Raw genomic sequence first — 72,089 nt, 5'->3', positions numbered from 1 at the left:
CCTCAAACAGATACCCTACGCAGACTGCCTCAAAAAACTCCAGCTTTACTCCATCGCATATCGCCTACTCAGAGGCGATCTCTGACTAGCATACAAAGCTATGTCAAACCCAGAGCTATTGGGCATGCTCCACTTAAAGAAATCCCAATCCTTCCGAGCTACACGCTCTAGGGACCTAAACCTTGTCACCACAATAAACAGAACATGCTGGAGGGATAGATTCCTGTCCCAGAGACTCCTCATACTCTGGAACAACCTACCCATCTATATCAAACAAAGCTCCTCATTAGCACTCTTCAAGAAAAATCTTGATGATTGGATGGAAAATAGGAAATTCTCCCTGGGGATCCCTTCTGTGGCTCTGCTTGACAGGGGCACAGGAAAATAATTTTCTTGGGTGGCAAAAGCCAGGGTACCTTTTTTGGCTATGCTTATATAGGCCCTAGAACCAATAGCCTAGTACCTACCTATTAACCTATGAACCTATAAAGCACCCTTAAATGTATCCAGATCAGAAATAATTCTTACATGTATGGATAGGGAGTTCCATGGCCTCCCTGATCTATGATGCAAGAAAGAGCTTTTTGACATAGAGCTGACTGTGAGTAACTTAACCATAAAGTCATTGTTCTTAGTGTTGGTACTGAATTACACACTCAGTACCTAGTGTTGTTGAGTGAGCTTCATGATATAGGTGTCTGAGGACTAAAATCAAATCATCTCTGAGTAATCTGTAACCTTTCGAAAAGAGGAAAAGATGTTTGAGACTCTCATAGTAGGATAAATGATAAAGACCCCCCTACCTGTCTTGTGATGATCTTCTGAATGTGCTTAAGCTTATTAAACTGGGAGACTCTCAGTGCCTAAAAAGAGCCAAATATTCTATTACTGGGTAAATGCTAGATGTATAAAGCGTAATCAAAACGTTTCTTTCTGTACTGGAAAATCATTGTAAGATATTTTAATAAGCCATTAGCATTTCCTAATTACCAGTTTGATATGCTCCTTAAATTTCACTGTAGAGTCTACCAGTATACTCAAATCCTTAACCATGCTATTAGTTAAAGGATGTTGCTTATGCAGTGCATATGGGTACATAAGGTTATTTGTTCCATACGAATCACCACCACACACTGACTATTATCAAACCTCAGGCCCTTGTTTAATATCCATGTAGTTACTCCTACTAACAGAATGATGATCTACCACATAGGCAGTAATCTACTTAACACTGAAAGTGTGATAAGAGACCTTGGGACCCAGGTGGACAGTAGTCTCTCCTTTGATAATCACATCGCCACAGTAGTCAGGAAGTCCTTTTATGTGGCGCACCTCATCATAAAAGGTTTCTCATCAAGGAAAAAAGAGGTAATTGTTCCCCTCTACTCATCACTCATTAGACCCAGTATAGAGTACAATGCCCCTTTTGGTATGTACCTCACAAGACATCTACAAAAACTGCAGAAATACCTCACAAAGAGGATTACCGGCCTCAAACAGATACTCTACGCAGACTGCCTCAAAAAACTCCAGCTTTACTCCATCGCATATCGCCTACTCAGAGGCGATCTCTGACTAGCATACAAAGCTATGTCAAACCCAGAGCTGTTGGGCATGCTCCACTTAAAGAAATCCCAATCCTTCTGAGCTACACGCTCTAGGGACCTAAACCTTGTCACCACAATAAACAGAACATGCTGGAGGGATAGATTCCTGTCCCAGAGACTCCTCTTACTCTGGAACAACCTACCCATCTATATCAAACAAAGCTCCTCATTAGCACTCTTCAAGAAAAATCTTGATGATTGGATGGAAAATAGGAAATTCTCCCTGGGGATCCCTTCTGTGGCTCTGCTTGACAGGGGCACAGGAAAATAATTTTCTTGGGTGGTAGAAGCCAGGGTACCTTTTTTGGCTATGCTTATATAGGCCCTAGGGCCAATAGCCTAGTACCTTCCTGTTAACCTATGAACCTATAAAGCACCCTTAAATGTATCCAGATCAGAAATACATCTTACATGTATGGATAGGGAGTTCCATGGCCTCCCTGATCTATGATGCAAGAAAGAGCTTTTTGACATAGAGCTGACTGTGAGTAACTTAACCATAAAGTCATTGTTCTTAGTGTTGGCACTGTGAATTACACACTCAGTACCTAGTGTTGTTGAGTGAGCTTCATGATATAGGTGTCTGAGGACTAAAATCAAATCATCTCTGAGTAATCTGCAACCTTTCGAAAAGAGGAAAAGATGTTTGAGACTCTCATAGTAGGATAAATGATAAAGACCCCCCTACCTGTCTTGTGATGATCTTCTGAATGTGCTTAAGCTTATTAAACTGGGAGACTCTCAGTGCCTAAAAAGAGCCAAATATTCTATTACTGGGTAAATGCTAGATGTATAAAGCGTAATCAAAACGTTTCTTTCTGTACTGGAAAATCATTGTAAGATATTTTAATAAGCCATTAGCATTTCCTAATTACCAGTTTGATATGCTCCTTAAATTTCACTGTAGAGTCTACCAGTATACTCAAATCCTTAACCATGCTATTAGTTAAAGGATGTTGCTTATGCAGTGCATATGGGTACATAAGGTTATTTGTTCCATACGAATCACCACCACACACTGACTATTACCAAACCTCAGGCCCTTGTTTAATACCCATGTAGTTACTCCTACTAACAGAATGATGATCCTCCTTGCAGGTGACTATGCAACCTATTTTAATGATGTCAGCAAATTTGCTGAACCCCACATTTTCTGACATTGGGCAGTCTGAAATCAACAAGCCAAAAAGTAAGGGACCCAAAAGAGATCCTTGAGGAATATCTTTACCAAGAGACTTATATTTCGAATAACAATTTTTTTGTCTAATTCTACACTTTCAATTTAACTACCAGTTGGTAACCCTTATAATCACATAGGGGTTCACACTGGTCTTACACATGATGGCAATAAAAACTGCCAAACTCAGGTCAATGGAATTTATTTTATTCTCATAAAAACTAATCAGATTACAGAAAGCCATTTTGGTAGATGTCAGAGCTAAAACTAAATGTGGATATGTGTAACAATCAGAGCACACATAAAACATTTCACAAGTATGCAAGTAAAACTTATTGGTCTAACCTTTTTACTTGATTTTGGTCTGCTGTCTCTTTGATGAGTCTTGCAACTGCAATTTTATGACTCAATGCTTCCTTCCTTCTTGGTAACTACCATAATATTGTAATTAAATTTTCAGTTCTAGTAGCCAGGAAGAAGTTTAACTTTCCAACTTCAATTGAAAAGTCCATTTTGGTTTTACAGACATAGAAAAAGGTCACAAGTTTAAACATATTTTCATTACACAGAAAAGGCACACACTTTTAATTTCTCTTTTTCAGATTTTGTCATTCTTAAGTGCAGCTCACATTTATATTACATTATAATTTAGAAAACTGTGGAGTTTATATAAATAAATACATATTTATAATATATATAAATCTCATACCTTTAGAATTCAATAGTGCTAAATTGTGCAGGGTGGCTGGTAGCAGCTTTATTATATGACATCATATAGCAAAGAAGATGCTGATTATTTGCTGGTTAATAAGACAAATACTATAAATAATCATATAATATTAGTAAGTTTGGATGCTCTGTGGATGCTTTGTGCCTTGCAGCTTGATCCAGCCCTTGGGGTCTTTTTTTAATAAGTTTTGGAAGTAAATTATTGTCAGGTGTAAATAGCCCCTTTCTTTTGTAGCTTTCGGATTATGTTATAAAGGCTTGAAAACTGTAATGTTTTGGCATTTATGGTCAACAGTGGGTATAGATTAGGACTTATAACTAACCATAAATGAGAGTTTTTTTAAGTGGTCATGACCTTAGGAAGTCCTAGGATGATGTCATGCGGTATCTGGCATGAGATGATGGGATATGGCTAAATATGGATATGCTTCCAGAGGGAGAATAAGTATGAGACAGAAGACAGAAGTTAGCAATTTTGTTTTGTTCTTCTTTTATCTTATCAAGTTTAATGCAAATACTGTCAAATACATATGAAGAAAACGGGCGTTTAGAGCTAGAAGGTACATGATTAGAAGACATGTTGTTCATATAGCAGCCTCTGAATAGCTGGCCATCTTTTTCTATTATCTCATCATTGCTCACTACTCAATGGCCATAGACCCTCTGGCACTACAGATCTGTCACATACTCCACTCACCTATTACTCCAGTTACTTCAATTACTTCTTACTGGTTGGCTCGGGCATAAATTTTCACCAAGTAGACCCCTACCAATGTCTTAAGGAACTAAGGTCTTGGGAATGAAGGCTATCATAAGGGAAAGTGCCTGTGGTGCGTGGATGAGCTCTTCATGCTTCTACACTAAGTAGGTCTGACATGAAGTTACATACAGTAGACATCCCATGTGTTTAAATATGTGACATCATAGGTTTCTGTCTAAGCAGGACAATAACTAGGCTCCTGGTTTCTATCTGGATTTGTACTACCAGTGGTAGTCTGTTATGCCTTCACCAAGGAGGGGGCAAGAAACCCTCTACACATTCCCTCAGGAATACGAGTGCAGGTCAACTATCTTCCTACAGAGTACCTCAGGAGTAAGACAGCACACCAGCTAGATCCTTACATCTTCCTTCAAAGGGATGTGAGAGAACTCCATTTGCTGCCTTGTCCTTTCCATCTAATGACCCATCTTGTGATGGGCACATTCATTCTTGAACCTTAGTCCCAGGTGGAATGGATGGATGCCCTGCCTCTACACCTAGTATTCTTCTTTTTCTGATGTAAAAGCACATTGTGAGGTGTTTGAAATTGTATTAGAACATCTGGAAGCCTAATACATGCTGAAAAAGACTTAACACATAATTAAAGTCTTTCCATACTAGGTTCAGGGACCTTCTTTAGGATCTTGCACTATTGCAGCAGGGGACATTACATAACTTTAGGTTTTTGTGTATAAACTGGAATACAGAGAACCAGTCTGGAGGTATGGTTTGAAATGAGAAAAAAGGGGGTTGATGATGAGGATAATAATTATGACGAAGTATGGTTTGAATATACATTGTCTTTGGCTACCTGAAAGTGGTCAGCAACTCCAAGATTCTTCTGAATACCTGCTACAGAATATCAAGTTTACTCTTCAAGGAAGATAGGATGGCGCTAGGTACTATGAGCTGTTACCTTTCTCTGCACACACTCTCACAGTGTTTGACTTACCCATTACAACTCATATAAAGACACTGTGTAGATCACAGATTATTATAGATTTTAGCACATATTAATAAGGGCTGAACACAACTACTTCTTCCTGGAAAAAGCAAAGCACCTGTGCATGGTTTGTAGAGCATAACATACAAAGCACCTGTGCATGGTTTGTAGAGCATAACATACAAAGTACCTGTGCATAGTTTGTAGAGCATAACATACAAAGCACCTGTGCATGGTTTGTAGAGCATAACATTTGCTAGCCCTTTTCTCTTATAAACTATTGTATTTAGGTAACTGCCATTCCTTGCTGAGGAATTAAGATTCCTGATCAGGTATAGAGCTTTACTCACTTTCATTTTATCTCCTTTAACACTTAATCCACTTTTGGTTACACTGAAAAGTAGCTCAAATATTCCCAGTGGCTGGTAGGCCCTATAATGGGGAGTTCTCTGCTTGTAGTTGTTAATAAACTGCACATCAGTATGATTATTTCAAACTAAACAGAAGATGTACTTAGTAGAAGTAAATATTGCTGTGTTGTTTGGAATAACTTAACTGAATATTTAATTGCTTTGCCAGGGGAAGCACAGGACCTAGTTTCATCTGTTGGTCTCCTCTCTGTTGGTGAATGCAAGCATAATGCTTGTATATATTTACTTTTTCTAATGGCACTTAACGACAGTTGAAAAAAAATGTTTGTTGTTTGTATATCAGTGCTTCTGTTTGTATTTCTTTAGTGTATTATCTCATTTGTTTATTATTTTACTGTAACTAGGCCATTTCTGAGAAAGGTGTAAACTGGTAAAATCCAGCTACCTCCAAAATAAATAAACCTTTTCATATTTTCCTTTAGGCAGTTGATTAGCTTTTGGCAAGCTCTATCATGCAGCTGTTTAATATGTTCAGGACACTGCTATAAAGTGACACTGGCAAATACTGAATAAACAAGAACTAGAATAACATAAATATGAAAGTATGCTTGGAAAAAATGTTTCAAAAATGCATTTGGTTAAGAATGAAACTGACAAAAATTAAAGAAGGCTATGTTCCTAGTTATTAAACTGTAAACTCATAGCTATAGAGAAGAAATTAGTTTCCAGGCATATAAAATAATATATACTTTGGCAATTTTCGCAGTTCATGTAGTCTGAAAATGAATGTATGCATATATATATATATATATATATATATATATATATATATATATATATATATATATATATATATATATATATATATATATATTTACGTGTGTGTGTGTCTATATATCTATATCTATGTATATCTAAGTATATGCATATATTTGTATGTGTATGTATATATATATATATATATATGTGTGTGTGTGTGTGTGTGTGTGTGTATTTCAAACATTGCTATGATTTTATCATGTATAAAGAAATGCAAGCCATGAGCTTTTCCATTGGTTAGAAAAATTTCAGCGTGCTGACTCATTATATTTTTCTTTCTTGGGTCATGTGATTCTCTGAAATTTTAAGTCATGTTTTGCATCATTAAGGCAATGTCACTTTGCCAGGACACATTACTTGTGCTCCCTACTTCTATTACTGTAGAAAGCACATTGAATAATGTTTCCCCCTTTCCCCCATTCATTAACTCAAATAGTTGCCAGCTAAACTATTTTTTCTGCACTTGTACTATAAATATTTTTTCTTATTTTTTTATGTTCTACTTAATGTTTAATTTACAGTTCTTTATCTTGAGGTGGGTCTTACAACATTCACATATACAACAAATCTTGCATATGTAATTTTCCATATTTCTAACTTATGGCTAAAATTGGTTGAGAAGTCCACTATACTTACTTGTTTCCCAGATTCAGCAAAAAAATCAAATAAATAAACACACAAATATACAAGTGCAGTGCTCATCCAGTTCCATCTATTTATTTAACACTAAGAAATCAACCAGGATATGGAAGATGTGCCATAGTTAAACTAATCCTCCAAATTATCCGTAGATGTGCATGCCGTGTGTGTGTGTGTGTATGTGTGTGTGTGTGTGTATGTGTGTGTGTGTGTGTGTGTGTGTGTGTGTGTGTGTGTGTGTGTGTGTGTGTGTGTGTGTGTGTGTGTGTGTGTGTGTGTACACGTGTGTTACATAGTTGCATGTGTGTATTACTTGCAATGGTTTGGTGTGTGTATTACTTGCAATGGTCTGGTGCACTCTCTACGGCTAGTTACTGTACCTTCTGCCCACTGAGTTTTATGATAAACGCTGGTTCGGGCATTACCCTGAATTGGATCAAGTGGGCAGTTATATAATTAATTAATTTATATACACAGTCAGAACTATAAATAGCTATGCACAAATGAATTACAGTTGGTTTGCTTTGCTGCGGTTTCCGCTGATAGGCGATGAACAAAGGCTTTAGTTGATTTTGGCTGTATCTGAACTCTAACGGATAGTCATCTGCTATTGTAAACCGATTGCTATACTTGCTAATGTATACTTTACACATTTCTATCATTGTAAAACTTTCAGTTTTACTGCCATCTATGTGATGCAAGTAAAAAACTGGTGCCAGGATTAGATGACAGAGAAAGATGATTTTGTAACACAGTTCATATGATATGAATTATACTGGCTAGCTAAAATGGGACCTCTTATACAACCAAATGAAGTCAGCCTGTCGGCCTTTCTGAAAGTCTGGTGAGATATTTCTAAATCAACATTATATCTGTTTATGGGAAGGTTTCTGTTCTCAGCACTTTAAACATAACCACTCTTAACAATGTTTGAAATATTATTTAATTACCCTGTAACTTAATTTTTTGTAAATATTGAAAATAATCTCACTTTATGTTTCCAATACATTTTATGCCGGAAAGTATTAGCTGGTTCAAACATTACTCTGAGTTGTATATCAAGTTTAACTAAATAAATTACCCAATGTATTTTGTAGCAGGCACTGTTAGTACCATAATCTACAGATGGAGCTTCCAGTATGATGTTGTGGGTTCTGAATTAAAGTGCCTTCGGGGCTATAATTGTATAATATTTATTTTATTTTTATTTATTTATTTTATTTACATTTGTTGACCGGGAGTGTCTGACTGGACGTAGGTCCATTTTCAGTGGAGGCCCGGGGAGAAAAGCTCCACAGTTAAAATAAACAGACAGTAGTTACATTGGATTACATAGCGATTAACAATATAACATAGCAATTACTTACAATATATTTACAGATGAAGAACATAGTAATTCAGTAGACAACTAGAATCTTTATCTGTGAAGTACATAACAGGCATTAACAAATGTTACAATAAGAAGTTCCTGCTGTATAATAAGTACTAGGCTTATGAACATCTGAGCTTGCTATAATCAAGGTAGTTAGTGGAGTGGAAAGAAAGGTAGTGGTTGGATGGGGTGGATGATATTAGAGTGGGAGTTGCAAGGGCATAACCAGCATGTTTTTAGGTGCGCTTTTAGTAAAGTTTTGAAGTTGGTGCATGATGGTATAGAGGTAATTGTGGGTGGGAGGGAGTTCCATAATTTGGCTATGGTGCAAGAGAATAGTGCTTCACCAGCAGAGTTATTGGCTTTAGTGATCTGCAAGTGATTTTTGTTGCTGGATCTTAGTGGTCTGGTGGTGCGATAGGGTTGAAGTAGATTCTGGAGGGATGGGACATTTAATGGATGGTTTACTAGTTTGTGGGCAAGTGATACCATTGAAGGAGGTGAGGGAGTTCAAGCCAGCCCAGTTCAGCAACAGTGGTGACTACGGTAGGATGCCCCTGTGGCGAATTTGGCGATTTTGTTGTAGCAGGTCTCTAGCTTGTTTAGATCGCATTGCCTTAGGTTGGTATATATTGGAGAGGCATAAAGTAGGGTGGAGATAAAGTGGGACTTTGCTATTGAAATCTTTGCTGCTTTGGTGAGAAGTTGCTTATTTCTGTATAACGCTCCTAGTTTTTTGTGGACTTTTTTATGGTCATGGATATGTAAATGTCAAATTTTAGTTTATTGTCTATTTCCACTCCTAGAAATTTAGTGTGTTCAGTTGGGTATATAGTGGTGTTGTCTTTTGCTGTGATGTTAAAGTGAGAGTTGTTTTGAGTATGTTTGGTGGGTTGGAAGATGAGTAGTTTAGTTTTGTTTGGGTTGAGTATTAACTGGGAATCGGATAACCAAGTTTCAACAGAGGAAAAGGCTTCCTGTGTGACTTTTTGCAGTTTGGGTAGGGACTGGCTGAGCAGATGATGGTTGAGTCATCTGCGTATTGTATGAGTGTGCCATGTTTGGTGGCAGAGGCTAGATTATTGGTGAAAACAGAGAAGAGTAGGGGTCCAAGGATGGATCCTTGGGGAACCCCTATGGAGACAGGTAGTTGGGGAGATATGTCATTCTGCCATACAACGGATTGTTGGCAGTCAGACAGGTAACTCTGAAACCAGGTGGTGACTGATTGAGAGAAGGATAGGTTATTGAGGACAGAGATAAGTTGTTTGTGTGGGACCATGTCAAATGCTTTAGATAGGTCTAGGAAAGTAGCAGAGGAGAGATAGCCATTGTTTTTATGCTGGAGGATAGTGTTAGTAAAGGAGAGTAAGGCAGTGGTGGTGCTATGGTTTGGTCAGAAACCATGCTGAGTATTGGAAAGGAGGTTGTTAGTAAGGAGGTAGTCTGAGACCTGAGAGTGTATGCATCTCTCTAGTATTTTGGAGAGTGGAGAGAGAATAGCTATGGGGCTGTAATTGGTTAGTTCTGGGGAGGGTCCACCTTTGTGGAGGGGAATTATATGTGATACTTTCCACAGTGTGGGAATGTAACTTTCTGACAGAGATCGGTTAATCAAGATGGATACTGGGTAAGCCAGAGCATCAGCTGTGATTTGTAGGTATTCACTTGGGAGGCTGTCTACTGCTAATTTGGTGGGTTTAAGTTTAGTTAAGAGTTTTTTTATGTTGGAGGTAGGTACAGGAGAAAAAGAGAAGGCAGTGGGGAGATTACTAGTTGAAGGTGTGGGATGGCGGGGAGGGGGGTTGTGTTGTTTAGCTAGTGATAGTATGGTTTGTGTGAGGTGTGTGTTGAATGAGGTAGCAATATTTTCTGAGGAGTGAGGGGTGTTAGGAGGAGGGGTACTGACTTTACCTGTGTGGAGAATGGAGTTTATGGAGGACCAGAATTGTTTGGGGCTGTGTTGTGAGGAGTCTAGGGCAGACTGGTAGTATTGGAATTTGTCCTGTTTTATTAGCTTTTTGATTCTTTTGCGTAGTTCTAGGAATTTCTGTCTAGTTGAGGGGGTTTTGGTTTTGGTTTTGCGCCAGTGCTCCCAGGCTTTATCCCTGTTTTTCATTTCTGACTTGGTGGTTTTCTGTAGCCATGGGGGATGGTTGTGCTTTGGTTCTGGAAAGTCTTATGGGGGCATGGTAATTAAGGATGCTCAGGAAGGTAGTATTAAAAAATTCAACCATGTCATCAAGACTGAGGTACTTTAAGTACTGGTATATGTGTTAGAAAAAACCTGTGATGATATGTACATGGTAGTGATGGACATTACATCACTGTTTACTGTAATTCCTATTGATTATGGGCTGGATTTCATTAGAGAATTTTTAACACATTGTTCTACATTTTCTGTTAGACATACAGAGAATGTATGTATGTTATTGGATTTAGTGTTAAGGAATAATGTATTTTTGTTTAATAGGGATTATTATTTACAACAAACTGGGGTGGCGATGGCTCGCCCAGTGGTACTGGGGTGGCGATGGGCACAGTAGTGGCATATGCCAATCTGGTTCTTTTCCAATGGGAGAAGTTATATGTCTACAATGGGGAGAGATATCTGAATGACAATTTGATATTTTATCAAAGGTTTGTGGACGATTGTTTCCTGTTATGGAAAGGCTCACTTGATGAGCTGAAAGAATATGTCTTGTTTTTGAATAATACAACTAGTTTCTTGAAGTTTAAGGTTGAATATTCAACTACTAATATTAATTTTTTGGACATTGCATTGACTAAGAAGGATAACACTATTAGTACAACTGTGTTTAAAAAAGAGGTTTGGGTATTGTCAAGGCACAGCTAGCACGTATTAGTAGATTGAACACTGAAAATTCTGTGTTTTTAAAACAATTGACTGAAACTTGTGATGAGTTTAGAAAAAGTGGGTATCCATCTAATTTGTTAGATCGGATTAGTGAGTATATTATATCAAATAGGGATACACTATATAAACCTACCTTTCTAAAGGAGCCTCAGGATAATAGTGGTCCATCCAACACTTCACTGAATGGGGTTGGCTTAAGATTTATCACTTCTTATAATACCATGTCATATACTATTGGAAACATTTTGATGAAGTATTGGAAAGTTCTTTTAACACAGGAAGATGTTAAGTCAGTTGTGGGTGACAAACCTCGCTTCACCTACAGAAATATGAGGACGATAAAGAGTATGTTGGCATATAAAGATTTTGACAATGCAAGGCCCATAACGTGTAGTATGCTAAGGGAGGGCACATACTGTTGCCATAACTGTAGTTGTTGCTTAGATATTTTTAAACAACAAGATGGTGAGTCAAGTCATGTAAATGTTTTTGTTCATCCAGTTTCTAAGAAAATGTTCACCTTTTGCTGTTCTGCTACTTGCATAACAAGCAATGTGGTTTACCTGGCAACGTGTGAAATCTGCCCTTCCTTTTATGTTGGAAAAACCTTGAGAAAGTTAAAGGATAGAATTATAGTGCATAAGTCCAACATAAGGAAGGGTAGTGAAACTAATGCCTTATCTAAGCACGTTAAGTATCATGGGGTTTCCCATAGATTTAAATTTAGGGTTATTGACAAGGTCAATATGTCCATTAGAGGTGAGGATCTGTGTAATTTATTGGACCTTAGGGAATATGAGTGGATTGTCAGGCTGTCAGCAGATGTGTTCCCAGGTTTGAATGCAAGTGTTTCATTAAAACCAGTTTTGGTAAAGATACAACACACTAAGTTGAAATGAATGTATATATATTTATATTTTCATAATATTCCTACACTTTTTGTATTTGATGGTCAAGTGTATTTGTAATTTTATTTGCTGCATATTTGTATGCCTTGTCTTTAAGGTTTTTAGACAGGTTTTGCATTTTATTGATCATGTGATCTTGGCTGCGGGTCATATGATGTATGGGCTTGTATTTAATCATGTGATTTTAGTATACCTTGTGTTAATCATTGAGAAAAGGGTTTTTATGCCTGAAAGCTTTGTTGTTTGATAAAGGTGATTTTGCTCAACAGTTGTCTGTCATTCTATTCGTGTTCAGCAGTGTTTGTTGCCGTACTTTAGAGGATGCCAGTTACATTCTTTGAGGGATGAGATGAATGTGAGTAGGTTAAAGTTTAGTTTTTTACGTATTTGACGGTAGATGACAGGTTTAGCTTGGTATAGGTATTTTGTGAGTAGGAATGTTGGGGAGTGATCACTGAGGCTATCTGATAAACAGCCTGTTATATATGACTGGGGGCTCTTACTGACTAGTATCCAATCCAGGGTAGTGTGTTTGCTGGAGTTTTTATTTATCCTGGTTGGCGACTGGACTAGTTGGGTGAAGCCATGAAGGTTTACATGATGGGTTGGATGGTTGCCAGAACAGGATTGCCAGTCAATATTGAAATCACCTAAAATTATAGTTTCTTGGGGGAGATGGTGTGTAGACCAGCTGAGGAGGTTTTCTAGTGGAGGGATGTTTTGGCCAGGTGGGAAGTAGCATCCAATTATGTTGATGGTTTTGTTTTGGTTTATTTTGAGGTTGGTATATATTATTTCTTCATTGCCTATTTGTGGAGCTGATGATTTTAAGATCTGGATGTTTAGATGCTGTTTAAATATTATAGTTACACCGCCTCCTATCTTGTTTAGCCGGTCTACTTTTAGTATGCCGTAACCTGTAGGGAGTATTTGCTCACTGGTAATGTGAGGTTTTAGCCAGGTTTCTGTCAGTGTGACTATATCTGGGGAGTACAAGTCTATGGTGGCATGGAGTTCATGGACATTGTTGGATATGCTTCTAATATTTAGGCTTAGTAGAAGGAAGTCACTTGGCTTTCTACTGGCTGTAATATGAGAGAAGTTGTGGTTTCTATTCTGATTATGAGGATTGGGATTGGAGATGGTAGGGCCAGGGTTGGGGTGGATGTCTCCACTTAGGGCTAGTTTTGGTATGCATGAGGTTATAAGTTTTCTCAGTTTTTGAATGTGTTTGTTTATAAGGGAAACTTTATGATTGTGCTCTGTGGGTAATAAGTATGGTGGGAGGGTTACTATGTTAAGTTGTAGGGATGCTTTATGTTTGAGTAATATAGTTGGTAGAATATGTAGGGGGTACATAGGGATGGTTCTTGAGTTGGTGGGAGGGGAGCTGAGTGAGGGTGAGACATGAGTGGTGTTGTGAGTAGTAGTACAGTGGTAGTGGTTGAGTGGCGGAATGACGGAGCTTTGGTAGGATGTAAGATATGCAAGGAGAGTGCATGCAGTGAGCACAGGTAAGGTATGCTTGTACATGTTAGTTGAGGAGGTGTGATAGTAGTGGGAAGATGGAGGAGGTAGTGTTGGGTTAGCAATGTGATTGACTATTGGAAAGATGGGAGAGGTTTGAGAGTGTAATAAAGGTGGGACCACTGGGGGTGAGAGGGAATAGGGGGCAGATTGGGGAGCAAAGCGGGTAGAAACCCTGTTAGTTGCTCTTATGAGGGGGCTGGAAACAATCAGGTAACAGAGTTCAATATTCAATTTTCTCCAAGGAAATGGATATTAAGTGGTTGGTGGGTATATTTAATGTATTTTGTTATCTGCTTTATCTTGTGTTGTCTTAGTATTTCCCCACAGGAATATGTTATATCTAAGTTAAGTGCTCCACTTGTTTAGCTTTGTGTCTTTGTGTATAAGTTAGACTTGTTTAACTGTTGTAGATATTTTTGTGGCAGAGCTTCCTTGCACACAGGACAACATATGTAATAGATTAATTTGTTATTACCTTTAGTAGTAATTATAACAAACACTTGTTCAGCAGTAATGGTTGTGTTTTAGCACTAGTGGTCGACATCATCATCATCATCATCATCATCATCATCATGGTCATCATTAACCCCCTTTTCCTATTTTTCTACATGGAGTTGGGGTGTTGAGTCAACTGCCAACACCTCTGTCAATTCAGTGTCAGTCACCTATCTTCTTTGACAGTCATGCGTGACTGTCGCAGGTCTTCACGAATACATTACATCCATCTCTTGGCTGGATGTCCTTGTTTTCTCTTGCCTTCTTCCTGCTTTGTCCAAATCTTCTTCACTAAATTGTCTTCTGCTTTCCTGCACATGTGCCTGAACCACTGCAGTCTGCTCTCTTTGACCTTCTCTGTAATTGGAGTTAGTTTGGCTTCTGCTCTGATATTATCATTTTGTCATCTGTCCCACAGTGTGCATCCTACCACCTATCTCAAGCATTTAATCTCCATCATGTCTAGCTTCCACTGTCTGCACTTCCTTCACTGCCCAGGTTTCTTCGTCATACAGAAGTACTGGTTGCACCACTGTTTTTACACCTTACTATTTCATGTCTTTGGCATTCTTCTGTTACCAACTTTCCCTGACAGTTGGTGCCAGCTGGTCAGAATTCCCTTCTCCTCAACCACCCATCTCAGATACTTAAAGCTGTTAACTTGTTCCACTATATCCCTTCTAAACCAGTTTTTGGCTTCTTCTGATTTCTCCCACTTGCTGTCATAACAACTTTCTTGTCTGTACTGTTTCATTTCATGTGCCCTCAGTTTTGGATTCCTTTCCTCTATCATTTACTGAAGTTCCTGTTTAGATTCTGCTTGTAATGCTACATTGCTTGTGTACAACATATTTTTTTCTGTTCTTTCTGACCTATTTGATAATGTAGTCTATCACCAGTATGATCAGCAGTTTGCTCAGAGCTGAACCCTGATGCATTCTCACACCCATTGGAACATCTATGTGTGTCTGAACATTGCTTGTACGTGTGTCATTGGGTTTTTGTACATAACTGGCACTAATTCTACTAATGTTTCAGGACTTTGCATCATTATAGAACAGCCCAAATAAACTTTCTTGGAACCTATTCATATGCTTTCTCCATTTCTAGAAATGCCCAGTTGGACTATCTTCTCAACTCTAGCATCTTCTCCACTATCTGTCTCACTGCAAACATTGGACTGTTTGTTCTGTATCCTAATCTGAATCCTAACTGCTTATTCCCAATTTTATTTCTACTTACTCTGTGAGTTTGTTTATTGATTGCTCCCTCTAGCACTTTCATGCAGTGTGACAAGGTCTAATACCTCTGAAATGCCCACAGTGCTGACTGTCACCTTTGATGCCATTCTGTATCCCTGTTGCAGTATTCTTTACTAAAGGGATCTCCTGCCTAGAATAAACCAATGTTTTGCCAGTATACCAAAGCTTTGCAAAGTTGTATGCTCTGTATGTCACATGCATGCTCCCCACACTGGATGTAGAGCATAAAATTGACATAGAGATGCAGTTATCCAGAACTTCTTTGCCACTAGTCCGAACAGCATTGTTGTTCATCAATCTGAGTGTGTTGTTGCTGGTCTGAATAACTAGCCATCAGATAAGTGCCCCATTGTGTTAGTTTTTTTTCTTTCCTTTGGTCTTGTACTTATTTTGCTTATGTAGAGTTCATGTCATCCAACAGGGGAAAATGTCAGTGCGGGAGGCAGATAGGGATCACCATGAATAGTGTCTCTTTTGTTTAGGTACTTCCCATGACTACACCTCTTGTAGTATCTTTAAGGTATTTGTTCCTAAGAGAGCCAGAAGCCATTTGTCTTCACCGGCCATTTATCTTGAAAACCAATGGTTTACACAGTTAGCTCAGGGTAACATGGCAGAATCCATTAACCCCGAGGTACTCCTGCTTGGTAAGAAGAAGGTCAGAAGTCCTGGTCGGATTCTTTAGCTCTTCAGCCTCCACTAGACATCCCTCTAGAAGTAGATGATAGCTCTGTAGGCCATGCAGTGTCAACATCAGATTCCTCTGCTGTGATTCCATCCCCATCAGAGGCCAGCATGAATCCATCTTTTCGCATGTCCTCTGAGGCTTTGCAGGCACCTACTCCAGGCATCAAGGGGGGCTGTGGATGATTATCTTGGAGGGTCCTAGAGGGATTCTGCAAATATTGGTCATGGAGATGGTTCCAGGTACTATTACTGAATCTCTCCAATGGTCAGAATTTCTGGTATTTGTTAAGGGTGACATCCCTTCCAAGAAAAGGCAAAAGATGAGATATGTTTTGGTCCATCCTAAGGATTCTCAAAGGGAATGGCAAGAGTTTACTCAGGGCTTGTTTTCTGACTTGATGGCCCTGAAGCCTCCTCAAGGGGTTTTGGTGCCTGCTCCTCCTTGGACTTCTACCTCTTCTAAATGGCCTAGGGAACCTGATGCCTTGGATGAGGATTCAGAGTCTGATGAGGTGTCCTTGTCCTATTCTTCACAAATGCCTTCACCTTTGGCTTATAGTTCTGATGAGTAGAAGTCTATTACCCTGAGTCTTCTTTGCGGAATTGTCCTTTCGGGACACAATTGCTAGGATGATGGAATATCTTAAGTGGGATTCTTCTCAAGTGTCAGATATTCAGAGGAAATGTTATGAGATGCTTCAGATGGATACTCCTAAACCCTCTGGAGTTCTTCCTGAGTTGGCCGCCTTATTAGACACTTTCATTGCTGCTTCCAAGTCTCCTGATTCTCAGACTCTTTCTCATAAGAAATATGAAAGGTGCTATAAGGTCCCTATGGGTTGTCAATTTTCATTTTTGTCCTTCTACTGATCCTGCTCACAAACCTTCCAAGCTCTTGCCTTCTTCCAAACTTTTGCCTTCTGATAATGATAGTAGGGCAATGGAGTTGATTGGCAAGAAGATTACTCTGGCCTTTAGGGCTTTTAGTTACCAGACCCACATGTCACTATATGCTCTGGCCTTCATTGCTCAGGTTTGCCAGGTTATTTCTGACCTCCCTGGTTCTGAGGGGAAATCTTCTGCCTTATTTATCTTAGGTTCTACTTCTCAAGTGGCTCACCACTTTATCAATTGTAGCTATAATGCTGATGATGCCTCTTGTAGGACTGCTGCTTTTGAGACTGTCATGAAGCATTATTTTTTACTTTGTCTCCAGTCTTTGCCTGAGGACATTAAGGCCAAGTTGTTGCATGTTCCTTTGAATAATAAACATCTTTTTGGGACTTCTGCTGCTGACCTATTTAAGTCTGTCCAAGAGAAAGGTAACGTCTGGAAGGACTTAAACATATTTTTGTTTCTCCTGTCCCTAAGTTCCAGAGGAACTATCCTTCTAGATCTGCTTTTGTCTGTAAGCAGCCCTGTCAGGCCTCTAAGAGCAAGGAAGGGTGGTAGAAGACTATCCTCTGCTAAGGCTTTCAGGCTTCTGTGAACCAGAAGCCTCCTTTATCTGATAAGCTTACCTCTCTTTGACATTACTCCCCCCTCCCCCCTTAGACCAGGTTCACTTGTCCCTTTGCCTTTCCCTTTGTCTTCCAAATTTGCTTCTCATCACTTCAGACTGTTGGATTTTTTCTGAAATTCATCAGGGTTACTTCATTGTATGGAAGTGTCTCCCTCCTTTTTCAGGGATTTCTAAACCTCCTCTAGAGCAACTTCCTCATTTCCTAGAGGTCCTAGGGTTCATGGTAAACCAAGGAACCATTCAGCTTGTTCCCCTTTCCCAAGTGGGAAAGGGTTTTAATTCCAGGATGTTTCTAGTTCCTCGAAAGGAAGGCACTTGGAGACCCATTCTGGATCTTTCCCTATTCAATGCCTTTCTCAAGGTCCTCTCTTTTCAGATGCTTACTCTTCAAACCCTGTTTCCTCTTTTACTACCCCAGGCTTTTCTGGTGTCTTTGGATCTGAAGGATGCTTGCCATCATATCCCTATTCACCCTCTTTTCAGGAAGTTTTTATGTTTCTCTGTTTCTTTCTGTCATTTTCAGTTCTCTACTTTGCCCTTTGGCCGCTTTACTGCCCCAAGAATGTTTACAAAATGCCTACCTCCACTGATTGCTTTCTGGAGGATGCAAGACATTCAGATTTTTCCTTATCTAGATGACCTATTGTTTCAGGCACCTTCTCCCAGTAGCCTATTACAGGATATGGAGTTCACCATCTCTCTCTTCTTCAAAGTATGGGATTCACTATCAACTTCTAAAAGTCCATCCTGACTCACTCTCAGAATCATGTATATCTGGGTTGTGGGGATTCAGACTGTGCCAATGTTGGCCTCTCTTCCATCTCCAAAGGTATTGTCATTGACAGTCTTCTTTCATTCTCTTCTTCTTCTGCTGCCATTCCAGCCAGAGAGTTTCTTTGGGCCCTGGGATTCATTGCCTCTTCTCTTCCAATGCTCCTTCTTGCCAGACTGTATATGTAGAAGCTTTAATGGTACTTCAAGTCAGTTTGGCTGCAGCATTGCCATCCTCTGAATTTCATTGTACCTCTCCTTCCTTGTCCAAAAAATGAATATGAGTGGGGGATTCAAAGGTTTGCTCTCAACCTAGGCCTGCTCTTTCAACCTCCAGTCCCTGTTCAAGAACTGTTCACCAATTCCTCAAACATGGGGTGGGGGGCTTCATGTGTTCACCTGAATGTTCAGGGTCTCTGGGCCTCCATCAGAAGTCAGACAATATTAACATCAAAGAGATATGAGCACTGATTCTGGCTCTTCAGGCTTTATTTTGCCCCATGTTCTCTCCAGGCCCCTTGAAGTTGTACACAGACAACACTACATTGATGTGGTATGTCAACAAGCAGGGAGGCACAAAATCTTACTTCCCTGCAGGATAGCTCTTCAAGCCTGGGAGGTGGCTGTCAATTATCAGCTAACTCTTCAGGCAGTTTACATTCCTTCAGAGCACAATCTAGTGGCAAACTATTTGAACAGGTCCAAAACACAGGCTAATGAATGGATGCTTTACAGAGACATGTTTCTGGATATTTATCCATTGGTGGCATAGTCATCAGGTAAATAATTTTGCCTCCCCTCTGAACAGGCAACTCCCTCTCCTCTGTTCCAGAGTGCCATGCCAACTTGTGTGAAAGATGGACACTTTCTTTTCCTTGGAAGGGGGTGTTTTTTATGCTTTTCCTCCTCTTCTTCTGCTTCCAAGAGTCATGCAGAAGATTCAACTGGGCTCCCCAAAAATCTTTCTTGTGACTCACTTTTGGCCAAGTTAGCACTGGTTCCCCCTTTTAATGCATTTGGCTAGGGGCAATCACCAGAAGTTACCTCATCAGTTGGATCTCCTCACACAGGACAAGGAGTCTCCCTTCCATTCTCACCTGTCCACTCTATAACTGACACTGTGCATGACAGGGTTTTGATCCCTTTTAGACACCTCTTTTCTGAGGACATGCTCATGGTTTTACAGGAGGCAAGAAACTCATAACCAGAAAAAATCTTATATGTCCAAATGGAAAGGATTTTCTGTCTGGTGCCATGCTTGTAACCAGGGCCCTTTTCAGCAGGCGTCCCTTTGGTCCTTGCCTGTTTGTGTTTGTTGCTCCAGTCCTGGCTTGGTCTATTCTTCTGTGAAGGCCCATTTGTCAGCTATTTCTGCTTGTCTGCCCTTAAATCCTCCTTTGGCTTCTTGTTTTGACGTCAAACTTTCTTAAAGGTGTCCTGCATCTTAAGCCTCCAAGGAAGCCTATTCCTCCACCTTGGGACCTTAATTTTGTTTTGGAAAAATTGACTCAGGCTCGTTTTGAGCATGCAGATTTACTTCTTTCCAATATTGTACCTAGAAGGCTGTCTTGCTAGTTCTTACTTCTGCTTGGTGGGTTCCTGAGCTTCAGGCCCTTATGGCTATTCCTCCTTTTTTGTTTTTTCATGGGGACAGGGTGTCACTTGGTACTAATCCTTTTTTCCCCAAGGTGGTAAATGAGTTGTCTTTGAATCATTCAGTACAACTCTCTTCCTTTTTCCTTCACCTCAGTCTTTTGGTGGGAGAATCTTGCATACCTTGGATTTGCACAGACAGCTCAGGTACTGTTTGGATTAAATTAAGGCCATTCATAAGTCTGGCTTCATTTCATCCCAGGACATTGGGTTTGGCTGTATCTAAGCAAACCATTTCCTCCTGGATATCTAAGGCCATTCCTTTTTGTTATGCTTTTCATTGCAAATCTTCGTCTACTTCTGTTAGAATTCATTCCACTAGGACTGTTGCCAGTTTTGGTGCCTTCTTCAAGAGGGTTGGACACCAATTCCATCCTTGAAGCTGCTACTTGATCTTCCATGCATACCTTTACTAAGCATTATAAGCTGGATATGGTTTATAGGGCCAGTGCAGGCTTTGTGAGGCCATTTTGCATGGTTTTGTTGAGGGCTCTTCTCAGCCTTCCACCTCCCATTTTGTTTCTTGAGCTTTTTTACTCTCCTTATAGTAAAGAATACTGCAACAGTGATATTGAAGGACATAGTACAGTTGTGTAAAATCTTACCATAACAGTAGATGTCCTTCTCTTCATTGTTGCAGTTTAGGCTCCCTCCCTCCAACCCCTTCTTGCTTGTTCTAGTTTTTGTTTTGGATTCCCTTCTGACTGAGGGTTTCCCCTTTTCTTCTGCATTTTCTCCTTCTGGATGTCATAGACCCCTTTGTCCTATGGAGACTGTTATCTTGTGGGGCAATTCAGTTCCTTATAACCACGTCCATATGTCACTTTTATGCCTACATGTGACATACGGAGCATACAAGATCATATGGCATTGGTATACTGGCTGACTGTCAGGCTATCCTAGGCAGGAGATCTCTATATTAATACTGCAACAGTGAAGAGAAGGAAATCTCCTTTTATGGCAAGATTTTACACAGCTGTACATGTACAATAGCATTAGAATAGTTATTCTTCAGTCATCTGGGACATGCCTTTCTCTCTGTACTGCTGTAAATCATTTGTCCCCTAGCTCACCCACTTTTTCCTGCACTTTTTCTTTCTTTTGACAACTTCTTGAACTTCTGCATTCTACCTCCAGATTTCCTTATGTGCTTTATTTCCATACCTGGCTCAACTGCATACTGTCCTAGAGTCCTCACACATGCTGTTTTAAGATACTGCCATTCTTCTTTGACTCCACTTATCTATACTTATTTCCTCTTCTTCCTGACATACTAGATCCTTATGTATTTCCTTGAACTTTTATGATTGTGCTTCACTCAACTTTTAGGTTTTTAGCCTTGTCTGTGTTGACCATAGAGCTTTCTCTGATCAATGCTTGCAGCTGATTGTGACCACCTGTGGTTTATGCTGTTTCCACTGGGGATGACTTTGTAATCTCTGATATTATGTCCTTTCCTTACTAGGAGAAAGTCTACCTAAGTTGCAGGTTGACAAGTTTTGTAAGGGATTGTCTGTCTTGGTGAATAGTGTGTTTATCACCATTAAACCATTTGCTAGCTATGTCTATATTAGAACATCGAACATTTAACTGTTTGAACCACTAAAGGTCGACCTTTAGTGATTGAACTGTTAAATGTTTGAATGTTCCTAAAAAAATAAAAATAAACAAAAAAACCCCCAAAAACTAAAAAGTGCAAGCCCTCCTGCACCCCCCCGCTACTTAAATATACCAACTCCAAGACCGCACTACATTGAAGTAAACAGAAATCTCCCCTTACGGAGATTTCCGTTTACCCACTAGATGTTCTGCACTTTCGCTATTCTCGGGTCGACAATGTCAGATTCGACATTGTTGGCTTTCGAAAATTTAATATAGACCATGCTAGACAGATATCTAGAATGGCCTCTGCTAATTTATCCCTGTTGCTCCACTCATGTCGACCATACCCATACATACTATGGTTACTTGAATTAGACCTAAATATATTAATTAACTCTTCATACTGAATATGATTTGAGTGCCCTTCCTGTAGTTTAGATGTAATAATTAATCTCCTTTAAAGCAAATTACATTTTATTAGCTCTGTTGTTTCCTTCTCTGCTGATTTTAAAGTAAGCTCGTCTGCTATATATCATTTTAAAAAAGTGTCTTAATAATTTTCTGAGTTTTCTGCAGTAATTTTCTGAGTTTTCCGCTGTACTAGGCTATTGTTCAAAAGTACTTTGTTACACAAATGAGGCTTGTGTAACTTGTCTTGCACTCTTAAAGTTGACTTATTTTTTAGCTGTACAATCTAACACCTTTTAATAGGATTATCTTTGGTATGGTTTGTGCTGACAGGTTCTTTAACACAGTTAGTCTGTTACTCTTTTTCCTCAGATGGTGCAGTGGTGCAGTGGAAGTGTTGCCACCTCACAGCAAGAGGTTCTCTGGTTCAATTCTCAGCTGGAGTGCCTTCTGTGTGGAGTCTGCATGTCCTCCTTGTATTCGTGTGGGATAGCTCTGGGTGCTCTGGTTTTCTCCCAAGTTTCAAAGACATGTGTTTGGAGTGTTTCTCCCCAGGCCTCCGCTGAAAATTGGCTATGATCCAAGTTGGACTTTCCTGTTAAACAAGCATTAAATAAATAGAATATATTGCAAATATATTCATCTCTGTATAACTTGTGTGCAAACCATATTTCTATGGTGACCCACAATGCCCTCTCCTTCACAGTCACTTTGATGACTGCCTCCCATCAGTGTTTTGTGAGTGTAACATCTATCTCAGGTCACTCCCCTGCATTCCTGCCCATCCTATGAGAGATGTTAGTAGTATGCCAGACACCTCTACCTCTTTCTCTCTCTAGGATGGACCCACCCATCCACATTGCCAGTGCTATCAAGCACCCTAACCAGTAGTCAAACATGGGTCACATGGACCATAGTCAGAGTTTTCTCCCTGTATGACACTGGCACTGGCTTATACTGGTTTAAGATGTCTTATAGTTAACTGTTTCTTAATATTAAGGTGACATCAATCTCAGGCTGGCATACATAGCTACATACCACTCTTCTCACCTGAGTTGAACACAATAAGCATAATTACTCAATTTGCTCTACAGAAGAAGAAGAAGAATGGCTGTGATATGACCTATAGGAGAGTGTAGTGATGCTATAACACTGAGCGTGTAAGTAGGTTCATGGAACATAATTACTTTGACTAATTCTGCAAAGAGGGAGAGAGTTTTTGCATTATGTAGGGTTGGATGTGATAGTTTTAGTAGAAATGCATTTGGAAGAACATGAACATAGGAAATTGGAGAGGATGGCATATAAGTTGTCAGCTGAAGCAGGTTAGCAAGGAAAAATTAAAATAGAAGTGGTACTTTTGGTTATTAGTAATCTACTAGTGCTTGTAGAAGAACATTACAGGATGATAAAGGGCATGTGGCAAGGTTTAAGGGTTGGGTGCAAGGTAAATGATGGACAATAGTAGCCGTATACATGAATCCTAAAGCAAAGGTGCAGAAAGTGAGGGAAATTCTGTTCAACACAGCAGTCTTTCACAAGGGCAGATGGGAGATTGGAATATATTCACTAAGAAGAGAAATGCAAGTAAGGGACCTCGTTTCAGAAGGCTATCCAAAGAAGGGTGTTACAGATATATTTTAGTACCTCCACTAAGTCATTTGGGGCATTGGCAGTGAAGCTACATCAACAGGAGATTGAGAGAGGAGTATTTAAGTTGAGGAATGACAACACAGGGGAGCACAGGGTTTTTACTCACAGGTATATTGTACAGGAAGCACTGTGAAGAAATGTACACAGAATGTCAGAATCAAGAAAGTGAACAGGATGAGGAGTAGATTTAGAGGGAGAAACTGAAATTATCAAAGTTAATAAGCAAGTAAAGTGAAAGCAGGCTGGCCACCTATCCGGCAACTTTCTGGACTATTCGAAAATCAGATTGATTCTCCCGTAGTCTGGAAAGCATTGTACAACCTCCGATATTCTGTGTAGAAGCATGGACAGAATGCCACAGTTTGTTAAAATGCAACTTCTGTCTTCTTTTTTTCACAAAAAGCATAGCTAAATAGAGAGGGTGGAGTCCAAGATAGTCCACAACAAAAAAAAAGAGTAATGCTACACAGATTAGGCACATGAAAATGGACTAAAAGAGACATTCTTCCCTAATGATGTATGTGTTTATGCCATAAAATGGGTGTGGTTGTGGGTGGAGATGGGTTGGGCCTGGGCGGAGTCATGGACAGAGCATGGGGCATGGCTTCAGTCTGGTTTTCAGCATTGCAAGAGGTGACAATCCCAAGTGAAAGACTGAGTAAGGAGCTATTGGTAGATTTGTTTATTTATTCTATTTATTCAATTTGGTAAGCAGGATAAAGCACTGATCTAAATAGAAATATTTTGGTCTCCGCCCTGACAAACATAAATGACAGTATACAAGCAAATGAACAAGAAGTATTATGAATGCAAATAGAATGTGTGATGATAGCAATGAGTCAATGACAGTAATAAAAGCAAAGTACACAGTATAAGGGACAGTTGGAAGGGATTGTTAGAATAAGGAGGGAAGAAGAAGAGAGTGAAATAGTGAAGGGATAAAGCACAAAGTGTAAACGATAGCAAAAGTAAGGTAAGTGCACACCATCATGGAGGTGCAAGAAGGCTTGGTCCCTGCAAAAAACAACTTTAAAGGAAAACAGTAATGCTCAAAATGTGCTGTTTTCCTGGGTTTTTTGGACTTTTTTTTCATAATTCCACAACTTGCACTCATGAATCCCAGAATTATAATAGGGACCCTGTTGTACTGCCAAAAGTGTAAATAGGCTGGTTAGGGAAGTGGACAGATTGGACTATGACTGTACGATGTTTACATTTGTTTCTTTAACAGCTTTCATATAAAGTTATATTGGTATATAGATTTAAATTGAGTTAAGTTTAAATTATATTCAGTTACAGTACATTATATTAAATTAAATCAATTTAAAGTAGCAAATAAAGTTAAACTAAATTAATTACAATTAGAAAAGTTAGCTAAATGTAATAATAGGGCCTTGAGAATGTAAGCATTTCAAAAATTCACAGCTAGTGATGGTATTGGAAGAAGGATGCCAAACTCTTACATAGTAGTGATAAAGCAACACAAATGCAACAAGGACCTTTGGCTAGTAGTGATCAAATAAAAATAATTAAATGGAGCAAGCACAATTTATCCAGTGCTTATCAACAGCAATAGTGCAACTGACTAAATTGACTACTAAATAGAGCTAGTATAATGTTGAAGAACCAAAGCTTAACAATAGGTATGCTTCACGCATGCTCCACAGAGGAAGCATATATTATTTCAGAACCTGTTTATCAGCAGTAATGCTGCAGTCACAATTCACCAATAGGAGTAATGAATAATAGTTTTGTGACAATGTGAGGTATTGCCAGCTAAGCCAGGAGAAGTGGGCAGGAGATGTGTAACATATGCCAGCACAGCTATATCAAACTGATTTGTACAGATGCTTCTGTTGAAAAATGTATTTTTAAAGCTGCTTGTGTTAAACATGTACCAATAGTGTACCCTGCTGGATAGAAAAATAAATGTACATGCATTGTTGTTACTGTTTAAGCATATATGTTTTAACAGAAGATACTGGAAGAGAAGAGGTTAAGCTCAACTCCAGCTAACTTTGAAAAATAGTAAGAAATTAAATTACTGAGCCTAGGCCATAAATATGTTATCTCACAGCTTTGAATGAAGTCAGAGATACAATTTTTTTAAGAAATATGGTTTGTTAGTCTCTGTAGGAGGAGTAGAGTTTGTAATTGTTTTATGCCTTCCAGATATAGTGATAAGAATTAACTATTGTTTTTTTTTTTTGTAACTGTGTGAATTTTTCCAGCTGTGTTATTTTTAATATTTCCTGTGACTGAAACTCTGGTGTTTACTGTAAAAATATTTTGTATTTTCATGTTCTTTTACTATTTATTATGAAAAATATTTAAACTTTTCATTGTGGCTGGTCCTTTAGAGAATATTTTAACCTTTGAGAGTACTTATATCTATTGGGACACTGTGGCCACTCCTGAAGTCTGGCTGTTTGGTTAACGTTACCATTTGTATTAATATTAGTTTCACTTGGTATAATTGGGTACCCTTGCAAGAGCCTCAGGTAGCTGGCTTTGTAGTGTTTGGTGACAGTGATAACTACTTTATAGTCTAGGCAGAAGGGGACACAGCAGGTAAATCTGTGCCTGCCTGTGTGTGTGTGTGTGTGTGTGTGTGTGTGTGTGTGTGTGTGTGTGTGTGTGTGTGTGTGTAAACAAAATCTCACAGTGTGTGTGTCAGCTACATGGAGCAGGAAAATGAAGCACTGGTTTTACAGAGAGGGTGCTAGAGGACTTGACTTGGACACTCAGTTGAGGACTTAATCCTGTAGCTGTGCTAGTGGGGAGCCTTATTGAGGCTCTGGAGGGAGACAGATATAAAGAAATTCAGATCCTAGGCTGACTTTGTTCCCTGTGTGCTTAAGGGGAAAGTGTGCTTGATGCAAAGAGATCTGCATCTGGAAATACTGAGTGTATCCATTTGTATTCCAAGTGAAAGTCCCTCTCCATTGTCAGCAGTAAGGATTCAGGCTCCTTGATTACTGGTCCAGAGTGGGGACATCACAAGTTCAATCACAATCTCTAGCAAGGTAAAGCATGCAACAGACATCCATCTGTGAACACAGGTATTTAGCAGTGCTTTATCAGTATTAATACTAAGACTTCAGTGTCAAACCACACACAACAAGACATTATCTAAAGCTTCAAACATGATTAACAGCAAAGTTAGATACAAATTATAATCAAGTACTTTAGATGGGTATATTTTCCTTCCTATTGAACAAAGGGAAAATATATCCATTTCTTACCTATGTGTGCTGAGTAGCACTGAACACACAGAAAGGGAACTGCTAGAGGCATGATAGGTAATTGTTGTGAAGCTGCTAGTTGTGATAAGATTAAATTCATATATGGAAGACAGCTTGTCTAGTGTATGGCAAAGTGCAGCTCATAAGATCCGCGGTAGAAAAAGGGCTTGACAATAGGCATCTTTTCCTCGCTCTCTACTCGTTCTCTCTTGGTCAGACTGTGGAGTGCACAGCAATCAGCAGCTCAGCAAAAATTACCTGTAAACTGGACAGCTGTTCTCTTTACAAAGAAAATACTTTCCCACCAAAATGGGAATCAGCTAGTCAGTAGTCACACACAGGAGCAGCCCACAGCAGAAGTAGTAAGCACAGGATGGCCACTGTTCCTTCTCAGACTAGGACCAATCAGTAACAATACTTCCAACACAGATCAAACAGGCAGGTCCGAGAGATTACCTCAGACTTTTTCCTTCAGGTTCCAGATGGAAAAGGACTTGATTGTAGGTCTCTTCTCTAATCTCTGTTCCAGTCAGGCACATGAACACACAGTGGTCAACAGGTCAGTAGAAAGGCGTTCCTTTTACTTTGACTCACTCTCCTCCTTTCTTTCCATCCATAACACTCAGAGGTATCAAGATAGAGTTTTTTGGTAAAAACTAAACAGATACTTTTATGCAACTAGGACACACGTACAACTCCATGTGAAATTTCTTTGTGTCATATTTTCCACTTCATCTTCTAGCTCTGCCTCTCCTTATCAAATTTTTTTACTCATTGTCTATTTATTCTTCCACTCATCCACCCTATTTTAAGATCTCAGAGAAGATCCCTCCAGAGCTTGGGTCCATGGGTAGAAGGGAGTAGTTAAAGCACCGAAGTCTACTTTAGGTGCTTGCAAGAGAGACCCTGAGTGGCTATGAAATCTAAAGTTATATGAGAGAGGATATCTAAGTTACCTAGAGGAAAGAAAGAGCAAGAATTTTCTTTCAGTAGCTGGAAAAGTGGAGATTCCAAGGAGTAGACTCTCTTGTTGCTGAACTGCCAGCCATTTTGCTTTGGCTAGTGTAATACACTGGGGTTCATACTTTGGGAAAAGGAAAATAAAGTGGCAGATGGAGTTGGAGATTGTTTAGATGGTGGTACTTTCTTTTGAAGACAGATGCTACAAGAGGTAGGTAGCACTCCAGCTGAGCTAGAAGACTCCTTTTGAGGAAAGAGGGGATTTTGTTGGATCAAAAGAGCAGAGGGTTTATCATTTTCTATGTGTTTTCAAAATGTTGGTGGAAGATATGGGTCTATATTAGATTAGCAAACTTTTTCAGCAAATGGCTCTTTGCCGAACGCTCATTGTTGAAACCTTACTCAGTCGAACTGCAGTTTCAGTGAATTTTTTCCTTGGGTAAAAAATGTTTGGCCATCATAAAACTTCACAAAATATAATACCCTCCAAAGTGGGGGGCTGTGCCCCCACACACCCTAATTAAATATATCAATTCCGAGATCACACTACAGTGGGGAAAAGGGCAAATTCCTGATGATGGCCAAGTGTTTTTTTCCCCAAGGAAAAAATTTGCTGAAACAGCCATTGGATGGAGCAAGATTTCAACAATGAGTGTTTGCCAAAGAGACATTTGCTGAAAAGGTTTTTCGCTGATCTAGTATAGACCCAAAGTTACGCGAGGGATCAAGACAGACTCTTAGGTATCTGAAGGCGTTAACCTACTCAATGGCATTGTTAAAGTTTTCAAGAATATGAAGTGAGTTTGGGTTCTTTTTCCTTTCAGTGGAGGTTCCAAATAGAATAGTTGTAGTTTTTAAGAAGTCGAGTAATATTTTTTTATAAGACAGTTAATGAGGGAGAAGGAATCTTGTTACAGATCATTTGAACTGAGTGGGTTGTATGGTTGGAAACTGAGTGGATTGTCTGGTTGGAGCAGAAGATAACCAAGTTATTGGTGTATAGTAAGACTGGAAGTGGGTGAAGGTTGAGTATAAGGTTATTTATAAAAATGGAGAAAAGAAGGGGTGCTACTGTGGAGCCTTGAGAAATTCCTTTAAGTAAGGGAGTGGTGGCTGATGCACTGGTATTAAAATTTACTGATAAATGCCGGTTGGGTAAGTAATTTTTGAACCAGGGAAAAGTGTCAGGGCTAATCCCAATGTCAGAGAGCTGGTTAAATAGAATTTGGTGGTTAATCAAGTCAAAGGCTCTGGTAAGGTCTATAAATATGGCTCCATCCATTAAGGAATCCAAAAAGCATGATCAGTGAAGGTCCAAAGTGCAGTAGAAGTGCTGCAGCCAGACCAAAGACCATGTTGCTTGGAAGAGAAAAGGCAGAATTGACCTAAGTAGTTTAAGAAATGATTATAGACCAGTTTTTCTAATATTTTCCCAAGGGTAGGGAGGATGGAGATTGGGCGGTAATCACTGGGTAGCTTAGAGTTGGATTTTTTTGTGGCAAAGGTCTTATTTTTGCTGTTTTCCATATATTTGGTGTACAGTTTTGAGTTAAGCAAAGGTTGTAAATTTGTAGTAGAGGAGTAACAATATACTTCCTACATTGGAATATGAACCAGGGGAGTGGCTGTCTATCCCTGCAGGTGAGTCAAGTTTTAGGTTTTCAAGAAGAGGTATAATATCCTTGGTTAAAATCTTTTTAAAGTAAGAGAGGAGTATAAGGGGGAGGTGAGGGAGAGGCTGTGTGAAGGAGTGAAGTATATGAGCTGATGGAGGGGAAGATGGAGAAGTGAGTGCTAAAACCTAAAGTTGAGAGATAAGAGGAGGAAGAGTGTGCATTGGGAGGACATTTACTACCTGTTAACTGGTTGACATCTGCCCAGAATTGTTTAGGGGAATGAACAATGTTTGACCGATGTGTTTGCTATCTTCCCTTCTAAGGTCTATAATAGAAAAAATGCTCCATGTACCTATCCAAACATGTTGTCCAACTTAACTCTTTCACTCCAATGGAGCTCAGGAAGTTTGCACTGTAACCTAAGCCTTTTCACAGTATCAGATTATGTCCTTGCATTTCAAACAAATGTCCATATCTCTGGAACCATAATGATTATGAAAGAAATTTAAATGGCAATCTCTTCAGCACAAACTATATTTATAGTGGCAGTACTCTTTATGTTCTAGGTCTTAAACTGAATTTTATAAGTCACAATAAACACAGTGACTATTATGTTTGCAATATTTTGTAAACAACTTGCAATATCTCAGCAACAACTCAAGTTACACACATACTATCATTAACATTGTATTCATCTAGCTGAGAACTTTCATATGAGGCTAAGGAGTCCTGCCTGTGTTACTTGGTTGCTGAGATATTTAGAAAAATATGAAAATTATATCTATATAAATTAATGTAATAAAAACGAGAGTTTATATCTATTCACCCGCACTAGACAGATGTCAAATATTAATGCAGTTGAGTTTGCTATTATGTAAGCTTTAAGATGAAATATTTTAAAACCTTGTACATAGCATGGTTCTGGAATTATTGATACAAATATGAACAAGCGATATTTGATGCCTAGAGGCATCAGTAGGAGTTAACTGCAGATGAACCTGGAGGTGTCATTCAGATGTAATGAGAAGCCAAATAATTTCTCATCTAGGGAATCCCAGCTATGATCTCCCAAAGTCGAACACAGTATCTTATCACTTACTCTGTCTTGTACAGGTTCCTGATTTATGAGAGATTCAAATCCTGCTTAACATTGTATGTCGTAAAAAACAGAAATAACATCAATTTCTGCTCCAAAGACCTAAATCTATATCAAAATTTCAGCAGAACCTGTTGGAAGAGATGTGTACCTTTCCCAAAAGATTATCTGACTATGTAATAAGCTCCCACGTCATGTAAAACAAAGTAGCTCCCTAAACATCTTTAAAAAAATCTGGATGAGTGGATGGGGATTTGTAAGTTTACCCGTGGGCTGTCTTCTCAAACTCTTATAGACAGAGGGAGAAACAAGTAAGCATTGCCATGGACAAGTTCCTAATAGTCACCTGGGCTGATTGCCAAGAAAAAAACTTATGGGGTGGCTCATAGCCTTGATAGTGGTGACACTTTCCTCTCTGGAAAGAAAAGGTTATATTTGAAATAGTCCTAAGTATGGGGGTGGGTGGGGTTCTTGGTGGTGAATGAAGCACTAAAATGAATGTGGGTAAAAGTAAGGGGTAGTTGTAACAAAAAAAAAATAAAAGTAAAAAAAAATACGATACATAAGCATAAGACATAAGTACTAGACTAGCTGTCTTTGTGGGCCATTTCCCCTTCAAACATGAGAACCAAACTTTGTACCACATATTTTGGAGGTTAACAACTTACCCATCATACCAGCTCTCATGGGATATATAGCACAAAATTGTTCAATAAATGTGCATGCAATGAGATTTGAAAGCAGACATAAAGAGCAAGCATTCTCATTTGTGTTGGATATAATAAAATAATGATCATTTATTGTATTTTGTTTTCTGTTGTTAAGGTCCTTTTAGGGCTTTTGTGATCTCTTAAAAAATATATAGATTTTATTTTTCTTTTGAACTACTTAGAATGAAACTGTTATTCTAATAATTCTTTAGGTTAATTTTAAGGGGTATAAAATAGAATGCTTGTTCTTTTAACTGAAATATAGTTCGTAATAATACTAGCTGAACAGCATATAGTAGGCTTACATTCAAGGAGAAGCAGTTCTATGACATGTGACTTGTACAGCACTTTTCTTAAATATAGTTGAGATACATTTCAACAAAATAAACCAGAGCCAGAATCAGACTTATAATTTGTTAGTGTCTTCAATACTTATTTTATTTTACACTGAACTCTAGTAGACATGCAAGAATGAAGCAGATAGCTGGGGTATTGAATAGTTTTCCAGCCCATATTTCACCTTTTCTGATTTTAAGTAGTAAAAAAATCTAATTTTTTGACAATATTTAATCAGTTATATCATCAATCTATTCTGTTATGCAGTTGTGAGAAATTTTTAAATAAGGTCTGAATGATGCTAAAAGCTGCACTATTTTCTATAATATTTGATGATGTCTTGTTTGAGAGTACAATTGTTTTATTGTTTCTTTCTGATTTGCAGATTTTTCAGACAAAAGTGTGTTGCTTTAGTGATGGCAGTTCTGAAATTCCCAAAAGCAATGCTCAGCACTGCAAATCCAGCATGGAAATATTTATGCCAAAAATTACATCCACAATGGGAAACCAAGAACTAAACATTAACCATAATAGAGATTGTACTAAGGAAAGTGTTGGTTTAACACAAACCAATATGTTCAAAACATGGCAACCCTATTCCCATTCTCTGCCTGCAGAGGAAGACTGTAAAATCAATCTGCAACTGCAGTTCCAACAACACAAAAAAATGGCAATTCTGCCTCTCTCACAGCCAAACTCTCTTAGCAATGCAGGGATGGGCCACTATAGCATATATAGGATTATGATTGGGTCTGTGGTCATAACCAACTTGCTATATGTCCTTAACATGGATGCCAAGAAAATTTAAGTCCGCTTACAAATGCCATCATCAATATCTGACCACTCACCCCTTTTCTCCTTTTTATCTTAAAAAATGAACTCATATCCCATCAGTCTCAAATGTGGCATCTTCTCATCTTATAACGAAAAAAAAAACGTACTGCATGAACTCAGCTTAATAAAATTGTCCTATTTACATTTTATCATTGACCATAAAGAAACACTTACCCTCTTTTTATGATAGCCTTTTCTCAGTACAAGATATACAGAACTGCAACAGAAGTTCCTCAGTCTATTGGAAAAATCATCAAAAACTCTCCTTTGCTAATTTCAAATAGAACTGGACTGAAATAAATAAACTGCTACAGAACACAGCTTCAAACATTACAACCAGTCTTTGTGATCAAAGTAATTAATCCCTATCCACTAGTGACAGCATTACCTGGTTGTGAACATAGAGACAATACTAGGCAAGCAATCATGGGGAACATAAGATACCCAGCTGTATACACCTTTAAGAAGATACACTTAAAAGTTCATGCCACCCTTTTTAAGCACTCAGTTGTGCTTAACTTCCAAATCTAGTAGGGCATTACATGACAACCCTGGTATAAATTTGTCTACTCATCCAGTCATGAAGGCTAGCCTTAACGGCAGCCAAAGAAGTACTTTGTTTGACCTGCAGTGGTAACTTATTGTAAAGGCTGGGAACACTTGAAATTAGGTGCCTATCCTTCCAGTGAGTCTAGTTTAGTTGGTGGTACAGGTTTAGGTCCTAGTATCAGTGTTTGTAGAGCCACCAATTTTGCGAAGAAGTAAGAGGTTAACTAGTACTGGGGCTTTCATGGCATGAACAGTGAGATGCAGGTCACCTCAGACAAGCCAGTAAGCTACAGAATATGAGGAGAGATGTGTTAATCTTTTTCAGTAATTGAAGAATGTAAGACCTTTTATTTTTGTGGAAATCTTTGGGGCCATTCCAGTTGAGTGATATACTAGGATTTGGACATACCAAAGGGGGCACTTTATTCAGTGATCTGTCTGATAATGGAAGAGCACAGTGGTAGGATGACTTCTCTGCATAATGAAGATATTCCCTTGGATAGAATGGGCCAGATAGGAAGAATTCCTGACTAAGGTGGAAACACGATGATTGCATGAGAAAGAGTTGTCCACATAAGTACTTCACTATTTCATGACCATATTTGTCTGAAATGAAGTGCCATTTATAACATATTAGGTGGGAGGAACTTTTATGCTCAGTGTAACTACTCTGCACTTTTTTTGTATTTAGCTGACTGGAGGTGTTTATTATCAGTGGACAAGAAAATGAAGGTGTCCAGCTTGCAGTTATCAACACACTTGGTAAACTGCACGTCTTGGTGTTGGCTTGGATGTCTACAAAATAAATGCCAAACAGGAGCAGGCCTAGCACTGATCCCTGTAGTACCCCACTAGTTACACTTTTATACTCAGAAAGGATAATAACAACTTTCACAATTTGGGCTTTGTTGGATACCTAGTTTGCAATCTAGCAGATCATACACACAGATTTATATTAAGTTTGCATAAATAATTCTCCCCTCCACTCTGAGCTTTCTGCCTCTTAATCCTCCTACTCCTAACAGTATTTCTTCTCAGTCTAACTCTGTTGCAGTTCACTCTCTTCTAATTAAACATTCTCCTAAAGCCCATTTCTAAATATACTTCATCACAGATTTTTTTATTAATCAGCAAGTATGTAGTGCAACCACTAACCCACATATACAACACTTCTCTTTGTTCAAGCTCCATAATAACAGAATGGAACAGATCCATAATCATTTTTCCTGAAGTCCTAAGCCTATCCCATTCATTGCAAATCTGTCTCCTCCAACAAAAATGTAATCTTTGAAAAAAATATCTAGTCTCAGCCTTGACTTTGCCCTAAAGAATAATATACTCATCTCTGCTATACATGGCTTCATACCCAGTTTTAAACAACATTTATGCTCTTTTCCAAGTCATAAATACTTTCTTTAAAACAAAGTAGAAGGCCTTCTAACTGGTGCCTTTATCAATGACCTCAGCATGCTATTAATTGTGTAGACTTCTTTCTCTTAAACATCTTTCCTATCATTGATATTCTGACAAGTCTCTTCTGTAGATATGCAACTGTCTAGCTATGTCGCACAAATTGTCTTCTCACATTCCTTATCTAGCCCTACCGATCTTTATGGAGTGCTGTGCAAGGCTTCATTGTGGGTACAATTATTCACCATTTTATTTGTGACGATTTGAGGTATTGCCATTTGTGACAGGGAGAATAGGGCACTGCATGTCATGTGTAACATATGCCACTATAGTTAGCTGGAATTTTGTAAATAATTTTGTGGCATTTGGCTATCACACTGACTTGTACAGATGCTTGTGTTAAAATGTATTAACAGTATTATTATAACTGATTAAATGTTTATGTTTAAACAAAGAATTTTGGAAGGGAAGAATAGAAGTTTCTGAAATTGTTCTATAGCTTTCAGATACTGCAGCAGATCTTAGCGAAGCTCTGAGTGTGTATTGTACTAGAGTCAGGTGATCAAATGTGATATCATTCTATAACCAGCACTGAGAGCATGGAACTCATGTGGCAGCTTGTTTTGTTTTGTTTTCTTTGGGATCTGATATAAAAATCTATGACAGTTATGACAGTGCAGTTAGTTCAGCTCAGTTCAGAGTTTGAAGCTCATCACTTTGCCTTGTTGAAGTAATCATCTCAGCATCTAATCTTTCCTTACTGTATTAATGAAGTTAGCTAGGGAACAGTTGTTCTTTAGACAGTCTAGAAATACAGTGAGATTTGTTAAGAGATGATTGATTGGACTTGAGGCATTAAAGGTGTTTCTGCATCTGTTTGAATCTGTCCTACTGTGTTATTTTTATTTCTCCTGTGACTGAAACTCTGGTGTTTATTGTACTTAGATATTTAGTATTCTCATGTTTTCTATTTTATTATTAATTAAATATTTGTTATATCTTTCATTGTGGCTGGTCTTTTAGAGAATGCTTTTGAAGGCTTGAGAGTACTTGTGCTTATTTTAGTGATGCCTTGGCCATTCTGAAAAGCCTTGCAGCTTTGGTTACACTCTACCATTTATATTAGTATTGATTTTACTTAGTATAATTGGATACCCTTGTAAGAGCCTGAGAGTGGTTTACTGGTGGCAGCATGGTTACCTCATAGTCTGGCAGAAGGGGTACAGCTAGTAAATCTGTACCAGCCTTTCCCAGGAGTGTGTGTGTGAAAATGAAATACCTGGGTGTGCGTGTGTCAGCTACTTGGAATTGGGACATAGTTCTCCAAAGTGAGTTTGGGTCTGTAGACTCAGAGAGTCCAGTCACAGGTCTGGAGCATGATCCCTGTTCTTGGGGGAAGTTGTGTTTGATATAGAGAGCTGCATCTGAAAATACTGTGTAACTTAATTTCTGTTTTTAGTGACTGTCTCTCAACAGTGTCAGTGGTGAGGATTGAGGCTCCATGATTACTGGCCTGGAGTAGAGACACTATAAAATTATTAGCTTCCTCTCCTGTAGTTCTCCTTGATGCAATGTGATATTGCATACTGAGTAGCTCATCTCCCTGAAATCAAACTTTAACATACCAGACTTCCAAAACCTTATTTAGGAAGACTGCTACAATGTGTCTACATGTTTTGATTGCTACACACTTACTTTGAATTCCAGCATGACCAAAACTATATAATGTGGAATATCACATCATCTTTTTGGAAAACCTTTAATTATCTTCACTGACCCATTCTGTCATTCTGGTTATCCCCTCTCTAATCATCCATTTCCTTTTGACATCAGTTGCCACTACCATCAGACAATTAAAAGCTGACTAGACTCACCAGTCCTTAATCATGATGCTAGGAGCTCTATAGTTAAAAATATTCTCATTCCTGAATTAAAATATGCTGTAACTCATTGTAATGTTCTCTATTTCACAAAATGCACTTCTTTTAAAAAGGCCTTAATAAAATATAATCATTTATAGATTATGCTAATGCTTATGTTCATGAATGCACCTTACTGAACTCTAAAAATTCCATAATGCTTAAAGATACACTTTTCTGTTTGATGCCTGTAGTTCTAAACTTCTTTTTTATTTATGTTTGCTTCAGCTTTCATTCTCCCTACATAGCTACCTATTAAGAATACAGAAATACATAACTACTGCTACATGTTAGCTCCCTTCAGCCTCTCCCCTTCACATCTGCTAATATCAAAACAGCCATTTTTCAAGCTTGTGTCTGGAGTGTGGAAAACATTTAACATGGATATTAAAAAACAGGCAACACAATCCCTCTTCAGAAGTGCCCGGCTTATTCACCTACCTGAAATGTGTTAATGTAAATGCTTCTTATTTCCTAACTTTCTCTTATTTCTCCATTCTGCCCCATATACTGCCCTTACTTCTTTATCTATATAACTCTGCATCATTCTTTAAAATTATTATTTAACAGTTACTAACTAAGACATCCAATTCCCCATGTATATCTTCCATATTTAAACCATATCTCCTGTCTTGGGAGCCTAATACAAGTGCCCTAGTTCCAGGTGCTTGAATACCACTGTTTTGCAGATACTCGGATGTCTTGTAGCTCCCACTGCCAGCTGCTCATGTTCAATCTTGAATGCATGTTCGAGTAAGATGTAGCAGTTGTGGGGAGAGAGAAAGTAGCTCCCACATCTCACACAAATACAATAGCCAAGTTGGAGCAAGGTAAGCCCAGAAGCAGCAGGGAGGGAGTGGGAGTTTGGGTGGGAGCATAGATGAGGATTTCAAGCATCGATTGGGAGTGGGAGGTTTAGGTTTATGGAGCAGAAGGGAAGCTTAGGGTTAGGAAGTGAATAGGGACTTTAGGTTTAAGGAACAGGAAGAGAAGTTTAGCTTTCAGGAGCGGGGGCAGATTTAGGGTTAGGTTGTGATTGAAGACTTTAGGTGAAGGGAGTAGGAATGGATTTTTAGGTTTAGGAAGCAGGTGGGGTTTTAGGGTTAAAGAGTGGGAAGGGAGTTTTAAATTTAGGAAGTGTGAGGGGAGTTAAGATTAGAGAGTAATCAGGCTATTTATGTTTAGGAAGCAGGAAGGGAGTTTTAGGTATAGGGAAGGAAGCTTAGAGTTAGGGAGGAGGGGTGGTGTTTTATGGTTAGGATTAGTGTAATTAGGGTGGGCTAAGAAGGGCAACTGCTCTGGGTGTGACCAGCCAATCCCAATCTTTTATTAATGCAAAAAGTCTGTATTGCATTTGCAGTCAAAACTGAGTGATGTAGCACTCCTTATGTGGTCTAAACTGTGGGAAGCAGTTTGCTACAGTTTAAAAGTAAAAAAAAAAAAAAAAAAACATTTTGTTTTATCTAAATCCTGAGCACTGTAGCACTCTGTGCAGGCAGGGTATAAAGTGTTGCAACTGATTGCTACAGTTTAAAAAGAATATATATATATATATATATATATATATATATATATACATATATATATATATATTTTTTTTTTTTTACTAAAATATGAGTGCTGTAGTGCTCCATGCAAGCAAGGTATAAACCAAATCAACTGTTTGCTACAGTTTAAAAACAAGAATTATTTTTTTAACTAAAGCAAAAGTGCAGTAGCATTCCGTGGAGTCAGTGTTGAGGGAGGGTTGGGGGCAGGACACAGAAATGGGACCTGAATGGCTGGGGCAGGAGGGAGGTCTGGTCATTTGGTTGGTATGCCAACAGAAGGAATGCCCTTTTTTTTTTTTTGCTCTTCATTGGAATAGCTGAGAGTGGGTGGGAAAGATGGGTAGTTAATGAGGATTGGGATAGTGGGAATTAGATCACTGGCCAATAGGAGCAAGTGGCAGTGAGAAAGGTTGTCACAAGGTACCTGTTATAATCAATATGCTTTATTTGTTTTTTTTCTTTTGTTCTGATTCTGTATGACAATCTATTTATAAATTGTGCACAGTAAACATTTTAAGTATTTTACAATTCTCTGTATGTCTGTCGAAGACATGGCTGAAAGGTTTCTTTGACCAGACACCTCACTCATTTAACAAGGAATGAACTAAATAAATAATAGGAGTTTGCCATTTGTTAAAAAAGATATTCAAAGAGGAATTCAGACTAGTGCTTGTTTGGGGATCTCTGACTATTCCATGCATCACTCCTTCCTTTATATTATCAGGTCCAAGATTGCTTCCCTTTGAGGATAAGTAAATTTGCCTTGCAGTGATATCATTCAAAAGATTGCAGCTTCTGGGTCAGTGACATTCTCACTACCGATTGCTGAACTCAATGTATAAGGACCCTTTTAAATGTTAAAGTCTAATAATATAAAAAAATAGAACGGGTTCTATAATCTTAAAGGAAAAATTGGTATTGGGTGATGTAGTTTTAGAATTTTACAAGGAATTTTATTATTTGTTAAATTACTTCTGTCAACTTTCAGTTAAATTTCTTTTCATGACTGGGACTTGCAGTGAATTGCAAAAGGTTGCTTTAATTGTCTGTGTGCATGAAGGAGCTCACATGTATAAATAGAGAGCTGTAAGAAGTCCCCATAGTAGCATGAGTGCTCACATCACCAGTAAGGGAGGGGTAAGATCTATTGACTATGTGCCCATAGCTTGCATCTTAAATAATGCAAATCTGCAGGAGGTGCATGCACTGTGCAGCTTCCATCTGAGGGACAGGCACATTACATCTCCATAGGGCCCTGGTCTGGGTGCAACCCAGAATTACCTGGGAGAGGATGAATGTGCTTGCCTTTGGTGACAGAGTGGAGATGTGGATGTGAGCAGGGGCACAAAGCGCCTTCATGGCCACCTAGATGACAGCTCAATTGGATAGCTATAAGCGGGTTAAAGTGTGATTGGGAGAGGCTTTACTGTCAGCAGGCATGGGGACACAAAAGAAGAAAAAAGTTATCTAATCATTGTGACCCTGTACACTAAATGCTTTATAATACATTTTAAGCTGTCTGGATATTCTATAATATTTCTTCAGTTTTACACCATATTTATAATTTGATAACTATTAAATCACTTTATGGCAGATTCCATGTATACTTCTATTTAGGAACAAATCACAAGGAGGAAAAATGTGTCAGCTTTAAGTAATGCAAGGTGAAATACAAAATTAATAGACCCATTGCAATTAGTAGTGGTAACTCTTGTAATATCAAGAAATTGTAAAAAAAAACAGCTCAAGATATCACAAAGTCACTTTATTATAAGCCAGACAGGCTTCAAATTTAAATGTATCAAGTTTTTGCAAAATTGCTTTATCAAATGCAAGAATTGATGAAGCAATTCTGCGAAACCTTGATAAAATTAAATTTGAAGCTTGTGTGGCTTATAATAAAATACCTTTGTAGTATCTTGAGCTGTTTTTTTTTTTTTTTGTTGTTGTTTTGTTTTTTTTACACCAATATAGTATCCAGGTCAGGTTTTATCTGCTGAAGCTCTCCCTCTTCTAATATCAAGAAATTAATCTAAACTTATATTCTGAAGTATAATTATAAGGTTGCTAGTTGATATACACTCTAGCTTCTGTGCATGAAACTCAATAATATTTGATGTACTTAAGGCAAGTCGGTTATCACTGTATGAAAATAGACAAATGACCAGAGGTGTACCTTAGTAGAAAAGGGGTAATAATGGAATGCATATTTTATATCAACATATCCTACTTTATTACCTTATATTGCTTTGCTGTGTGTTCTTTTTCAAGTGCTTTTATTCAGCTGCATTTATTACTGCTTCTCTGTTCTAGTAAGAAATTCTTATTACTTACAAATAAGTCAAATTAGGTTGCAAGTGATATGCTTTACTCCCAATACATTGTTAAACTCTGGAATAGTATCCCCACACAAATAAAACTCTCCGACAAACTCAGTAATTTTAAACCACCACTTAAAACAACATCTTAACCAATCCTGGTCCTGCACATGCTCATCATAGTTTCATAGGTTCATTGGTAGGTACTAGGCTATCAGCCCAAGGACCTAAGTAAGCCTAGCCAAAAAGGTTCCCTGGCTTATGCTACCCTGGAAAGTTATTTTTCTGTGCCCCTGTTAACCAAAGCCACAGAAGTGATCCCCGGGGTATATTTCCTATTCTCCATCCACTTTTCAAGATTTTTCTTGAAGAGTGCTAATAAGGAACTTTGCTTGACATAGATGGGTAGCTTGTTCCAGAGTATGAGAAGTCTCTGGGACAGGAATTTTTCCCTCCAGCATGTCCTGTTTATTGTGGTGACAAGGTTTAGGTCCCTAGAGCATGTAGCTCAGAGGGATTGGGATTTCTTTAGGTGTAGCATGTCCAACAGCTCTGGGTTTGACATAGCTTTATATGCTAGACAGAGATCACCTCGGAGTAGGCGATATGCTACAGAGTAAAGCTGGAGTTTTTTGAAATGGTCAGTGTAGGGCATCTGTTTGAGGCCAGTAATCCTCTTTGTGAGGTACTTCTGTGGCCTTTCCAGCTGCTGCAGATGTCTTGTGAGGTACATTCCAAATGGGGCATTGTACTCTATAATGGGTCTAATGAGTGTCGAGTAGAGGGGAACAATGACCACTTTTTTCCTAGATGAAAACCCTTTTGTGATGAAGTGTGCCACATAGAAGGATTTCCTGACTACTGTGGTGATGTGATTATCAAAGGAGAGACTATTGTCCACCTGGGTCCCCAGGTTTCTTATCACACATTTGGAGTTAAGAAGACTACCACCTATGTGGTAGTTCATGGGTACAGAGGTTTTACCAAAGGGGAATGACAATGCACTTTTTGGCATTGAGCTTGAGGCCATGGCTCTGACACCAGGCATCTGTTTCAGTGAGGCCCATCTGTAGGATGTCCACATCATTTAGGAACTCAGCTATGACTCCTAGTTTGCAGTCATCTGCGAACTTCATTAGCCAAAGGCCTTCTGTGTTAGCCTGTATGTCAGAGAAGTAGACACCAAACAGGAGATGTCCCAAGACTGAACCCTATGGTACTCCACTTGTCACTGGTTTGAAGTCAGATTTGAAGTCTACAACTTTTACAGTGTGGGTTCTGTCAGTGAGCCAACTGGCAAACCATCTTGTGATGTAGGGATTTATACCTGTTTAAGACTTTGTATTTAGTGTATGATACTCTCCAGATACTCACTTTAAACAGAATACTCTCAACTTCTCACTGAAATGACAAAACAATTTATTTGATGTTGTCAGTTTTAATTCTATACTCAGCTGTTGGGTTCTTATCCGAACCTCTGATCTGACTTAGCTGTTGTTGTGGCTTGTGGCTGCCTGGGAACTCGAGGAGCTCCTCCCTTGTCCATGGTGGGACAGCCCCTGACATATCTCAGATCTCATTTACCGCTTTGAGAATAAGACAAGGTCACCATTTCAGTTCTTGAGTGCTGTTCAAAGATAGGTTTCTTTAAATCTTTTTCATAAATCTGTTATATTCATGTATTTTCCAACCCTTTTCTATCACAATTATTGTAATTCTCATTACCATAGTTGGTATTTTTCCTCCCTTTTTTGCCATTCTATTTTAGCTACACCTTCTGTGTAATCTTATTACCATTGTTGGTACTTCTAATCTTCATATTTATTTTCCAACTATATATTTCATACATGGAACTCCCTTCCAAACTCCATTCTTTCAGTCTCATCCACTAACCACTTTAAGCCATCACTTAAAGCTTATCTAAAATATAAGTGGCTATGTTCCTATAGTAACCCCTCATGAGTGCTCTGATATATCACAATATACCCAAAACATATCCAACTTCTCCTCCGGTGTTTAATCCTTTGTTCCTACCAACCTGTCTTAACCTTATATGTTGACATAAGTCATGCCTACAAATAGTACTAGCTATGTTCAAAGCCTAGGTTTTGTTATCAATATGTAACAAATTTGTATGTTCATATGTATACTACATTTTGTTTACTTTATACTTTTTTGATTATTGTAATGTGTGCATGAAAATTTACTGTTACTCATGGAGCTTTTCTCCCTGGGCCTCTGCTGAAAAAGGGCCTGTGTCCAGTCAGACTTTCCCAGTAAACAAATGTTAAATAAATAAATAAATATATAAAATAAAAAAAAACTGTTGCCTTTCCTCTTCTCTTCTCTGAATTTTTTACAATAGTCAGAATGTCAGAAAAGGGTTCTTCACGGTTCAAGAAATGTGAAAAATGTGGGCACACGTTGCCTTTGTCAGATACGTATTCCCTATGCATATACTGTTTAGGTCCTGATCATCTCAAAGTTGGCTGCAGCATATGCCAAAACTTTAATCCTTGGCTATTGCTGACTGTGATATAGGGAAATATTGCCAGTCCAGCTGTCTGGAATTTTGTAAATAATTCTGTGTCATTTGTAAATATTGATATGATTTATACAGTATGTTATGTACTGAGCTAAAATGTAACCACAGCATGCCCTGCTGACTTAGAACAGAAATGCATATAAACTATATACCTGTGCAAATATATGTTTTAACAGTAGAAACTAAAACATAAAAGAGTTAACTTGCAAAACTTCAAGAAAATAAGTTGAAAACTAAACTGCTTTACGACTGTGTTATAAAAGTTTCTCTCAGTTGCAGTGTAGCAGACACAATGTCTAGCACTAGAACTTGTTCTATTGTCTTGAAAGAGAAGTAACTACTAGGTTTAAAATGTAAAAGTGTTTTACTGTTTTACGACTTACAAGATCTGCAAACATCTAAGAGAGATGTATTTTTCACACAGCAATGTTAAATTTTGTTAGTTTCTGTTAGCCTGGAAACTGAAGTCAGGTGACAAAAAGTGATGTCATCCAAGCTATCCAAGCAGTAATATTTGATATTAATTTAAGAACTCTCTCAGAGAATGTGCATTTTGTATTTTGTCTTGGACCTAGCAAGAACATCCACTCTTCATCACCATCTGCACTTTCCTTGCTATAAGTAAGATTTGGAGCATAGTATCTCTTTTAGATATAAATAGGAATATAGTAAATATTAGTTTAGATGTTTTCTGCATTTATTTGAGACTGTCCTGCAATGTTTTTTTTTAAAATATTTCCTGTGATTTTGAACTCTGAAGTTACTGTGCTGATTTACTGAGTATTGTCTTGTTCTTTTATTATTTATTATTAAATATATTTAAACCTATCTTTGTGGCTGATATTTGTGAGACAAATTTAAGCTCTTAGGTACTTGCATATGTATTTGATGACACTGTACAGGCCACTCCTAAATATCCTTGCAAGTCTTGGTCAGATTACCATTTGGAATAATAGTAACATTACACAGTAAGATTGGACGCCCTTTGTTAAGGGCCTTATAGTAGCTGGTAAGGGTGGCTGGTGGCAGACGGAACTACCTTATAGTCTGGGCAAAAGGAGGCACAGCTAGTAAAGCTGTGCCAGCCTTTCCCAGGTGTGTGTGTGTTTGTTTATCAATTAAATCTCAAAGTGAATGTGTCAGCTACTTAGGCAGGGACACAAAGCACTGGTTGGACAGAGAGGGTGCTGGACGTCTTAGCTTGTCCACTTGGCTGAGGTCTCAACCCTATAGCTAGGGTCTATATCATAAGTTCGAAGTCCAAAAAGAATGAACACTCTTTAATCGACACCAAATACACGAAATCCCAAAAAGTCAAATGTACAGAACAGTGATTTTTTTTTCCCCAGGGAAATAAAAACAAAAAAACCCCATGCAAACACAACATAAAGTGGGGGGCTTCTCACCCCACACCCACCCTACTTAAATATACCATCTCTGAGATTGCACCACAGTGGAGGAAATGGCAAAGTCCTGAAAATGGCCCAGCGATTTTTTTTCTCTGGGAAAAAAATTGCTGTTCAGGCCATTCGGCTTAATGGGACTTTGAGTATTTGCTTTCGATTAAAGAGCATTCACTCTTTTTAGACTTCGAGCTTATGATATAGACCCTATAGCTGTGCCAGTAGGGAGTGTAACTGGGGATCTGGAGAAAGAGGGAGAAACCAGCCCCAGACTGACTGTGATCTCTGTGTTCTCTTAAGTGAAATTGCACATTACTGTGTTTTACTTGTCATCCTTCCGGTGTGTATGTCCCCTAGCTGTTGCCAGTGGTGAGGATTGAGGCTCCTGGATTACTGGGCCAGTGCAGGGGTGTCACATATTAATTGGTGGACAGTGATTGGATATCCACATCACATATTAATTGGTGGACAGTGGTGGGATAGCCACATAACATATTTATTGGCTTGGAGTGGTGTGGATATTGAATTCCTATAGCCTTTGTACAGTGGCTACTGAAGGTGTTTGTGCTCTCAATCAGCCATGCAGGGAACAGTGAGAGTTTCACTTCACAATTGTTTTTTTTTGTTAGCTTAGTTAGTTAGGGAGAGCAGGCAAGCATTTTGGCAGAGGAGTATAGCAAGCTGAGAAAGAGCCAGGTGGCTGAGATGTGCCAGGCTAAAGGACTGGTGCATGCCAACCTGACTGAGGTATAAATGATTGTAGCTTTGGGCACAGCTGCATCACAGACAAGTGATCAGGAGGACAACCAGGCTGGTGTTGGAGATGTACAACTCTCAGAAAATGGACAGCTCAACCTTTCCACAGAGGACGTAAAAATTAATCTGGAGTTAAAGAGACTTGAACTGGAGGCCAAGCATTTGGAAATAGAAGCAGCAGAGAAACTGAGATGTCTAAAGGCTGAGGAAAATGAGAAACTGAGTTATCCTGGGGTTGAGAAAAATGAGAAACAGATGTCTAGAGGCTGAGGAAAATGAGAAACTGCAACAACTAGAGGCTGAGGAGAAGGAGAGGCAGAGGCAACATGAAAAGGAGATGCTGACTCTTCACCAGAGTCATGGAGGTAATGGAGAAGGGAGTAACTGAACCCCAGAAGCAACAAGGGTCAGTAAATGTCTTCCACAATTTTCAGAAGTGGATAATTTTGATAGTTTCATTCATATGTTTGAAAGGGTATGTAAACAGTATAAAGTTGACCAAGGGCTCTGGGTATGGTTCCTAACCCACTTACTCCATGGTAAAGCTGTAACTGCTAGTTCTAAATTGTCTGATAGTGATTGCTTAAATTACAATATTGTAAAGAACTGTTTTTAAGAATGCATTAAGTCAACACCTGAAGCTTATAGGAAAAAGTTTTGTGAGCATAGACGCAAGGCAGATGAAAGTGTGTGTGAATATATTGTTGAACTAAGCACTTATTTTCATAGATGGGTGAGTGGACCTCAGGTCATCACTTTTGAAGGGTTGGCAGACCTTATGGTGAGGTAACAAGGCCTTAGCACTTTGACTGAGAACATGAGAATCTGGTTAGGTGACGGACAATATAATACTGAAGATGAGTTGGGGAAGAAGGGAGACCTATACCAGGCAAGCAGGGCATCTCTGCACAGGAAAGGGACACACAGTGCTGCTCATGGGTCTAAGGGAATGCATGGTGTGCAGCCCAGAATGCTGCAACAGAGTCTGCCAGTAGCAGGAGAAGCCACTATTCCAGGTACATGTCCAGGACCAAGGGTTAAATGTTTTAAATGCAACCAGTGAGGCCATATAGCATATAGATGTCCATGGAGGTAAGGTGGGGAACAAAAGGTGGGAGAGTCTGTAAATAGGAATGCCAGAATGCCAGCAGTAAGTTGTTTCGAGACAACAAGGGTACTAAACTACCACAAGAGGTTATATCCTATCTTAGTGGATGGGAAAGAGGCCACTACTAAGAGAGACACAGCCTCTGACCTAACCATAAGACTGCAATGGTTAAAGATGAGCACTACTTGCTTAGGTAGTCTACTCCAGTTAGAGCTTTAGGAGGGACCCTATTCCAAATACCTTTGGCTAGGGTTCACCTTGACTGGGAGGGTGGAAAAGGAAGCAAACAAGTAGGTGAGTCTGAGGATATCCCTGCAGATGTCCTGATAGGGAATGATTTTGATAATGCAGTACCCTGTGTGCACACAGTTACATGCAGTCAGGCTTGGAGACAAGCATGTAGGTCTGGCAGCCTGGTGAGGTGGTTACATTAGGGAGGGAGCTATCCTGTAGCAGTGTGACTGAAGGTGAGCCACAGATGTTTATGGGTACTGATGTTCACTTGGCAGAGTAACTGCAAGGGCAGAGGAGAGTAGTAGTACCCAGGATGATGGTGAGTCACTGCTGTCAAAGAATACCAGACTTCCTGTGGAAGGGGAGCTGGGAAGGGTTACTAAGAGAGAGTTGTGACAGGCTCAGTTCTCAGACCCTACATTACAAGGCCTGAGGGAGGTAGCTAGTGAGGCACCTGATTTTTAAGGGAAGAGGGAATCTGTGCACTGGGACAAAGGGTTACTGTATAGAGAGTGGATCCCTGAGGGAGGGCTAGAGGGTGAGAGAATACAACAATTGGTAGTGCCCAGAGCCTACTGTCTGGCACTTCGAACCATAGCCATGATATTCACTTTGCAGGTAATATGGGCATAAAACATACAAAGAGACATATTATGCAGAACTTTTATTAGCCTGGGATTTCCAGAGATGTACCAGGGTACTCCAGGTACTGTGAGCAGTGCCAAAAGGTAGGCAAGGCAGAAGACAAGGTGAAAGCTCCTTTGATGCCTTTGCCTGTGATTGAGGAGCCATTTCAGAGGGTAGCTATGGATATTGTGGGGCCTCTGGGTACTAGTAGACAAAATTATCAGCACCAAATACAGTGAAACGCATCAAATGAGGCTAATAAATTGAATACATAAGTATTTTATTTAAATGTAATAAACAACCCAGACCAGTTTCAGCCAACAGGCTTGCCTCAGTGGGAATGGTACTGGTTCCTGCCTTGCACTGGGTCCTACTTGCAGAGAGTTTTTTTCTGACTTTGGCCTCTGGGTACCCCAAGTTCCACAGGAAAAGGTATATCCTAGTGGTAGTAGATTATGCTACCAGATACCCTGAAGTGGTGGCTCTGTCCTCCATTGAGTCAGAAAAGGTGTCAAATGCTTTGTTAGAGATTTTCAGCAGGGTAGATTTCCCAAAAGAAATACTGACTTACAGAGGTGACAATTTCATGTCAGACCTGCTGGTTTGTCTGTGGAAGCACTGTGGGTTGAAGCACCTAAAGACCACCCCGTATCATCCCCAGTCTAATGGTCTTGTTGAGAGGTTAAACTCTACACTCAAGTCCATGCGATGAGCATTTGCAGTCCAGTTTAAGAGGGAGTGGGACAAATATTTGCCCCATCTGTTGTTTGCTTACAGAGAGATTCCCCAGGAATCCACATGTTTTTCACCCTTTGAGTTGTATGGGCATATGGGCATAGGATGAGGGGACCCCTAGATTTGATTTGAGATGAGTGGGAGAGTGAATGTGAATCTCACAAGGAGTCTGTTGTGGCATATGTCCTAAACCTTAGGACAAGGCTCAGGGAACTCATGGGTTTGTCCCAGGAGAACCTGGCAGAAGCCCAACAGCAGGAAAAGGTCTGGTATGAAAGGAATGCTTGAGCTAGAGAGTATACTGTGGGGTAGCAGGTAATGGTTCTCATTCCTGTCAGACACAACAAGCTGCAGGCAGCCTGGGAGGGACCCTATAAGGTAGTAAGGAAGGTCAGTGATGTTAACCACATGGTAGAACTGGTAGGTAGGAGGCAGGAGCACAGATTGTACTATGTTAACATGATGAAACCTTACCATGATAGGGAAGCCCTTGTGCTGATTATTTGAAGTAGATGGCAGGAGCCTGAGGGGGATCTGGTGACTGATCTCCTCAGTGAGGCTCAGACTGACACCTCAGTGGAAGGGGTTGCAATGTCCCAGCAGTTATCCCCTACCCAAGTTCGAGAAATCTGAGCAGTGTTACAGGAGTTTGGGGGAATATTCACTGGGAAACCAGGGTGGACCCACCTGGTGCAGCACCCTGTGGATACAGGACCCCAAAGACCTATTAAGCAGGCCCCTTATAGGGTGCTTGAGAGTGTCAAACAGACTCTGAGGGAGGAGATACAGGAAATGGTGAAACTAGGGGTAATTGAAGAGTCCAGCAGTCCCTGGGCCTCCCCAGTGGTGCTGGTACCAAAGATGGATGGTGGCAGCAGGTTCTGTGTGGACTACAGAAAAATAAGTAGTCACACAGAGTTAGATGCTTACTCCATGCCTAGGACAGATGAAGCCCTAGAGCAGCTGGGTGGGGCTAAGTATCTTACCACTATTGATCTTACCAAGGGTTACTTGGAGGTGAACTTGACTCCCAGTGCTAGAGAGAGGTCAGCTTTTTTGACTCCTTTGGCTTGTATGAGTTTATGAAGATGCCCTTTGGGATGAAAAATGCTCCAGCAAATTTCCAGAGGCTGGTAGATTACATCCTAACAGGAGCAGGAGATTTTGCCTTTGCTTACCTAGATGATATAGCCACCTGTAGCCATTCCTGGCAAGAGCATGTTCAGCATGTCATTGAGGTGCTGGACAGACTACAGATGGCAGGCTGACCCTTAAGCCCAGCAAATGTCAGGTGGGTATGGCAGTGGTATCCTACATGGGACATAGAGTGGGGAGTGGTAAGATGAGGCCAGAACTTGCCAAAGTGGAAGCAATTCACGTATGGCTTGTACCTGTTACCAGAAAGCAGGTGAGGGCATTTTTAGGGACAGTGGGGTACTACAGAAAGTTTGTCCCCAGTTACAGTACCATAGCTGCTCCCCTCACAGACCTGATAAGGAAAAACAAGCCAGATAAGATAGTGTGGACCAAAGCATGTGAGCAGGCATTCCAGAAGCTTAAAGGAACTTTGGGAGGACCCCCTGTGTTAGCCAGTCCAGATTACAGCAAAGAATATGTTGTGCAGATGGATGCTTCAAACCATGGGGTGGGGCTGTACTTAGCCAGGTTTCCTCAGAGGGAAAAGAGCACCCAGTGGTATATCTCAGTCATAGAATCCAACCCAAGGAGAAATGCTATGCAGCTGTAGAAAAGGAATGCCTAGTCATAGTGCGGGCACTGCGGAAACCTCAGCCTTATCTGTATGGAAGAAAATTCTCTGTAGTTACAGACCACAATCCCTTAACATGGCAACATCGAGCCAGACAGCAAAATGGCAAGTTACTATGGTGGAGCCTAGGGTTGCAAGCATATGATATGACAGTGCAGCACCACAGTGGGGTTAGCAATGCTAACGCAGATGGGCTGTCAAGACAGAGAATGGGGTAAGATATTCCCAGATAGGCTCAACCCTCTCAAGCAATGTTTCTCAAGGATCACTTGAAAAACTAGCTTGAGTTTTCAGGGGGGGGGGGGGTTAATGTGATATAGGGAAATATTGCCAGCCCAGCTATCTGGAATTTTGTAAATAATTATTTGTCATTTGTGAATACTGATATGATTTATACAGAACTGTATGTTATGTACTGAGCTAAAATGTAACTTTAGCATGCTATACTGACTTAGAACAGAAATGCATATAGGTTCATAAGTTCATAGGTTTATACTAGGCTATCTGCCCTAAGGCATTTATAAGCCTAGCCCAAATTATTGTGGCCACGCCACCCTTATATGAAAAAATACTGTGCCCATTAGTTTGTTGTGCCTCTGTCCAGCAGTGACACAGAGATGATTCCTGGGGTAAACCTACGATCTCCCATCCACAGGCCTAGATTTCTCTTGAACAGAGTCAGCGAGGTGCTCTGCCTCACATGGACCGGGATTTTATTCCACAGCATAGGGAGTCTCTGAGTGATAAATCTATCCCTCCAGCACGTCCTATTTATATCCAAGGTTTAAGTCGCTTCCGCTAGTGGTTGTGGTGGATTCGGATTTTTTGAGGTGGAGCATGTCCATTAATTCCGGGTTGGACATGGCCTTGTATGTCAGGCACATGTCACCTCTGAGCAGACGGTATGCGACTGAATAGAGCTGGAGTTTCTTCAATCTGGCAGCATATGACAGATTTTGGAGTTCCTTTATCCTTTTGGTGAGGAACTTTTGGGGTCTCTCCAATTGCTGCAGATGTCAGGTGAGATACATCCCGAATGGGGCATTGTACATCATTGGTCTGATAAGTGAAGAGTACAGGGGAACAATGACCTCACTAGATCTGGATGTGAATCCCTTCATGATCAGGTGGGCAATGTAGAAGGTCTTTCTAACCACTTTAGCAATGTGAGTGTCAAAAGAAAGGCCACTGTCAACCTGGGTCCCCAGGTCCCTGATAACCTCTTCTGTGCTTAGTGTATTGCCACCTATATGGTAGCTTGGGGTTACCTTGTTTTTCCCGAAGGGTATGACTATACATTTTTGGCGTTTAACTTCAGGCCATGGCTCTGGCACCAGCTATCTGTTTCCGTGAGTCCCTTCTGAAGGATATCCGTGTCCGATGCACTTTCCACTATGGCCCAGTTTGCAGTCGCCTGCAAACTTTGTCAGCCAAAGTCCTCCCATGTTGGCCTGTACTTCTGAGAAGTAGATGCCAAACAATAGGGGCCAAGGACCGAGCCCTGTGGGACACCACTTGTGACTGGCTTGGAGTCTGACACAGCGCCAGCAACTCTAACCCTGTGGGTTCTGTCCTTAAGCCAGTTTGCAACCCATCTTGTGACATATGGGTTTACATTTAAGCTGGTAAGTTTTTCTACAATACCAGTGGGGTATTGTGTCGAAGCCTTTGCAAGGTCAAGGTAGGCTGTATGGACTGCCTTTCCATCATCAATGGCCTTGGTGACTGTTTCGAAGAAGTCAACCAAGTTCAAAAGGCATGATCTTCCCTTGACAAAGCCAAACTGGGTCAGGTCCAATGTCTGCAAGTCCCCTATATCTTTGTTTATGAGCTCCATTATGATCCTCTCCATAGCTTTGCAGACTAGACTTGTTAAGCTTATGGGGTAATTACCAGGGTCCGTAGAGGCACCGCCTTTGTGGAGTGGGACCACAGTTGCTGTACGCCACTCCTTGGGCATGTATCCTGTGGTAAGGCTGAGATTAAACAGCTGCCTTATGTGCAGGTTTAATTCCTCATTTAGCTCGTGTAGCACACAGCCGGGGACACCATCCGGTCCCATTGATGCTGTGTTTTAGCTTTAGAGAGAGCAGCTTTCACTCGCATTTGAGATGTCCGGGAGGCTACACTGCTGGGATAGTTATCTCTCCTTTAGGGAGAGGGGTGAAGTTTGCACTGAACCTGTCTGCCAGTATGTTGGCAATGTCTGTGGGTTCAGTGATTTTGTATAATTTTGGACTAATTCTGAGCATATCTGGGAGTTTCCACCCAGGTTCCTAACATAGCTGAAAAAGGCCTTATGATTGTCCTTTGAATCCATGGCAATTTTTCTCTCAAAATTGGCCTTAGTTGATTTTATGTGTGCTCGTATTTTTTACTAATAATGATCAGGGTGACTTCCTTTTATGGATTTTGTTCTATCATGTAATAGCTTTCTCCTCTTATTGTAAAGTTTGTTAATGGCTGGGGTCCACCAGACTGGACGTTTGCCCTTTGTAGAAAGAGTCTTGGTTTTATTTGGGATTGCCTGATCCATGCAGTCCTGGAGGTGTTCATAGAAGGCATTTGTAAGGGCTTCCAGCTTGGGTTGTGGTTTCCTCTGGCTCAGGGGCCTTGAAGGATACCACACCAGTCTTGAGTAGTGTGAAGTTTGCTTTAGAGAAGTTCTTCACTATGGTCTTTTTGCTTGGGGTGGATGTGGATTTCCAGTGAGATTAGTTTATGATCAGATCTCACCAATGAGGATATACTTCGGTGTGGAGCATTTTGTCCCCATGTTTGTGACAATGAGATCTAGTATATTTTCTCCTCTCGTGGAACAGTGACTAGCTGTTCCATGGCATTTGAATTTATGAACTCCAGGAACCGTTGGGCTAGAAAGTTAGGGCTTGAGTAATGTTCCCAGTCTATATTCGGTAGTTGAAGTCACCCAATATGATGGTGTTTGGAGATACATTTATACCCTCCAGTGTCTTCAGGAAGGCTGTGTGGGGTTCCTGAGTTTGAGAGGGTGGCCTGTAGCATGCTACAATTTGTAGAGCAGTTTTGCCTATGGTTAGTTGCACCTGGATGGTTTCGAGCTTTAGTTGCGTGCCCGAAGCTACCAACCTGGAGGTGTGAGTATCCTTTATGAATATGGATACACCCCTCCTTTTGTGGTGTGGTCCGGGTTTTGGGGCGGGCATGATATGAGGTAAAACTAATAGTGCCGGGTGCTCTCAGGAGCCTTGAACCAGGTTTCAGTTACAGCACAGACATCGATGTTCTCCATACTGAGAAGGGCCTTTTGAGATTTAGACTTCTGGCATTGAGCAGCATTACCCTCAGTTTCTTCCCATTTTTGTTTTCTAGGGTGGTAGGTTTAGAATTTGAGCCTTGCCTAAAAAGGCACTATGGGGTGGCAAGAGCCTTAGCCAATATCCGAATCCCAGGGTGACAGGTGCAAGCCGCCCTCAAGTCCCAGCGTGGCTTGTCAAGCATGTCATCCCAGGCAAACAGACACTGGATCCCCTTTGAATGACACCAGACATTAAGCCAATTGTTAAAGCTGATCATCTTGTCTCTATATTGTGGCATCATTCTTGGTGAAGGAAACTATATAAACTATATAAACTATATACCTGTGCAAATGTATATTTTGACAACAGAAACTAGAACATAAAAGGGTTAACTTGCAAAACTTCAAGAAAATAAGTTGAAATGTAACTGCTTTACAATTTTGCTATAAAAGTTCTCTCTCAGTTTCAGTGTAGCAGACAGAATGCCTAAAGCTAGTAGTTTTTGTATTGTCTTGAAAGAGAAGTAATTAGTAGGTTTAAAATGTAAAAGTGTTTTATTGTTTTACGACTTCCAAGATCTGCAAACATCTGAGAGATATGTATTTTACACACAGAGGTGTTAAATGCTGTTAGTTTATGTTTAGCCTGGGAAATGAAGTCAGGTGACAAAAACTGATGTCATCCAAGCTAGCCCAGCAGTAATATTTGATATTAATTTAAGAACTCTCTCAGAGAGATACAGTGCATTTTGTATTTTGTCTTGGACCTAGCAAGAACATCCACTCATCATCATCTGCATTTGCCTTGCTGTAAGTGAGATTTAGGGCATAATATTCATTTTAGCTATAGATGAGAATATAGTAAAGATTAGTTTGGATGTTTTCTGTATTTATATGTGTCCTGCAATGTTGTTTTAAAATATTTACTGTGATTTTGAACTCTGGTTCATAGATTAATACTAGGCTAACTACCCTTATGGGACTTTTCAAGCCTAGCCAATTACCCCATGTGAGAATCAAACCCTGCACCTTGTGTCTATAAGGTAAACACCTTAACCATTATGACATCCTCCCACTCTGAAGTTACTGTGTTGATTTACTAAGTATTGTCTTGTTCTTTTATTATTTATTATTAAATATATATAAACCTATCTTTGTGGCTGATATTTGTGAGACATACTTAAGGTCTTAGAGTGCTTGCATATATATTTGGTGAGACTATACAGGCCACTCCTAAATAGCCTTGCATGTGTTGGTCAGACTACCATTTGAATTAATAGTTACATTACACAGTAGGTTTGGACATCCTTTGTTAAGGGCCTTATAGTAGCTGATAAGGGTGGCTGGTGGCAGATGGAACTACCTTATAGTCTGGGCAAAAAGGGGCATAGCTGGTAAACATGTGCCAGCCTTTCCCAGGTGTGTGTGTGTGTGTGTGTGTGTGTGTGTGTGTGTGTGTGTGTGTGTGTGTGTGTGTGTGTGTGTGTGTGTGTGTGTGTGTGTGTGTGTGTGAGAGACCTACTTGGGCAGGGGCTCGAAGCACTGGTTAGACAGAGAGGGTGCAGAAGGTCTTAGCTTGACCACTCAGGTGAGATCCCATTCTTATAGCTGCTCCTGTCGGGATCTGGAGAAAGAGGGAGAAACCAGCCCCAGAATGACTGTGATCTCTGTGTGCTTTTAAGGGAAATTATACTTTACTGTGTGTGTACTTGTCATCCTCCCAGTGTGTACATCCCCTAGCTGTTGCCAGTGGTGAGGATTGAGGCTCCTTGATTACTGGGTCAGTGCATGGGCATCACATTGACCATAAAATAAACTCATTCTGAAAGGGTTGCTTCCAATACCCTTTTCTTTAGCGATTTCTAGAGTTCAATCTTCCAAATCCAAAACTATGGAGACTATTTTACAATCTCTCAAACTATCAGGATCTTCATCTCCTTCTTCTTCTTCTTTGGAGCTGCCCAAGAAAAAGAGGAAGCCAGATCTAAAGTCTTCCTTGCCAATTTCAGTGCTGGATCTGACGGCCCCTTTTTTGGCTCAGAGCACCTTGGATTTCCAACTGTTGACCCAGTACCATCCAGAGTTCCATCTCTATTTCTGGAACTTTGACATTCAAAATTCCCATCCTTGGCATCTCCTTGGTCTTCCAGATGTCTACCCAAAGCTGATGTGGACAGGATGATGAGGAGATTTCTCACTGGGCGTTATCCCAACTCCTATCCATACAGGTCAGGAAGATCATCCTTCTGTCATTCCCCCAGTAATGTCTCCTTCTCTGATCAGACCCATTGTTTCAGAGCCCCTGGATCTGAGTCTTCTGGATCCAAAAATGGTTTTATCTTCAGATCCAAAGACATCTCTGAGTGCACTGGCTCTGATGTCTTTGAAGCAAGATGACTCCTGGAGCTGAAATGGCCCTGTCTGGTCCAAGGTGTTGGAGTTGACATTGAAGTTTTCGGAACCATCTCTGCCCCTTGGAGCTTCAGCACTCAGCTAGGCTCCAATGTCTGCCTCGAGCAGATTGCCTTTGGGGTGGAGGGATCCAATTGACAAGAAACCTGGCTTTTTGGCTCCATTGTTTTTTTTTCCCCAGAGCATTCTGCCTTTGAGGTGGTAAAGAGGGTTTTCTCTGCACCAGCAGAGCAGATGGAACTTAACCCTTGAATATTTCTTTCAGATCCCAGATGTCTCTGTGCTTTAAGCCACATCATTCTACGTCACAGGGCACCCAGCCTAAAGTCTCCAGACATTCCAGCAGGGTTTTGCTGTCTCTTCTGATACTTCACTGGAGCATCCCACTGAGGAAGTCCCTAAGAAGAGGAAGTGCAAAAAGAGGCACTTTAACAACCCTTACAAGTCAGCCACTGAGGATATGGATTTCAATGAAGGGATCACCTCCTGAAGACATCTCATTTGGAGTCGTTCTTGAGATCTTTAAACAGAGAGGTGGTTGGTCCTCCAACAATCCTTCCCCAGAGGAGTCAATATTCCTGGAGGCCTTTGGATCTGGTCTGTCTACCTCATGGGTTACTCCACCCACCATTGAGCTCATTGACTTGATCTCTAGGCAGGCATGGAAGGAACTTAACTCAGATGAGCCAATGCCAATCCCCTAGAGACTAGACTGGTTTAAGCTCCACCAGTAGATAGTATTGGTTTTAGCACTTGTGCTTCATGCCAGTTATTTTACATTTAAGATAGTTTTTGTGGTCTACACTCTTGTGGACAAACCCTTATCAAAATCCTCTCTCCACAAGTCCAGCCAAATATTCAGAACACTATGTCTGGACAATTCCCAGCAGTTTCTCCTGCCAGCCTGGTCAAAATGGGCATACTGAGACAGTGTAGCAACTGCCTGATGTTCACTGACAGCCCTCTTCTCCTAGCACATAATTCTTCTACTTGCGAGAAATGCATCTACATCAGTAACCTGGAATCCATGCTCTCTCACACCATAGTCAGTACTCCTGATGAAGAGGAGATTGCCAGCACAAACAATACACCACCCACATCACATATCCAAGCACAACACACATCCAGTTATGCAGAGGTCCTCAATAAAAACTTACCTAAACAGCAGAGACCTCTAAAACACACTCCCAAACATTCCACACACATCACCAAACACATCACACACAGAAGACAATACACCATTGTCTCACAAACACAGCCCATAAGGCATAACAATAAACCAATGCAGCCCACAAGGCATAACAATAAACCAAGCATACTAGTCATTGGTGACTCAATTGTGAGACACAATGATTTTCCCTTCACCAGGCTAGACAAGGAGAAGGTCACGGTCAGTTGTCTGTCAGGTACCAGAATCTGCCACATCATGCATGCACTTAAGTCTGTCCACAACAGGTACAAGTATGACTCTGTCATTGTCCATGTTGGTGTGAATGACTTCAGACATACTTCCCTGGACTATGTGAAAAGAGACATGATTGAGCTCTCAGAATATGTGTCCCAGGCAGGGCAGGTATGACCCTAGCCCTAAGCAGCATCCTACTTTCACCAAGAATGATACCATAATACCAACAAAAAATAATTGACTCCAACAATTGGCTTAGTTTCTGGTGTCTTTCCAAGGGGCTCCAGTATCTGTCGGCCTGGGATGACATGGTGACAGACCCTGATGCTTTGCCAGAGGTGGCCTCCACCTGTCACCCCTGGGATTTCAGATCCTGGCCAAAGCTCTTGCTTCCCCATTGTGACTTTTTTAGGTTACGTCCCAGTACAAATCTTTCAACATAAAAGATCGGTCAAAAAGAAAATTGAAGGTCATGCTGCTTAATGCAAGGAGCCTTAACCTGAAAATGCACTTACTGAAGGCTCTCTTTGCACTGGAAGATGCCGATATCTGTGCAGTCATGAAAATTGCCTTACCAGGCTATACCTCATTCCCAACATTCTGACTCCAAAATGAGGTGGGGAAGACTAAGGGTGGTGAAGTCTCTATCTTCATGAAGGACAGGCACACCTCCAGAATAGCTTGACAGCATGACACACTGGAATTAGTCCAGGTGCAACTGACAGTTGGTAAGACACCCATCCAAGTTATAGCCAGCTATAGACCCACTCCATGACTCAAAACACCCTCTCCTCCTACCTGGAACTACTTGACTCCATCTAGGTACCCCCTAGCACCCTGATCCTTGGTGACTTCAACTACCCCATCATAGACTGAGTGAAGTATTCCTGCACTAATGCACTCACCCAATGATTCCTTGACTTCATCAATTCTAACTCACTAGACCAGCTCCCCACAAGGAGAGATAACATTCTGGACTTGGCTTTCACAAACATGGGTGACCACTGCACAACCCATAGTATGTTCTTCTCTGGTGAGATCAGATCATTGGTCTGTCTCATTAGGAGTTTCTATCCCACCCAACCCACACTGCCAGCCGTAACCAGGCTAAAGAACTTCTCAAAAGTTTACTACAATCTCCTAAGGGAGGGTATCAGTAGCTTCACACCACTAACCCCTCAGAGGATGCAGACAACTATGCTGAACAGTATGCTAATGCAGTATACAAGCACCTATAAAACTGCATGGACTCAGCCATACCCAACAGAACTAAAACCTGCTCCTCAAGGAAACACAAACCTGTCTGGTGGACATTCTCCATCTACGAGCTTTATAACAATAGGAAGAAACTGTTGTCTGAGTGTAAAAAGAAACAAATTCCAAATTGGAAAAACTCCTGCCTCAGCCTCAACAAGCAAATTAGATCACTAGTGAAAACTTCCAAAGCCAATTATGAATTAAAACTAGCCTCCAAAACAAAGGGAAACCACAAAGCCTTCTTCAGTTATGTCAGGAACCTCCATGGAAAAGCCCAGGTTTGTTTCAAATTAGTACTTAATGGTACCACTTACACTGATCCTGTTGACTTAGACAGCCTGCTAACAGATAGGTTCAGTGCAAACTTTACCCACCTATCCCCTCAAAGGCCCATTCGACATCACTGATGCTTGTCTTGCATCTCACATCTCCAATGATCAAGTGTTAAAGGCCCTATCCAAGGCAAAGAACACAGCTTCCTTGGAACCCGATAGTATCCCAGGCTGTATTCTGCACCATCTCTAGCAAGAACTAGCTTCGCCATTGAGCACCTTATTCAACCACAGCCTAAGTACAGGCTTTATTCCAGCAGAGTGGAGAACTGCCATTGTCATCCCCTTGCACAAAGGTGGTACCACTACTGAATATGGAAACTATCACTCCCATTAGCTTGACAAGTCTGATCTGTATACACCATGGACTGTATTATTGTGGATCTCATAAGCAAGGACATAGGCACTCACCAAGAACTTGACCCCATCCAGTTTGGTTTCGTCAAGGATAGATCTTGCCTGTTGAACCTGGTTGACTTCTTTGAGACTGTCACCAAGGCCTTGGATGAGGGAAAGCCAGTATGTATAGCTTACCTTGACTTGGCCAAGGCCTTTGACACAATCCCCCACTCGGGTATCATGAAAAAACTTAACACAACTTGGCATAAATCCCTATCTCATCAGGTGGGTGGCCTACTGGCTTACCAATAGGACCCACAAGGTCAAAATAGGTGCCTCCACCTCTGACAGCAGACTTGTCACTAGTGGTGTTCCCCAGGGATCTGTCCTGGGACCCTTACTGTTTGGCATCTACTTCTCAGAGATCCAGGCAAAGGCAAAAGGTCTGTGGCTGACCAAGTTTGTGGACGACTGCAAGTTGGGTGCTGTCATTGCCTCCCCAAATGATATTAACATACTGCAAGAGGGTCTCATAGCAACAAATGACTGATGTCAAAGTCATGGCCTTAAGTTAAATGCAAAAAATTGTATTATCATACCATTTGGTGAAAACACAGCCTCTACTGATTACTACATCAACGGCAATCCCCTAAGCACACAACCTGTGGTGAAAGACCTGGGTACTCAGGTTGACAACAATCTCATATTCAACCATCATGTAGTGACTGTGATCAGAAAAACCTTTTACTTGGTTCATCTCATAAGTAAAGGGATTGCATCCAGAAAAAAAGGAGGTTATTACCTCTCTGTACTCCTCCCTCATTAGGCCAATAATTGAGTATAATGCCCCATTTGGTATGTACCTCTCCAAACACCTGCACCTACTGGAAAGGCCACAGAAATACCCCACAAAGTTAATCCATGGTCTCCAACACCTGTCCTATGTGGACAGGCTCAAATCACTATCACTCTACTTGGTATCATACAGATTGTTCAGAGGTGATCTGTTTCTTGCCTACAAGGCAATATTGGACCCTGCCCTAGTAGAGATGCTCCATATCCATAAGTCTAACTCCTCGAGGATTACACACTCAAAAGGCTTAAATCTAATATGTGACATCCAGAAAACCTGCTGGAGAGACAGGTTTGTCTCCCAGAGGCTGCCTTGTCTATGGAATAGACTTCTCATACATGTCAAACAGAGTACCGCGCTGACCCTCTTCAAGCACACCCTTGATGAGTGGATGGGAAGCCACAAATTTGTCCCAGGGGTTCCACTTGTGTCCCTCACTGACAGGGATAACAGGTGCTGACTGAGGTTTCTTTTTTTGGGATAAACTCTTGGCTAGGCTTGTAAGAGCCACAGGGCCATTAGCCAAGTAACGTCCTATGATCCTGTGATTCTATATCCTTAAGGAGTTTTGCCTCACTTGATTGCTACTGAATGATCTTGAAGGTGTAGCCTGTCAGAAGGTAGTTATTATGGAAAAAGACACTCTGTATATGAAAGCCGCTGACATAGTCTCCCAGTGAGAGAAGAGAAGGACATTATTTCCTAGCATTTCTAGATATTGCCAATCACTGCTAAGCCAAACATTGCTTCTTAGGAGCCTACCTGGGATTAATGTTACTGCTTTGCTTCTACTGAGAGAAGGAGCAAAGAACATAGACTCCTGTTGGTCTCTGATAGGTTTGTGTGTATTAGACATCACTGAATTGTCTGGTTGTAGTTTTGATGAGATTTCCTTCAGGGCATTTGTGCAGCTTGGCTTTTCTGTTGAATCCAACTGCTGTAGGTTCCATCCAGGATATCTCCTAAGAGAAGACAATAGCCAGTGTACTGAACATAGCAACATCTGGACTAATACTACTACTCAGGAAGCAGCTTCAGATTACAGCTACTCATTTTCTTCTGGTGAGAGAAGGAGCAAAGGACCATTGATTCCCAGCTGTGCAGTTACATTGTCCATTACCAGACAGATAGCCCCCCAGTAAATAGGAGCCATGGACAAGCACTCTTCCGCAATTTCTGTAGCCAGCCTGATTGTGATGGTATCTTGAGACAATGTAAGAACTGTCTCATGCTCTGATAAGTACCTACTACTCAAACAACATAATGCAGTATGTGAGAGATGTATGTGTTTAATATCACTGGAGGCTAAATCCTCACACACTTTTCACCACTAGTACTAATCTATGAACCTATGAACCTGATGCAAGTATTGTCAGCAGCTTACCTCTCATCACACAAAGATTCATAGGTTCATAGGTGTTTACTAGGCTAATGACCACAAGGGCCTTTTTAAGCTTAGCCATGCATCCCAAATCTCTGAGAAGTTCTGATATCCTTGATAAGTGTAAGCAGGGGTTTGGGAGATGAAACATTTACAGGTTGCCTGTGTCCATTAGAGACATAGGTACCAAACTAGGGCTGAAATTCCTGTTCCCCATCCAGTTGTGTAAGTTGCACTTGAATTGGGTTAGGGAGGAACTGTACTTTACATGGATGGTGAGCCTGTTCCATAGACAGGGTAGTCTCTGGGATACATACCTGTCTTTTCAGCAGGTCCTATTTATATCACAGGCAAGAGTTACATCTTTAGAATGGGTAATTCTGGTGCTGTTTGTTTTGTGGATATGCAGGAGGTCCATCAGAGTGGGGTCTGACAATGCCCTGTATGGTAGGCATAGAGCTTCCTTCAAATGCCTGTAGGAGACAGAATACATGGCTAGGGCCTTGAGGTGGTCTGCATAGGGCATTTTACTTACACCCTTTATTCTTTTAGTGAGGCACCTCTGTGGATGTTCCAATTGTTGGATATGCCTGGTTAGGTACATACAAAAAGGGGCATTGAACTCAATGATAGGTTTGATGAATGCCGAAAACAATGGAACAATGACTTCCTTGGATTTAGATGCCATATCTTTATTTATAAGTTGCACAATATAGAATGATTTTCTCACTACTGTAGACACATGATGGTCAAAGGCTAGATTACTACCTATGTGGTCCTGAAGTCCCTGACTACTGGGTCAACTATAAGGGATGTGCTGTCAATATGACAGTTACCAGGGGTGGATAACGTCACAAAGGATTCTATTATGCATTTCTTGGCATTTAGCTTTAGTCCATGAATATGACACCAGTTATTTGTCTGTGTCAGCCCCTCCTGGTGAACCTTTGTGTCAGTGTGAAATTCAATGATCACCCCTAATTTGCAATCACAATCATCTGCAATTTATTCAGCCAGAGACCACTGACATTGGGCCTGACTTCAGAGAAGTAAATGCCAAAAAGGAGTGGTCCAAGGACTGATCCCTGAGGGACTCCACTTGTGCCTGGCTTCTTTGTAGAGGTTGACTCTCCATTTCTAACTCCTTGGGTCCTGTCTGTGAGCCAGTTGGCTTTCCACCGGGTGACATAAGAGTTTGTACCTAACCTGTTGAGTTTATCAACAATGCCCAAGTGGGATATTGTATCAAATGCCTTGGCCAGGTCAAGGTAGGTAGTGTGAACCATTTTTCCCCATCCATTGCTTTGGCTACCTTCTCAAAGAAGTCCACCAGGTTGAGTAGACATGATCTACCCTGACGAAACCGAACTAGGTTGAGTCCAGTGTCTAGAGGTTTACTATATCTCTATTGATCATTTCCATGATAATTATTTCCATGGCTTTACATATAAGACTAGTGAGACTTATGGGTCTGTAGTTTTCAGGATCTGTAGATGGTCCATCTTTGTGCAGAGAGATGACTGTTGCTGTTCTCCATTCATGAGGCATGAAGGCTGTTTGGAGGTTACAGTTAAATAGTAATCCCAGAGGCCCTCATATGCCATGTTTCATGCTTTCACCTTCCCACAACTCACATAAAACATATAGTCCATCTTATGCTGAGGTTCTAATGCTTAACTTGGTCAGACCACAGGGGCTTCTGAAATGAGACAAGGGCATTAAACACCCCCAGCAACATTCAAAGACTGCAACATTGGCAAAGACAACCACCTCATTTAGTAACTATGGTTGCATTGTCTCAGATGCCAAGCCCATAAGACATGCACCCACCCAACCAAATATTCTATTCACAAATGACTCCACGGTTAGACATATTGATGCACCACTCACCAGGCTGAGTAAGGAAAGGGTGGTGGTCAGTTGCTTTTCTGGTGTCAGGATTCAGTAGATCACACATGTACTCAAGTCCTTGAACAGCAATTACATGTGGGTGAAAATGACTTGAGGTGCACCTCCCTGGAATATATAAAGAGAGAGAGACATACTAGAGCTCTCTAACTATGTGACCCAGGCAGGCATGAGCCTAGGACTCAGCAGGATTCTACCTTCTCCAAGGTTTGTACTTCAACATGAGCAAAAAATAATTGACTTCAATAATTGTCTTAACTTTTGGTGTCATTTGAAGGACATAAAATATCTGTTAGCCTGGAGGATAGGGAACATTACTAGGGAACACTGTTATGCCATTATATATAATCACTTTGTTTTTATAATTGTTTGCTAACTTCTGTGTAATCTATGTAAGTTTGTCTATGTGGAGCTTTTCTCCCGGGCCTCCGCTAAAAATGGACATGTATCCAGTCGGACTATCCCGGTAAAATAAATAAATAAATACAAATATGGTCAATAGACAATGCTGCTTCACTAGGGAATGGCCTGCAGACCTCTTGGCTTTTGTATACTGGCTAAAACATTATCACCCCATAATACCTTTTTTTCGACAAAGCCAACTAGATCAACCTACCAACATAAAAAACAAACTAAAGAGAATATAAAAGAACTACTGATCAATGCTAGGAGCCTAAAAAAAAACAGAAAAATCCAAACACTGCAAGCCCTCCACACATTTTAGGTCACTGATATCTGTGTTGTGACCAAAATGTGGTTCAAAACATCAGGAAGCACTCCAGTGGTGTAGGGCTACAATGCCTTCCATACATTTAGACCAGCTACTTTGCAGGAAGGGAAGAAAGTGGAGCTGTCTCAATCTTCATCTAGAAAAGACTCACATCTAAGCTGGTTAAACAGCATGATGTCCTTGAGATTCCTCATGTCCAGCTTAACATCAGCAAAGTCCCTTACCATATTCTGGTGAGCTAGAGCTACTGAACTCCCTCTATGACCAACAAATATCATATCACATACTTAAACAAACTGGAGTCACTTACCTTTAAACCAATACCATATTCTTAGGTGTCTTCAACTATCCAGCTATAGACTTGGAAATGTATACCACCACTAAAATACAAACTCCAAGATTCCTGGAATTTGTTAATAGTCTAAGTACCCACAAGGAGAAATAACATCCTTGACATTATCCTCACTAATTTGGGTGAATTAAGCTCCATCCCTAGTATAACATCCCTCATTCATCAGGTCTGACCACAAAGCTGTCTCCTTTGAAATAAAATCAAAACCCAAAACCTCCCTAAACTCTGGTACTTTAAGCAACCTTCAAAGGCAAATTTCCTACTTCTAAGTGATAGCATGGCTAGTTTTACATCCCCTCTCAAAAAAACTTGTAAGTTCTACTGTTTCTGTGGAAACATACATCATCAGCTTATAACAACATGTATACACCTGCATAGAAGCAGCTGTACCTAGAGGAAACAAGTGAAGGACACACCCTAAAAACAAGCTGCTCTGGTAGAATCACAACATAAATAAGCTTTGTAATAACAGGCAGAAAATTGATGCCAAAAATAAGAAGTGTAACAATGTGCAGAATAGAATCTGATCTTTAATTTAAACAGACAACTTAGGAACGTAATTAAAACTACCAAGGCCAAATTTGAGAAAAGAAAATAGTCACACAGACCAAGGACAATCAAAGGCCTTCTTCATCTATATCTTTTAGCTATTGATTTATCTGTCACTGTCCAAGTTTGTCCACTAGGATATTGGCCTCTTTTAAGGGGAGACCTGAGGTGGTGTTTATACTGCTACGGGAAATTTGGCCAGGGCATCAGGGAAATTCTTTTACTCTTTGGAGCTGTTAGATGGTGCCTGAGGGTTCCTACAGAATAGGCCATAATGAAGCAGCATCATGGAGAGAAAAGCTAGGGAAAGTTTCAAGATGGAAAATGAGAATTTGTAAGAAAAAATTTGTTTGATATGGAGCTTCAGAATGTAAAACAAAGATTCCTGTGTGGTGGATGTTACAAATGAGTAACATTTAGCTGTCTCAACGGACAAAGAAATAAGCAAGTCTGTTAAAGTGGTGCAGAAAACAGAACCGACATCAGGAGGGCTTGCAGATGATGTTCTGTTAAAAATAATCGAGCAGGATGATCCAGGTAACCATTCTGCTTTTTCATGGGGAATGGCAGACAATTTTTTGAAAGAGCTGAGGATGGTAATGTGGGAAAGGAACCAGGTGATGTGGCAGCAGAGAATGCAGCAGTTGAAACTTATGCAGCAGTGACAGAAAGTAAAAGAAGAAAGCAGCAACAAATTGAGAAGGCATCTGGTTTTGTGGCAGCAGATAAGGTAGTAACTAAAGCCTATGCAGCAGTGATAGCTGGCAAAAAAGAAGAGCAGAAGCAAACTGTAAGTAAAACTGTTTTTCAAAAGAAGAGAAGAAAAATGACACTATAATGGGACATGAGTTAGTGGGCCTAGGGTTGGGGTGGATGTCAGCCTGGAGCTTTAATATAACACAAATAAAGCTCCAGGCTGACATCCATCCCAACCCAGGCCCACTAACCCACATCCCTCCTTGTTCTTCCAGTTCCCCTCCCAGCCCTACCCCTACCTCTATCCAACACACTTCCAACCACCACCCGCTCCCTCCACTTCCAAACACCAACAACTCAGACCTAGTCTTTATAAACTTTAATTTCCGTAGTATAGTAAATAAAATCACCAAATTCCATGCAACCATTAAAGCCTACCTGCCAGACATTACAGCAATTACAGAAGCCTGGTTAAAGCCCCACATTAAAGACAAAGAAAATACTATAAATGGATGCAACATAATTAGATTAGACCGACCAAACAGAAGAGGCAGCATCATCACCATTATGTATAAAGACACACTCAAACTAGAGTTATTTAACTGTACTCCTCCTGATCTTCCCAACTCAGAAATTCTAACAACACGCCTAACAATAAACCCTAACAAAACAATTATTATCATAACCACCTACCTCCCCCCTGGAAACAACCTTCCAATAATTGAAAGCCTCCTCTCCTGGGTCTCAACTAATTTTAACCAAGAAACCATTATATTAAGAGATTTTAAACTGGACTGGCACACCTGCAACTCCAACAGCTCCTCCAGCTTCCTAAACCTCTTTAATTTTGCCCAAAACATAACCTTCCCCACTAGCTTAGACAAACACTCTAAAAAGCAGTCCACTCTAGATTGGATACTCAATAACAAACCCAATCTAGGTTACTTAGTTGGCTGCCTTCCTGATATACTCAGTGACCACTCACCTACCTTCCTGTACATAAAACCAGTTCAGTCACAAACCAACACAATATACAAAACTGTCTGCAACAAGAAAAACTTCTCCCCCTCCACCTTCAACCTTCTACTTCAGCAAACTAACTGATCACCTCTTAAAAGCCTCTCACTTGATCAGGGAGTCCACTACTTCAATAATACCTTTCTGAAAATCCTTAACAATCTAGCACCCACAAGAAAAATTTGAGCAAAAACTAGGCACATACCTTGGCTAACTATAAATACCATCACACTAATGAAATAAAGAGACAAGGCATGGTCCACTTACTACCCCACCAAAAATATAAATAACTGGGCCTATATTAAATCAGCGTATGCTTAAAAAAGTGAACGCTGATTTATTGACTCCCATGTAAGCAAAAACTTACAATCCCAAACACTTAGAACAGTGATTTTTTTTTCCCCAGGGGAAAAAAAAATGCTGTTCCAAAAAAAAAAAAAAAAAAAAACAACAAAACAAAACTTTAAAACATTACATAAAGTGGTGGGCTTTGCCCCCCACACCCCCCTACTTAAATATACCAACTCTGAGATCGCACTACAGTGACAAAAACGGCAAAATAATGAAGGCGGTCAAGCGATTTCTTTCCCAGGGAAAGAATTTGCTTATATGCCGTTTTGGTATTTTGCCATTTTGCGCTTTCAAGCTCGATCAAGCTGCATTTGAAAGAATGAATCTTCGATCATATAATAGGGAACCAAATAACCACACAGTATATTAACAGCTCTGTAACCAGGTAAGAGACAGATCAAAACAGACAAGAAAAACTACTTCCTGTCATGTCAAAAAGACCAGCAATACAATCCCAAAATGTTTTGGCAAAACATTAACAATCTTCTTAACCCAGGATACACCCCTACCCCCCCCTCCGGACACCTACAATGCTACTGTCCCTATAGCGACACAATTCAATGCCCACTTTATTAACTCAATCTCTTCATTTCTGGGTGGTCAAACTTCTCAACCTCTCACCATGCCCAGTCCCTCTTCTGACTTCCTCACCCCCTTCACTTTTTCTGCAATCCAAACTAACTATATAAAATCACTGCTATCCAAGCTCAGACCCTGCTGGCTAGCTGATGACCAGTTACCTAATGAATTCCTTAAAACTGCTGCCCCCTTAATAGCCTTTCCCATATCAATATTGATCAACAGCTCTATCACCGAACAATATGTCCCCCAACTATGGAAAATATCTCACATCATTCCACTACACAAAGGAGGCCCCTCTAAAGATCTAACCAATTACTGTCCCATAGCCATCCTCTCCCCTTTAGCCAAGATCTTAGAAATATGCATTCACTCCCAACTCCTCACCCACCTCTTACATCACAACCTCCTCTCTCCCACTCAACATGGCTTTAGAACAAAACACAGCACCAGCACTGCCCTTCTATCTTTCACTAACACCATACAGAGTCACATTAATGATGGCCTAATGGTCTCCTCTATATTTCTTGACATGTCAAAAGCCTTTGACACAGTCTGCCACCAAATCCTACTAAATAAACTGTCATCCCTAGGTCTTAACTCTCTAGTCCTGTCTTGGTTCCATAGTTATCTCTCTAACCGTCAGCAGGCCACCAAGTGGGAGATCACCCTGTCCCCTCTTCTACCCATCACTGTTGGCATACCCCAAGGCTCTATACTTGGTCCCCTACTCTTTAAAATTTTTAGGAACAACCTCAGCTCTGCAAACCAACTTGCCACCATAGTCCAGTATGCAGATGACTCTACGCTAATCTGTTCAGCCCCTACACCCCTGGACCTATAATCTACTATTCAAAAATCCTTACAGAACATAAAAAAATATCTCACTAACCATCATCTCGCACTAAACCCTAAGAAAACCAAGTTAGTTGTTTTCAATTATAATAAACCCAAAACATGTCTTACCCTCTCTCAATACTCTCCACAAATGGAACCACAATTTTTCCACTAACCAAACCAAACTTCTAGGTGTCACTATTGATTAAAAACTAAGGTTCGATACCCACATCTCCCTCACCATCAGAAAAGTCCACTCAAAACTAGGCACTCTATATCGAATTAAACCTTACCTTACAGATAGTGCCAAACTAGCCACTGCCCACACACAACTACTCTCCACCCTCCTTTACGGCTCCCAAGCATATACAAACATTCATAAATCAGACCTAAATAATCTTGAATCATGCTGCAACAAAATTGCCAAACTCTGGAACACCCTCCCTCAACCAATAGCTAAAAACCCTAGCATTAATGAATTCAAACACCTGCTCAAAGAACATCTAGCAAAACACTGGGTCTGTTCATGCCACTCTCCTGGCTAGGCCACCCCTCCCCCCTTTCATCCCCCTCTCTTGCACCCTTTCCATCCCCCTATTCTAGCTCTTTCTCACAGCTACAACTATTATCTGCCTGTGTTCACCCCTTTACCTCAGTTAGCAGTTGGAAGCACAAATTCTGCTTTGTCCATATAACTACAGTATTCTTCCTGACATACTGTATTACATTGTACTCACCATTAGACATGCTGCTAATACGCTTCTCAAACTGTACCATTTAACTTAAGTTTGTGAAATGTAACTATTTAGTTATCACTATATTGATTTTTTATTTTTTCTTTGGTCAAATGTTAATAACATATATGTATGCATCTTAATTGTTCAGTACTGTGAACTATATGTAAGTAACTATGGATATGTATGTATGGAGCTTTTCTTAACCGGCCTTCACTGAAAATGGGCCCATGCCCAGTCGGACATTGCCCGGTAAACAAATGAAAATAAATAAATAAATAAATAAATAACTTAATAAACTAATAAATAAATAAATAATACATATTTTGCATGGGACAATTCTGCAACTGTTCTGGATTTTAAAGCTCAAGAAATTCAATATTTTATACATATTGTGACAGAGACTTTTTGTGACTTAACATATGAAACTGAGGGACTGATGCTGAAATTTCTGGAAAAGTGTAACAAAAAAGGACATTTATCTGCGGAGCAATTATTTGTTTTCCGGTAGTAACTTAAATGTTAAAAATGTTACTTTACAGTTTAGAACCAACAAACTGGAAGAAGACAAAGTTAAAAATGCATGCAGGTGTGAAACTGTTGATAATGTGAAACTTAGAAATGAGAGAAACTTATGAAATGGAAGGTGGATGTTGGAAACTGTTTTGAAATGTGAAAAAAATAACACAGTGACGCACTTGCCAATTGTTATTTTTTGTGGCTGACCATAGGGGGGCATTTAGATATGCTGGCCAGCCTAAATTCTGTTTCTGTGGAGATTTTTTCTCATTTAATTAACGGTTGTGATAAGATGCAATGTAGCCAGTGTGGGAAGAAATGACATACAGCAAGAAGGTGTTTAACTGAATGCAGATTGTGTAAAAAAGGGACAGTTTGGACAGATTGTCAAAAGCAAATAGTAAATTATGAAAAAGAAGGGAAACGGGAAGAAAGCATACATGAGGAAAGACAACAAGAGGCTGGGGGAGATGTAGAACTAGGTGAAGAAAAAACTGTAGAAGAAGAAAAGAAATATGGAGGGAAAATGAGAAGAGAGTATATGTAGGAGGAGCAGTCAGGAGAAAGGACTGGATTGGTACTAATAATTTTTTGAGGTTCTAGCCAGTGACAAATCTGATTCTGAGGATTAAGGATTATTTATATATAAACACAGGAAAAATATTACATTTGGGAAAGAGTAAAAATAAGAAAAGGTAATTTTAGAAATATTTCCCTAAACTTAAAAAGAAGGAAAGGTAACAATTTTACAGTACTTTCATTAAATGTGAGCAGTATTATTAACATGGTAAGAAGGACAGGGATACTGGAAACGTGTGCTAAATGTGATGTGGATTTATTCTGTTAAAGGATGTAAGATTCAAGACAAATGAAAGACTGCAAACAGTAAAACTGTGAGGTGGTAATATAATATGGAACTTAAGAAGTGAACATTGTTCTGGAGTGGCTGTATTGTGCTAAAAAGAAAGTAAAAATACAAGATGTGATGTTGTTAAGGATTGGAAGGTTAACTGTTACAGATGTCAAGTGGAAAGAATGTTTATAGAATTATAACATTATATGCATATATACCTAGCAAGGATGGAGAGAGAGAATCTGTTTCATCAAATGTCATGGTTAACATGGAAATTATAATTGCAGGGTACATTAATTGTGATTTAAGGGGAAAATATAAAATGTAAAAAGAAAGTTGTTGTTTGTCTTTCGGCTTTTCATGATTAGGGGTCGCCACAGCGGAACTCTGGTCCACTAATGATTGGCAGTTTTGGTTTTTATGGTGCCGAGTTGCCAGCCCAACGCCCAACCTTCAACAAAGGCACGCCCATTCAACGCATGTCTTTCGAACTCCCACTCGACCACAGGGAGGACATGCAGACTCCACACAGAAGGCACTCCCAACCCAAGCCGAGATGTAAAAAGAAAGTGAAAGGTGAAAAATAAAAATACAGGAAGTGATAAAAATGTGGTAAATTAGCTATGTGGAACAAATGTCAATGGACTTACAGAATGGGGCACTTGGATCTGAAACTGATTATTGGTATTATTGGAAGGCTTGGGGTAGTAGTCATAATGGGTTTTTCAGACCAGTTAGCTATATGGATGGAAGTGATTGAAGAAAGGTAGTATTTTAAAATAGGAAAGGGAATAAAAAAATAATGAGAAATTATAGGGTGAAGCTGAAGAGCAGGAAGTATTGCAGTTATGGAAGGGTTATATAACCATGAAGGAATTCTATAAAAACTGTTCTGAGTGATGGACTGAATTTAAAAAGATGGCAGGATGATGAAAGAAAGGAAGAGAAAGTGAAACATGGAAAAATGTATAGAAATATATTAGAGAACATAGAGCATAATACAAGAGACTATTATGATATGAAAAAAGAAATATATAAAAGAAATCAAGAAAAAATAATGCATTACTGTTTAGCCAGAGATATTATTTAAATGGGAGAAGGGAGGAGGTATCTGCATAACTGGGATAAAACGGTAAAGGAGGATATAAATATCATGAGGGAAATTAAAAATGAAAAAGGGGAGGAAAAGGAACACATGAGCAAATCATAAGTATTGTAGTACAGCATGTGGAAAATAAATATATGAGTAAAAAGAAAGAAAATTATAAAGAGTGGAAAGTAAAAACAAATCCAGAATGAGTTAATCTGAAAAATATTTTTTATTAATGAATTGGATGAAGTAGTTAGGAAAGTAAATGTTGATTCAGTATCAGGCCTAGATGGTATAGGGTATGGAATGTAAGTACAAGAAATTAATGGACTGGCAAACAGAGTATTTTGTAAATTTACTGAATGAATGGTTGAATGAAGGTTTTGTTTATGAAGAGTTATGAAGTAGGATATTAAATTTTATAAGGAAGAAAGATGAGAGGAATGAAATAAAAAGCTGCATACCCCTCATATTAAATAACCCAGGCTATAATTTTCTTAAGAGAATAATACAAAGGAGAACAAAAGGATGGGAGGATAAGAGATCTTATGTAAGAAAGTATACATGGTATAAAAGGAAAGGGATATCAAGAACTGTTACTGTTTGTGAGATAAACTGTGGATGATATAAATAAAAGAGAGGATGTGAAACTTTTGGTACGTAATATTAGCAAGGCATTTGATACTGTAGGATATGATGGTTTATGGGATATTATGAAGATGTTTGGAATAGGTAATAGAATTAGGAGAGCATGTATGTCAGCATATCAAAATAATACATTGAGAGTGTTAGTGAATGGGTGGCTGAGTAAAAAAAATATGCATGAAGTGTGGTATAAGACAAGGATGACCCATGAATGGAATATTGTTTGCATTTTAATGAATGTGATAGTGAGTAAAATAGCTTATAAAATGAAAGATGATAGATATGTGATACGAAAGGAGGTGGTAGTTGCAGTAATTCTGACATACACAGATGATATAGTTGTAGTTCCTACGAACAAAATATGGATGAGGGAATTGTTGGTTTGTCTGAATGGGTGTTTAAAGGAAATGGGAATGACCTTGAGTAAAACATGCATGAGTTTGGGTGATGTGAAAATTGGGTGTGTAT

Source organism: Protopterus annectens, chromosome 1.part2 (assembly GCF_019279795.1).
Source record: "Protopterus annectens isolate FY-2018-M chromosome 1.part2, PAN1.0, whole genome shotgun sequence".
NCBI classification, from domain to species: Eukaryota; Metazoa; Chordata; order Ceratodontiformes; family Protopteridae; genus Protopterus; species Protopterus annectens.
The sequence above is the reverse complement of the archived record's forward strand: the minus strand, read 5'-3'. Positions refer to the sequence as shown.